The 60,541-nt window shown below is 42.1% G+C and overlaps 2 protein-coding genes across 5 annotated transcripts in view; one reads left to right on the forward strand and one right to left on the reverse strand.

Annotated features, from left to right (window-relative positions):
- LPCAT3 (lysophosphatidylcholine acyltransferase 3) overlaps positions 1 to 7,448 on the reverse strand; it is a 19,475-nt gene extending 12,027 nt beyond the window's left edge. Inside the window, exon 1 of one of the 3 annotated variants that reach the window (XM_081319430.1) lies at positions 7,216 to 7,448. Coding sequence is in view for 1 of the 3 variants with exons in the window: in XM_081319429.1 (XP_081175555.1) it covers positions 7,216 to 7,345 (130 nt within the window). In the remaining 2 variants the exon portion in view is untranslated. Of the gene's footprint in view, positions 1 to 6,071; positions 6,088 to 7,215 lie in introns of those variants that run through there. The other 2 variants (XM_081319429.1, XM_081319431.1) reach the window with 2 other exon arrangements.
- Positions 7,449 to 25,889: 18,441 nt separating this feature from the next.
- Positions 25,890 to 51,219, forward strand: C1S (complement C1s). 2 transcript variants are annotated; one of them, XM_081317939.1, is made up of 12 exons: positions 25,890 to 26,212; positions 26,577 to 26,689; positions 27,369 to 27,573; positions 29,955 to 30,132; positions 31,168 to 31,293; positions 33,801 to 34,000; positions 41,841 to 41,994; positions 43,413 to 43,528; positions 46,513 to 46,591; positions 47,456 to 47,587; positions 48,471 to 48,545; positions 49,122 to 51,219. In XM_081317939.1, exons 2-12 carry the CDS (start codon positions 26,670 to 26,672, stop codon positions 49,904 to 49,906), a joined length of 2,070 nt encoding a protein of 689 aa, XP_081174065.1. In that variant the 5' UTR covers positions 25,890 to 26,212; positions 26,577 to 26,669; the 3' UTR covers positions 49,907 to 51,219. The 2 variants fall into 2 exon arrangements, with proteins under 2 accessions (XP_081174065.1, XP_081174066.1); XM_081317940.1 differs by having other exon boundaries at positions 26,159 to 26,212; positions 26,580 to 26,689.
- The last annotated feature ends 9,322 nt before the right edge of the window (positions 51,220 to 60,541 follow it).

Genomic DNA, 60,541 nt, shown 5'->3' on the forward strand with positions numbered 1-60,541 from the left:
TAGAAAAATCTGTAATAAAGACATATCCTCTCCTGTATTTCATCCTTAGATCAGGACCAATTGATGCAGACCCATGGCTTTAACATCCAGCCATTTTTTGTTCTCTGCACCTTGCTTCATCTATTATTTAGCTAGTTAATTCTTGACAACCTAAAAACCTGCTCACTGTTGTGACATTTTGTTTGTACTTAATATAGGTATAGTACTACTTAAGACCCTCAAGACCCTTTTCTATATAAAGAACAAGGACATTAAATTGCTGCTCCTAACACACACAAAAATGAATTTTATATAAAAAACCTATACTCTGTAGATATTAAAACACGGTCCTTGCCATTAGCAAGAGATCCCAGTAAACAGGGAACTAACATTAAGTGTACAACACTATGCAATGAATGAATGAAAACTAGTAAAAGAGAAATACTACATCAGATAATACAATGGACATTTAGGGTATTTTTTAAACAAATATTTTGAACATATACAGATATAGACAAATGAAGCTGTGAACAAATGTATAAACATACATAGACTGTCCAGACATACCAAAGGTAAGTATTAATAAGTCTCTACACAATGACTGACAATTATAGTAATAAATCACTAATAAATCATCACAGAAGACAAATTAGCAAAAACTACCCTCAATTTTGTAAAAGTGTAAAAAACATTTACTGTACCAGAATCAGGCAAAAAAACCCAAGTAAGTTTAAAAATTCAAGTTAAATACTATATTAACCCAAACAAGCCACTTCTCTTTTTCTCTCTTCTTCTTATGAACATACATCTCTTGGGTAAAATATCCCTCCTCTTCCCTGTGATTTTAACTCCTCAGAACAACCTTAAGAAAACTTAAAACTCAGACAGGACAGTAAGCTTGGCAGATACACAAGGAAAATATCTGCAGAGGTCACACTGGAGACGAAGAGAAAATGTATGGAAAACCAAATGGATAGAAAAGAAAATTTATTTGATTTGATTTCTTTGAGTACAGGTAGTCCTTGATGTATGACCACAATCGAGCCCAAAATTTCTGTTGCTAAGCAAGACATTTGTTAAGTTAGTTTGCCCCATGTAAAAACTTTTCTTGCCACATTTGTTAAGTGAATTTGGCTTCTCAGTTTTTGCTTGTCAGAGAGTCGTTAAAAAGTGATCCCATGACTCTGGGACACTGGAACCATCATAAATATGAGTCAGTTTCCAAGTGACTGGATTTTGATCATGTGACCCTGGGGATCCTGCAACAGCTGTTAGTGTGGAAAAACAGTCCATGTCACTTTTTCCAGTGCCGTTGTAACTTTGAACGGTCACTAAACAAACTGTTGTAAGTTGAGGACTACCTGTAGACTCATGCTATGAATGCCATTTTTATAAGCACAATTCCCCTGAAGAAGGTTTTCTTCAAAATGTATTGGGACCTATATTAAAAGAAGTATACCATATATACTTGGGGTGTGTGTGTGAAAGCCCTAATAAGCAGGCATATACATAGAATGAAGGCTACTGCTAAGCTTGTAAGCCGCCCTGAGTCTTCGGAGAAGGGCGGGATATAAATGGAATTAAAATAAAAAATAAATAAATAAATATATTTTCCATCATATTGGAAACCACAGTAATTATAGCTTTCTATAGTAAAATATGTTTAAATAAGTTTTATGTATCCAAGTCTCCCTAAACTGATTATTAGAAAATGGAGGAAATAATCATTCAAACGTTATGAGTGACTTCAAATATTAAGAGTAACAGAACTCAGGAAGAAACAGTTAATAAACTTTGTTTTGACCCTCTATCGATATGTACAAAACCCCTTACTTCCTTTCCTGCCTTCTATACTGATGTGATAACTAGAGCTTTATAGAGCTGCAATGCACCTCAGCACAAATAGCGCAAGCTCCTGTTTCAAATAAGCAGAATAAATTTAAATTTCACTCTAAAATAGCCACAGGAAAGTTTCTATTGGAACTGTAAAAGGATTTCCTGAGTTACTTCCTTAGAAGTCATAGTCCCCAGTTATTTTGTCTCTCTAATCACAATATTTCCCTATGTTTTACAAAGAGATATAAAGTACTGTATAATCTATCCTAGGGTACTAATATTTTATATGTCATTATAAAATACTTTATCTTTCCCAAGCTGCAAGAGAAGCCACCACAATTCACTTCTACTTTTTTTCTTTGGCTGGTTATACATGCAGTTTCACAAACTGAGCTTTTAAAACAAAGCATGCCACATTCTGTAATACATGTTTTTCTGTCCACTAGACTAGGTCATGCTGGCAATACGGTAATCCAGCTGTCATATAATATAGAAGCAATATCATAAACTGGATTTCACACTCTTCTCCCCCTCTGAATCAATATGCCCATCTCAAGCTTCCTGGATACATGTTTTATACACACATGCATACATGAATATTAACATCCAGTTATTAATAAATATACAACTTCTACAAGCGTCTTTCTCACAAAAATCCTGCAAAAGGACACTCTCAATTTATAGTTATTTTTGAAATTTTAGGAGATTTTGCAAAATTAAATTCAAAAAGCTTCCGAATAATTCCAAAGGCTCAAATCCATATTACTTATAAGCTGCCATATATATCAGGTTTAATTTTTTTTGAGGGAATCAATTAAACTCATTTGCCTAGTTTTCCACAGCACTATTAAAATAGCTCAATAACATGGGAACATTTACGTAAAATGAAAGGGCATAATAAAAATTCACTGAAAGAAAAAGAAACACAGCAATCCATTGCCTGTGATTTGCATTTGTTTACATCTCTGGCTTAAATACATTTATGAAGATTATAAATCTGAGATGCAATTCCCCAAAGCAGCACTGGGACAAAACAAATGCATACTGTGCAATGTATTTACATATGTGTATTTACCAGTTTCTCTCTTCTGCTTCTCAAAAGAATGCCAGGCTTAGAAAATACATACACCTTTTTCTAATAAACTAGCAATTCTAATGGCAAATGTATATTTTTAAGGACCAAGTTCACACAACCATTCTGTACATTATGGCATGAATCACGATGCTCATATCTTTTGCAAGATCATCACATATGTTCTTTTACACCTCCAAATTTTGTCTACATACCCAAAGAAGCAAAGAATTTCAAAAGAAAAATGCTGATTTTCAGAATCCAAAATTTTATAAACTGTAGGAAGTATAGTCTTCTTTAAAAGCTGCTGATGTGGAACTGCGCTAAAATGAAAGCGTGTAAACTTTGTAAGATTGTCAATCTAAACATTATACCGTATATTGTCTAAAGGTAAAGGTTCCCCCGCACATGCGTGCTAGTCGTTTCCAACTCTAGGGGCCAGTGCTCTTCTCCGTTTCAAAGCCGAAGAGCCAGTGCTTGTCCGAGGACGTTTCCGTGGTCATGTGGCCGGCATGACTAGACACCAAAGGCGCACAGAACGCTGTTAGCTTCCCACCGTAGTGGTCCCTATTTTTCTACTTGCATTTTTACGTGCTTTCAAACTGCTAGGTTGGCAGAAGCTGGGACAAGTAACAGGCACTCACTCTGTTATGCGGCACTCGGGATTCGACCCGCCAAACTGCCGACCTTCTGATTGACAAGCTCAGTGTCCTAACCCACTGAGCCACTGCGTCCCTTATATATTAGCTAATGTAAAAAATAATAGTTCACCTTGAATATACATTTAGTTAATAGTGCATACCGTACATAGTTTGCTTTTGTGCATTAAAAACTTCGCAAGATGCTTTTCCCTTGTTCTCGGCCAACAAAACTGACAGGCAGAAACCATGGATTATGATATTCCAACAGAGGAGATTTTCTTCACAAGTCTCCTTTAATCTGTATTATTTGTTCAATATATGTATGCTTTAGTTCAGAGATACATTCTTATTTTTCAGTTTTTTAATTTAAATCTAAAGTGCTTATCTCTGCTAATGCTATTCTGCTTTCATAATTTTTTATCCTGTTTGTTTTATATACCTTTGTTTTATTTGGATTTTTTGTCCTATAAACAATTGTAGAAATTGAGCGACAGGTTTGTAATTATTAGCAACAGGTCCAAACTGTTTGAAACTTCCTTCCATGAAAACTGCATTGAAATGAATTATTATTGTACAAATGAACAGGAGCTAAGGGAAGATATCAATGGAGTCAAGATGATTTTTTCTGATTCCAAGTATGCACAATTTTATCCATTGCTCTTTCATTATTGCTCTCTATTTGTCAATAAATGTTGACACCTTATCCCTTCAGGTTATACTTGCCTCCAAATGGCATTGCAAACAATCAACACACTATTTTTGCTACAGCGCAATGTTAACATTAAAAGTGCAAAATCATCTCCATTACTGTAATCTAGTCAACTCAGACTGCCTGAGGTTTGGGGCTTTCAGTTATTTCTCTACGAAGAACCACCTAACAAGTATTTTATTATTTATTTATTAATGGGATTTATATCCCGCCCTATCTCCCGAGGGACTCAGAGTAACAGAGTAACAGAGCATATGCTTTGCATGCAAACATTTCTATCCCAGTGCCTACAAAGAAGATTTCACCGTACTTAAGGCATTATAAAATGCTGCCAATCACAGGAGGCATGACTGAGTAGTATGATGCGGGATCCTGACGGACTACAGAACATTTCTCTTTCTCTCTCTCTCAGAAATGGAATATGGAACAGATTTCAGAACAAAAGTAAGTTCTGATAGCAACATAGCAAACTTTTTTCAGTACAGCATCAAATGGTACAGCAATATTACTATTCCAACAAGAAAATATATATAAGCTAAGAATTCCCAAAACCTGAATGTTAACACTATTTGATAACTGACATATAGGTAGGATACTAGAACTGAGCATACATCAGATATGTCATTTATTTGTAATAAATTTGTGCTTTAAAAGCTACCAGAGGAAATTTGGGAATTAAGCAATGGGAAAGCTAATGTGAAAAGGTAAAAAAAACTTCCATTCCATGTAAATTTGAGAATCTTTGCAAGCTGCAGTGCTGAATATATGTTCCAAACATGACTGTTTTGAAGATCTTACACCACACCTTGGAAGCCTTAATTAAGCACACATCTGAAATGAGAAAATATCTACAAATTTGCAATACTCCCAACACACAGGTTTGCAAAGTAATCATCTTGTTGCTGTCTTAAAATAACCACCCCGAGATACAGGAACATACAGAAGTATGGAAGAGGGTGCAGCAACAGTCATCTCCTCAACATACAAGCCCTTAGATGAATGGTTGATGGCAACAGTGAATGTAAGGCCAAATACATCCTTGGATAAGCATGCTCTCTGATCTTCAAAAACTGGAAAAAGTACATTAAATTAAAGCCATTCTACTATGAGCTTAGCAGAGATTACAAAGAGAGAGAAGTTTGGGAGACAACTAAGTACCTTTAACTATAGGAGAGAGAACTCTCTGGATGGAAAGGCCAAGATTTCTATCAGAGATACAGAGTTAATTACTATTGGTTCCACCAATGAAACCAAATCGCTTTTGGAATTTTGAGATGATGTAAGAGGTTGAGATCTTATACATAATGTAAGATGATGTAAGATGTTGAGATCTTATATATAAATAAGTGCATTCTACCTTTACAAGTGGCTTGTAATTTGAACAGAAAGAACTATGTAGCTCAAATGGATAGCATTCCATTGGCAAGATGTGCTGGATTTTGTCAGTATCTGGTCTCCAAAGTGATAATATACTGCTTTCAGCTGAGAAAGCAGTACAGTAATGAAACAAAAAAATCTGGTTTCCCTTCCCCCAAAAGTAATCAAATATATCAACTGAGTGGTAACACATTAAGTGTAAAGAATTTTCAGCGATCAAACAAAACGTATATGCATGTCACTGAGCTCAGGATCCTTGTGGTTTAATGTTCTCTGGCATACATTATCATGTTTGCAATTGATAATATGGTTTTCTTTGTAGAAAATCAGAATTTCTCACTGAAATCAGAAAGATTTAGACTTGCTGTTGTCAACTTAGACTAAAACGTACAGAAGGATAACTTCTAGGGTTGAATGGTAATTAAAGTAAGCAAGTGATACCTGTATTTTTTCTTACTTGTGCAAGCATTCATAAAAAATAAAACTCCTTTCTGTTTTGTAAGAACACAATATAGCAGTAGTTACATATGGAACTATAATTACCACCTTCTTATGTTTCGACATCAGAGGTATTTTCAAATTCCCAGACCTAGAGTTCATTTTCACAATTTAGATTAACAAATTGAAACAGAACATAAGCAGTCATCTTCTTTTTCATAAATAATGCATCCCTCCAGCATCTACAAGCCATAATATTTTAAAGTTTTGCCAACTTTAGCTCAAAGTCTTGAGCTAATGATTCACATTCATTCCACCTATTTAACCATCTCCTAAGAAAAACAATTCCTCATGCAAGCTCCTATTGCCAGCTGTTAAGTACTGATGCAAAAGGCAGATAGAAAGGCTCAGGTATGCTTAAGAAATGTCTAAGCAGAAATTGGAGTGAAAAAGTTGCCATTACTGCAAAATAGTTTTGCTATCTTTTCCTTTGCTGTTTTTTTTTCCAGAGTTTGCCATTCTAAATTTTAACGGGGCATTGCAACTAGTGCAGTACCACAGACACCGAGAAGTACAGTCTTTCCCTTTACCCTTTAAGAGCCAGGATAAACAGGAAAAACAGAGTCATTAACATGTTAAAGACTTGTCTCCCACACTTTTTATGCAGATATCCCTGGGGACCTTATAAAGGAGAGGAATCAGCAGGAGCAACCTGTCACACAGGGCTGCTCGTTTATCCGGTTCCCTCTGGTGCACAAACATTTAGAGAGGAACAGGAGCCCTACCGCCCCCTCCTTCGTGTAGACTGTCATTCAGAAGAGTTTGTTGCTCCAGAGATTTATGACAACCTGGGACTGACACCAGATATCTGTAAGGCAACAAGGACGACTATAAATGCAAAAAAAAGGTATGTACAGGAGGAGATCATCTGTCAGATCAGGCACGAAGGATCGCCCAGCCCGCCACGATCCAGTTTCACGGGGGCCGCCCTACTGGCGTTAAGAAGCCCAGTCGCCCACCCCGACCTCTGCCTCAATTTGACCCTGAAAGGCAAAGAGGTCGCGGGGCTTTTTAGGCACCCCAGGGCAGGCTCGATCTCTCTCCCTCGTGGCCGTGCACTGCAACGCTCGTCCCTCCTCCTCCTCCTCCTCCCCGCTACTCACCCAGAAAGATTGAGACGATGAGCCGAAGTGCCTGTTCCGAACTGCCCAACGACTTCGCTATGTCGCCCAGGCTCGTGCCCAGCCAGCGCCGCACCTCGGCGGCGATGGCGTTTCCAAGGTGTTCCGCCATCTTCTCCGCCGGGCCAGCCGACCGAACCCCGCTCCGTTACCCCTTTCGAACCCGGTTTACCAGCCGCGGTAGTAGTACCGCCGCGGCGGCCCCCGCACCTAAGCCACGCCCCTGCCGCCTTTCCTGTCGCGCCGATTGGTTTCAAGACTCCCGGCTCCCACCTTCCATTGGCTAACAGGTGGCTGAAGGGTGGAGCAAGAACTTCAACGCTTAACTGAGGCAAAGGTTAGCCGCACCTCTTTTACACCCCCTCCCTTACGCGCACACGTGAAGGGACATTTAGTTTGTTGAGAGTTGAGGGAAGCCATTTCTATTGGGAAGGAAGGGTGGCGTCCAGAGCGTGAGGCGGTTCTCAGCTTCTCATTGGCTGTTCTAAGACAGGAGAGAGCCAGAAAGGGAGGGGGTCAGGAGGAGGAGGTGTTGCCGAGGTTACTGTCGGACATAAGGAGGCAGACTAGAGACAGTGGGCGTGTTTCCCCGCAGGAGGTCCGAAGGGTCCTCTCGTGGTTCTAGACCTGTCAGTAGTAAAGTAGACTCCGCCTATTCATGCATATTCAAATAGAGGCGCAAGACTTTGGCCGGCTTCCAGCGTGAACATGTATTTCTCACTTCAATCGTTCTTTATTGTGTACATATGCAAATTTATTCCTTAAAAACACGAATGCTTAACTGTTCAAAAGTATTTCCTTGGAATGAATGCAATACCTGTTACCTGCAAAATTGAATAGGCATATATGAGCGTGGATTTCCCCACCAATATATTTTATTATATTGTAATTAATTAAGGAGGCAGAACTGAATAGCTCAATTTTCCCTCATATCCTACTACTTTAAAAGTAAAGGATCAAATTTTGGGGATTAGCCAAATAGACATTTTTAAAAATTCTTGGATGTTTTTATAGAGTATAAAATTAAAAAAAAAGCTTCCATTTCTAAGCAGTAAGTTTTGAATATCTTGAACTTTGGTGAGGTATTAATACACATTCATACATTCCAATTAAGTCATGAGGGTTTTTAAATTATAATTTATTGAAGAACTCATTTATTGTGTTCAACTATTCATATAGTACCTAAAACCAAATGTTTCACATTGTAACTTAGTGCAACCTCCCCTCTAATTTAATTCAGTCTGGAAGCAGCAGGACAGGCTGTTTGTTCAGTGTTTTCGAAAGCCTAACCTGGAGGTAAGAAAATCCCACTCTGTTGCAAGAGAAGTGAGGTGTTTGTCTCCTGAAAACCTGAGTTTTCCTAGAGGAAGAGCAGTAGGAAGCTACAGCCCAATCTGTGGGAAATTGTCTTCCTTGAATTTTCTGAGGGCTCTCAACAGGAAGGGACCATACAAGTAGGGGCTCTGGTAAGAGTCAGACTCCAAAAGCATTAAACCTGAGTAGGTTCACCTTGCTGCCTCCTAGCTGTGCTTGGGTGTCCTTGAGAAGATCCATGGAAGCAGAAGGGGAGACTCCCTTGTCTGAAAGAGTAGTAGTAGTAGTAATAGTAGTAGTAGTAGTAGTAGTATAGGCCTGTAGGATGGGTGGAAAAGCCAGCGTGTTGATTCCCTCATTCTGAAGTTCTAATACACAGATCAGATCAGGCCGTTGTCTCATTGACTTCAACTGAGCTCCCTGCTTTGAGAAGTGAGTCAAGCAAGACAGCTTGTACACTACCCACAGACCATCTCTGCTGCATTTACCATGTAGGCGTGACAATGATGGTGACTTCTTTTCTCTTGTCCAAACTCCCTGTTGGGTACTCCTTGGAGGGGATGTTTTAAATGTCAGAACTCACTGCCACTGCTGATTGGGCACAACGTTTCTGAGACAGCACCAGTAGTTCAATGTGACATGGCGATTTTCAGGCCTGAAACAGGGTTTGAACTACCCCAGTCAAGGTAGTTTTAGCATCTCATATACTTATATCCTTCTCTAATCTGTTGTGATAGGTGAAAGAAATCTGATTCCTATCATGCCTCTTGTCTCTGCTGGCTGATTCCTATCTTGCCTCTGTTCTCAATAATTTAGCCATCACATTTTTTCCCCACTATGTTAAGGAATGGTAAAGCCCAACATGTTTTCTTTGTTCTGAAGCTGTCCTTAAATAGTATAAAAAAACCCAAAGGAAATGTTATTTTAACAATAGCATACTTAAGGACAACTTAAGTTTGGTTTCTCGTGGTCTAGTCTTGAGTTGAATGGAACATTATGGGAACACAACAGAAACAAAATAGGTTGGTTGCAAATGGGGACATGGCTACAGGACAGACATTTGGAGGGCTGCCACATTTTGTAATGCCAAGCATTACAGTGTATCATTTTGCACTGATGCACTAAAAGGATTGTAAGTGACTATTCAGATTTTAGAGAATCTACTTCTTTTGTCTCTATAAAATATTTTTACTGTTCACATAATGAGAAGGCTATAATTTACAGTAACTGCCAGTGTAAGTTCATCGTTTCCCTACCCTACCAATCTGAAGGGTGGAGAGCCAGTTTGGTGTAGTGGTTGAGGCACCAGGCCAAAAACTGAGTTGTGAGTTCCAGTCTTGCCTTACGCACAAAGCCAGTTAGTTGGGTGACTTTGAGCCAGACACTCCTTCAGCCCTTGTTGTTGTTAGTTGTGAAGCCATCGCGACCCCATGGACAACATTCCTCCAGGCCTTCCTGTCCTCTACCATCTTCTGGAGTCCATTTAAGCTCATGCCTACTGCTTCAGTGACTCCATCCAGCCACCTCATTCTCTGTCGTCCTCTTCTTCTCTTGCCCTCAATCTTTCCCAGCATGAGGCTCTTCTCCAGTGAGTCCTTCCTTCTCATAAGGTGGCCAAAGTATTTGAGTTTCAACTTCAGGATCTGGCCTTCTAAAGAGCAGTCAGGGTTGACTGACCGGTTTGAACGCCTTGCAGTCCAAGGGACTCGCAGGAGTCTTCTCCAGCACCAGAGTTCAAAGGCCTCAATTCTTTGGTGCTCAGCCTTTCTTATGGTCCAACTTTCACAGCCATACATTGCAACTGGAAAAAACATGGCCTTGACTATACGCACTTCTGTTGGCAGGTTGATGTCTCTGCTTTTTAGTATGCTGTCTAGATTTGCCGTAGCTTTCCTCCCCAGGAGCAAGCGTCTTTTAATTTCTTGGCTGCAGTCCCCGTCTGTGGTGATCTTGGAGCCCTACAAGCACGTGATGGCAAACTACTCCCAAAAATGTTGTCCAAGCAGTCACCAGGAATCAAGATTAACTTGAAGGAACCCACACAAAAAACGAAAAGTAATCCAGTTTGAAGCAGCCAACATTCTATTGTTTACTTTCTAGAATCAGCCTTTCTGCAGATTTTAAAACTGCTATCAACTTTAGTGCAAATATTTGGCATGAAACAATTTTCAGTTAACTTTATTTATCTACTTAACATCATCTATTGACTACTCCAATTGAAAATAATTTTTAAACATAAATTAACAAAGAAAAGAAAGGAAAATTGATGAGCAAGTCCTATAGTTGAAGCATCAATCCCTAAAAATGCCTTTTGAAAATCTGTAATTCCTTTATTTCATTATTCTAAATTTAGTTTTAAAAAACAAAGTTTAAAGTTTCAAAATAAACTTTGAAAAGGTGAAGACACAGAGCTAGAGGGATGCAGTAAAATGATTTATGGATAAACATGAATTTAAACTGGCTTGTAAATTCCTTCAATTTTCCTTGACAATTCCCTTTATGTAGTCAAATTCACATTAGAGAACCCAGTCTACTAAATTTTGTAACCCCTTTTAGTCAGGTTTACCACGATGAGGTGGTCACTGACTTCGAGCCAGACATCCTAGAATGTGAAGTGAAGTGGGCCTTAGAAAAACTGAGCAACAACAAAGCTAGTGGAAGTGACAGTATTCCAGCTGAGCTATTCAAAATCTTAAAAGACGATGCAGTAAAAGTGCTACACTCAATTTGCCAGCAAATTTGGAAAAATCAACATTGGCCACAGGATTGGAAAAGATCAGTTTACATTCCAATTCCAAAGAAAGGCAGTGCCAAAGAATGTTCAGACTATCGCACCATTGCACTCATTTCACATGCTAGTAAAGTTATGCTTAAAATCCTACAAGCTAGACTCCAGCAGTATGTGGACCGAGAACTACCAGAAGTACAGGCAGGATTTCGAAGAGGCAGAGGAACTAGAGATCAAATTGCCAACATACGCTGGATCATGGAGAAAGCTAGGGAGTTCCAGAAAAATATCTACTTCTGCTTCATTGACTATGCTAAAGCCTTTGATTGTGTGGATCACAACAAACTGTGGCAAGTTCTTAAAGAGATGGGCGTACCAGACCATCTTATTTGTCTCTTGAGAAACCTATGTGTGGGTCAAGAAGCAACAGTGAGAACTGGACACAGAACCACTGATTGGTTCAAAATTGGGAAAGGAGTCCGGCAAGGCTGTATACTGTCACCCTGCCTATTTAACCTATATGCAGAGCACATCATGAGAAAGGCAGGGCTAGATGAATCAAAAGTTGGAATTAAGATTGCAGGGAGAAATATTAACAACCTAAGTTATGCAGATGATACCACTCTAATGGCAGAAAGTGAAGAAGAACTAAAGAGCCTCTTGTTGCAAGTGAAGAAGGAGAGTACAAAAGTTGGGTTGAAACTTAACATTAAGAAAACCAAGATCATGGCATCCGGCCCTCTCAATTCCTGGCAAATAGATGGGGAAGAAATGGAGGTAGTGACAGATTTTATTTTCCTGGGCTCCAAGATCACTGCAGATGGGGACTGTAGCCAAGAAATTAAAAGACGCTTGCTCCTGGGGAGGAAAGCAATGGCAAATCTAGACAGCACACTAAAAAGCAGAGACATCACCCTGTCAACAAAAGTGCGTATAGTCAAGGCTATGGTCTTCCCAGTTGCAATGTATGGCAGTGAAAGTTGGACCATAAGAAAGGCTGAGCGCCAAAGAATTGAGGCCTTTGAACTCTGGTGCTGGAGAAGACTCCTGCGAGTCCCTTGGACTGCAAGGCGTTCAAACCGGTCAGTCCTAGAGGAGATCAACCCTGACTGCTCTTTAGAAGGCCAGATCCTGAAGTTGAAACTCAAATACTTTGGCCACCTTATGAGAAGGAAGGACTCACTGGAGAAGAGCCTCATGCTGGGAAAGATTGAGGGCAATAGAAGAATGGGACGACAGAGAATGAGGTGGCTGGATGGAGTCACTGAACCAGTAGGCATGAGCTTAAATGGACTCCAGAAGATGGTAGAGGACAGGAAGGCCTGGAGGAACATTGTCCATGGGGTCATGATGGGTCGGACGCAACTTCACAGCTAACAACAACAAACTGGCTTGTAAATTCCTTTAATTTTCCTTGACAATTCCCTTTATGTAGTCAAATTCACATTAGAGAACCCAGTCTACTAAATTTTGTAACCCCTTTTAGTCAGGTTTAGGATGCAGATTTTGCCTGTTCTCTGCTTATATATGTAATATGTATTCCTCCCACCCTTTTTATTACTCTTCCAGAGACATGCACAGAGTTCTATTGTGCAATGATTAGGAAGAATTACTCCTTCCCTTAGTAACTTAGTTTTTTCATACCATGGTTATCAAGAAGGAACTTTTGCTTCTTTACTTCTAACATGCTAAGCAAATAAAGTCAGTCCTTCCCACCTCCAACCTGGCAAATGGATGCGTGTCCTTTGTACTGTCCCAAAGGTCTCTTCCAAACCCTTTGGAAGCCTCATCAGGAAAAGACTCACGTGGGCAACTATTCTGTGCATGAAACAGAAATGATGTAGTGAGATCTTGAAGAGGCATGGATAAATCAGAAATGTCTTTTCTTCTCCTACACTGGACAACTTTTTTTTTACACACACACACACACACACACACACACACACACACACAAACAGCTTTGTGAAACTAGTGAGATAGTTGAACAAATCCCTATTTGGGGTGAGTTGAAAGGCAAAAATTACATTGCGAGGTCTCAAAGAAAAAATTTGAGAGGCAGAGAAGCCTCCCTCTTATAGAAAACATGAATGAAAGCCAGCCCTGAAGGATAGTGTTGCGAAAGATCCTGATAGTGGAATGATTGTATGAGTGTGGTAAGTTTCCAAAGAAAAAAACTGACTTTCTGTGGTAAAAGCAAAATGGTTATTGGAGCAAAATGGTAAAAGCAAAATGGTTATTGGAGCAGCAAAAAAACACCCTCCCCTCCCTCCCATTGCGTGATTCTCCTCAGCGTGTGAGAGAGGCAATTATTCTGAGAGTCTTTTAGAGCATACAGCATCATTTTAAAAAAGCACTTTCCTTAAAAAAATGCCAAAAAGGGAAAGTGGGGGATGAGGAGAACAATAGTAATAGAGACAAAATCTCATGACTATATCCCTCCCTTCCTCCTTTCAATTTGCCTCAAATATGCCTTTTCTACAAACAAAATATATCAGTATCTCAATCTTCCCTTTTATTAAAGGATTTCCTTCCATGGGATACATGATGGAAATGGACTTCCAAGGAAGAAATTGAAGACAGCTCAGCAGAGGACTTGAGATCACCAAGAAGTGCTTCAGACAGTTGCTCCTTGCAACCGGGACTTTGCAGGTTAGACAGAAGGAAGAATAGAAGAGAGTTTAGAAGGAATTAAAGATAACAGCTAAAGGAGAAGAACACTTAAATATGACTTACTGTGACTCCGGAGGAAGTGGACAGGTCTGTGACTCCGGAGGAAGTGGACAGGATCATGGGGAGGCTGAGCACCACCACATGTTTATTGGACCCGTGCCCTTCCTGGCTGGTCTATGCAGCCCGGGAGAGGACACGCAGCTGGTTCCAGGCAGTTATATCGGCTTCTCTGAGTGAGGGTAGCTTCCCCGCCGTCTTGAAAGAGGCGGTGGTGAGGCCTCTCCTCAAGAAGCCTGCCTTGGACCCAGCTGTATTGAACAACTTTCGTCCTGTCTCCAACCTTCGCTTTCTTGCGAAGGTTGTTGAGAGTGTGGTGGCGCATCAGCTCCCTCTGGTCCTGGATGAAGCGGATTATCTGGACCCGTACCAATCGGGTTTCAGGCCCGGGCACAACACGGAGACGGCATTGGTCGCGCTGGTGAATGATCTCTGGAGGGCTCGGGACAGGGGATATTCCTCTGTTCTAGTCCTATTAGACCTCTCGGCGGCTTTCGATACCATCGACCATGGTATCTTGCTGCGGTGTCTCAGGGGATTGGGAGTGGGAGGCACAGTCTTACAGTGGTTCTCCTCCTATCTCCAGGGACGTTCGCAGTCGGTGTTGGCAGGGGGGCAGAGGTCGACCGCGAGGTCTCTCATTTGTGGAGTTCCTCAGGGGTCGGTCCTCTCGCCTCTCCTGTTCAACATCTACATGAAACCGCTGGGTGAGATCATTCGTGGCTTTGGAGTTGGGTATCATCAGTACGCTGATGATACCCAACTTTTCCTTTCGACCCCAAACCACCCCAGTGATGCCCTCAACGTGATGTCCCGTTGCCTGGAGGCGGTTCGGGTCTGGATGGGGAGGAACAGACTTCAACTCAACCCCGACAAGACTGAGTGGCTTTGCATACCTTCATCCCGGGTTTATTCGGACATTCCACCTCTGGCTATGGGGGGTGAACTATTACCCCCCGTAGATAGGGCTCACAACTTGGGAGTCCTCCTAGATTCACAGCTCACCTTGGAAGACCATATAGGAGCTGTGACTAGGGGGGCCTTCGCCCAGGTTCGCCTGGTGCGCCAGTTGCGGCCCTATCTCAGCCGGGATGATTTGTGCACGGTCACTCATGCGCTCGTGTCCTCTCGTCTGGACTACTGCAACGCTCTCTACATGGGGCTGCCCTTGAGGACCACCCGGAAGCTCCAACTGGTACAGAATGCAGCCGCGAGAGTTGTGTTGGGAGTCTCCCGATACTCCCACGTTACACCTCTGCTCCGTGAGCTGCATTGGTTGCCGGTTGTCTTCCGGGTGAGATTCAAGGTACTGGTAACGGTGTTTAAAGCCCTCCATGGCATGGGGCCGGAGTACCTTAGGGAACATCTGCTGCCGGCATCAAGCTCCCTGCGCCCTGTGCGTTCCCACAGAGAGGGCCTCCTCAGGGTGCCACCGATCAGAGAATGTCGATTGGTGGCCCCCAGGGGGAGATCCTTCTCTGTGGGCGCCCCGGAGCTGTGGAATCAGCTACCGGTAGAGCTCCGGATGGCGCCCGATCTTCGCTCCTTTCGTCGCGATCTCAAGACGTTTCTGTTTGTTCAAGCCGGCCTAGCCTGATGGGGATTGGTGGGGTTTTTTATTTTTGGTGTCTTAATTTTAACTTGGTGTTTTAGAATTTTATTCCAATTGTTTTAACTCGGGCAATCATTTAATCTCTTTTTAATGTTTGTATTTAGTATTTTATTCTGCCCTGTGAACCGCCCTGAGTCCTCAGGGAGAAGGGCGGTATACAAATATTATTAAATTAAATTAAATTAAATTACTAATACAAAATGGAGCAAAATATTTTAATAATGGATATATTGAAGGACAGTTTTGAGTGGTGGACCCAGAAGTTAATTTTAAGAGGATCTGGTTCTATAGATAAGACTGTTTAAAAGATGTTATGGAAAAGGATATGAGACAGGATAGCCTGATCTGAAAGTGGATTTGAAAATGACAAGTTATAAGAATGATACGGAAAAAGATGCTAAATTGGATATACAAAAGAAACCAGCTGACGTCTTAATAATCATAAGATATATGGAAATAACAAACCAAGAGCGTAACATTTATAAATTTTTCTATACCGGATTTACAAAAGAGGCTTGCTAAAGTTTTGAAGAATTTTTTGAGATGGAACATTAAAAAAATAGAAAGAAATTAAGCTCTAGGACATTACAATCTTGACTAAAATGAAGATTATTAAAAGCAAAAGGAAGGAATATAAAGTAGGGTTTTTTAAAATCAAGGTCAAAACAAATATGTTGTTAGCTCTGATAATCCTTAATGGACATTTGCTGACATCAGGACTGAAATGATGAGGTGTTAAGGATTTGTTTATAGAGAAGAATTGGGATAGATTATTTGTTGTATTTTAAGAGAAGGTTATAAGTTACAAAAGAACATAGAACTTGGGTTTAGAAAAAGTCTTTCTGACAAGTAGATGGTACTGGGCAAAGAAAGGGAAAAGGGAATGTTAAGTGATGAACCCCATCCTCATTTCATGCTATAACGACATTATTGTGCTACCAAGCAATAAACCAAGGGTTCAGTTCTGACCTTGTGGGTGGCAGTGCCTGGAAGTAACTGTTTGTCAGCCCTCTGAGGTGGTCCAGGTCAAGAAACAGACACTGGTGTCAACAGCTGTATTAACAGAACCTTGAAAGCTTGTCCAAAACCTTTTTGTAAGAACAGCAAGGTCAAGACAGAACTTAGTACTTAGTCTCCCTCATACTTTTTTCCCCTCAGAGTTAAGCAACTGTTTTATCTCTCCTACTCCTTTTTTAAGCTAAATTCCTTGATGATGATGCCTGCCATGGAGAGCACATGTGGGCAAAATGGGCACACACCCTCTCCCCAACAAACATGACACAACCATGGTACTTGAGAGAAAGAGCCTTGGGAACTGCAATAGCACAATCATTGGATAACCTGTGGGTGAGCCATTCTCCCAGCCCAACCTACTGCACAGGATGTTTGGGGTGGGGAAATTAATAGGTGGAAATGCAATGTACATCACCTTAAACTTCTGAATAAAAGGCGGGGGATAAACACAGTTAATAACATAGATAAAAGTAGTAGAACCAGTAACAAATGGGGCCATGTGAAACCTCTTGTTGGCAGAAACAATGGAAAATCTGTAATGCATGTGGCTGCTTTCAAAAGGTATTAAACTTGCATATAGAAAGTTCCCAGATAAGATCTGACTAATGCTTTGGAAAGTGCTTGTTGCGTATTATGATGCAAGCCTCCAGAAGTATCTGGTCTGTCCTGCATCTTATGCCAAAAAAGGAGGGTAGTGCCCAGCACTTGGTGGGAGGACCCTGCTTCCAACAGCCTAAAATGGCCGATATAAACTGGACAGATCCCAACCAAATGGCCAGAGAAGTGTGCTGATCATTTCAGCAGCAAAGACTAAGTGAGAAGACAGAAAACGATACTTTAAAACTGATACATGTCAATAAATAAATAAAAAAGTGATTCTGTGCCATAGCTATACAGGCAAATGAGGAAGTGTACTAAAAGGTGTTGTAAGCATACATGTGCTACAAACTTCCTATTGTGCTGCAATTGCACAGGAGAATGGAAAATTGTACTGTTGTTTCAGCTTGCTTTTCTAAAAAAAGAAAAGCCGTGTTCTTTTGTGCAATTATATACATGTGCTGATTTTTTGAAAGCTGTATTGTATAGTATCATTGCTGTTAAACAGTGGGTTCTTTGGTGCAGGAATGACGATGCGAGGCTGAGTATAGGATAACTCATACTTTTATTTCTTGCTGGAACTGTACTGAAGCAAGGGCTGCAACCAGCTGCAATATATAGTCTAGCCCCTAGGCAGCAGCCAATAGGTTTGAACCACCCATTGCCGCCTGGGGCTAGCCAATTGCAGGACAGGAGACAGATAGTCTGGGTTGCTGGAGAGCCATTAGCTGCTCCAGCAACCCATGTGGTGTATCACAAGAGCCCAGTACATAACAATTGCTATTCCACTTTGTTTTGTTTTAAGCTCCATGGTTGCACGTACATTTGAGCAGCTGAGTTGAAGTTTGGTTTCTAATCTTAAAACATAGAGTGTCTGCTGAATAAATGTTGGCTATAATTTAAATATCACAGCTTAGCTTCTTTCCCATTCCTATGATTAGAAGGAACAGATGTTATATTGAGCTCTTAACATTCTTCATGAAATTCACCTGGATATGCTAAAACTATACAGAGAAGCCGATGGATACAGATTTTCTTAAGGAACTCGTTTCCCAATTCAACTTTCCATGATGTAGATTTGAGGAGGAGAGAGAATGTCTCCTCTGCAGAGGCATGGGTAGCATTATTAGATGCATTTTCCATTCAAATCTGTGCTTGAAGTTATGTTTACAGGCCCTCCTCTTTTTTCTTCTTGCACAGGCTCTTTCAGGAAGCCATTGGTTCTATACCAGGTGCAAAACACTTTCTAGAAAGGTTGGGGCTTCCCATTTGTTGTGTCCTGGTGCCGCGACAGATGACTCGGAGACAGGGTTAGGGTTACTCTACTTTATTTCGCTCCACGTGGCCGAACTGGCCTTGCTTGCCCAGGTTACCCTTATATACTGCTAAGCTTGTAAGCCGCCCTGAGTCTTCGGAGAAGGGCGGGATATAAATGGAATTAAAATAAAATAAATAAATATCCCCCAGTCTCTACCTGGTGCTAGCCAACCCGCTGGCTCCATTCTCCCACCGTGCAGGTGTCACCCAGCCCGGTGTCCAAGAATTCCTGCCGGCCAGGTGGACCAATTAGGCAGCTGGACAGGTGCCTACACTACACCATTATTCTAAACCAGTATTTCCCAAATTTGGCAATTTTAAGATGTACGGACACTCACTCTTTCTCAACCAGCAATTCTGGGAGTGCAAGTCCAGATAGCTTAAATTTGTCAAGTTTGAAAAACACTGTTCTGCATCATAGCAGGACAAACTCATGGTGACCTGGAATGTCAGTTTGTGGCAAAGGCATATAGAGAGTGAAATTGAAGCACTGGCACCTTACATTTGGAGCTCTCTGGGATGAGCAAAGATTGAGGTGGAGAGGAAGTGGCTGATGTTACAACCGGAGGTCTTGAAGAAAGGAGAAACATTAAAAAACTGAATTTCCAAGGGCGAACTGGGACCTCTTTTTTCTTCATTTGCAATGTTTTATCATAAGTTTGCAGGTGGAAGTTGCATTGGGTTAAGACAGGGGCCTTCAAACTTGGCCCTTTTATGACTTGTGGACTTCAACTCCCAGAATTCCTCAGCCAGGCATGCTGGCTGAGGAATTCTGGGAGCTGAAGTCCACAAGTCATAAAAGGGCCAAGTTTGAAGACCCCTGGGTTAAGATGCATATAGCAGCAAAAACAAGGGAAAATCTTATCATAGTTTGTTAAGCAGTATTTTAAGCTGCCTTGAGAAGGGAAACTCCCCCTCCCTCAAAACACAGAAATAATAAATGATAATTACATTCAAGCATGGAAAGCTTTTCTTTTTGATTCCAAGTTAATAACTTTCATCTAGACCCAACATCTTGCAAGTTTGAGCTAATACTGAGCTACACCTATATAAATAGTTGACTCTTGCATAACTTTGCTAGCAAGGCTAGCTAGAAAAGCTTAGATGAGGAACTATACTGATGTTGAAGTTTTCAATAGCTATCCATGGCCCACAGTCTGATAAAGGATGAGTTAATAGTCAACAGGGACCTACAGCCCATCAAAACTTTCCTCACAGGCTTTCCTCACAGGCATCTATAAACAACTGAATATAACCTGATGGGATTGAGATTCATTTATATTCACACTCTAAATTCCCCTCTCACCTCTGAGATTTTTTTGATTCTTCAAGTTTTGTTCCTAAATATTTTCCTTACCTTTCACAAATCTACCTTTCTTATATTAAAAATGTAAATAAACATGCTGAGCCAGCAAAAAAAAATCCATAATATTTCTCCCCTGGAATCACAGAGTGCTTCTTTGTCCAATTATGAATACCGTAAGAGACGGATGCAGATTCTGAAAGTAGAACATAGAAGACAAACAGGATTAAATCCAACCTTATAATTGGTTTTATTTGATTTATATCCCGCCTTTGTATTTTATATCATATTTATGACTGTAAGCTGCCCAGAGTTACCCTGAGATAAGATGGGCAGCCAATAAATTTTACAAATAAATAAATAAAATATTGTACAGCTCAAAGCAACCTACTTAATGCTTGTTCATCCTCTTGTTTCCTCCACAAACACAACTGTATAAATTGGGTTGGGCTGAGAGAGAGTAATTGTCTGAAAGTCACCCAGCTGTGTTTCATGCCTAAGGCAGGACTAGAAGTCAAGTCACAGTATCCTGGTTTCTAACGTGGCATTTTAACCACTGTACCACACTAGCATTTTAGACTGGATTGTGGGGTTCACTTCTGTTGGCATTCAAAATCATGATGCTATCTTCTTCTGGAAATTCTAGCAGTTTCAATCCTTCCAAAAAACTGTTTTGATACGTTCCCTTCTGGCAGCTTGAAATCTTCCAAGAAATGTCTCAGTATGTTCTCTGAAATGTCTGAATTCCTAGCTCATTCCTCCATGGATAGCTTCCAATTTTCCATAGAACTTTTGTTTTAGTCATGGAGGATCTAAGGCTCAAATAATCCAAAACTAATTTCTCCACCAAATCCTTCCTCAGGCAAGAGATGTTCACAGAGGAAGGGCATGCTTGGGGCATAAACAAACGACATGTCACTCCTGATGGCATTATGAATACAGCAGAAATCCCACTGCATTCCTTAACATCTGCTTGCACGGCAATTCTCAGAATGTCAGATTTCTTGAAATATTGTCATTCATTCCTAGCCATTTTTAAAAATCTTCTTTTTGTAAGTCATTGGCAAACAGTTGCCCATCTTTACATTTTAACCTGTTGCATCTGATCAACATAAATATATTTGTAGACATGTTTTAATCTTTCTGTTTCTTCCCTGGTCTTTGAACTTTGGAGATATAACCAGATATCAATAAAATCTGGACATTGTTTGCTGGCTTTAGTGAGGGAGAAGAAAAGAGAGCTGCTGGGCATGAATTTCTTGTGGTCTGCTGCCCTCTGCTGTTTCTATATATAAAGTGGGAAGGATATTTTAAAATTTGATTGAAGACCAGCTGGGTTGGATGAGTCTTCATTTTGGAGGGGTTCCAGATAGAAGATTCCCAATGTTAGCAACAAGAGACATTGTGCAGCTTGTTCTTTCTTAACTGATTTTATCCAGGAAACAAATAGGAAAAAAACCACAGTATTGGGAAGTACTGAATAGTGGAATTTAACAGAGATAAATAAGATAAAACAGTGATAATATATAGTAGATAGTAGATAAATTGTAAGTGTGTGGGGCTACCCATCTCACCCTTGTGACTCTGAGCAGCAAACAGCAGTTAAAAACATAAATACAGATCAGCAGCTAAAGTAAAAATCATCACAACCATCAACATAACCATCCCTTAGGCACCCCCCTCCTTCCCTTCTTCCTCTTCTTTCTCTCCACATACACACATAAGGTAAAGGTAAAGGTTCCCCCGCACATGTGTGCTAGTCGTTTCCGACTCTAGGGGTCGGTGCTCATCTCCGTTTCATAGCCGAAGAGCCAGCGTTTGTCCGAGGACGTCTCCGTGGTCATGTGGCCGGCATGACTAGACGCCAAAGGCGCACGGAATGCTGTTACCTTCCCACCATAGTGGTCCCTATTTTTCTACTTGCATTTTTACGTGCTTTCGAACTGCTAGGTGGGCAGAAGCTGGGACGAGTAACAGGCGCTTACTCTGTTACGCGGCACTCGGGATTCGACCCGCCAAACTGCCGACCTTCTGATCGACAAGCTCAGCGTCCTAACCCACTGAGCCAACATAACCATCCCTTAGGCGCCCCCCTCCTTCCCTTCTTCCTCTTCTTTCTCTCCACATACACACATACACAGTCCTTCTTTAGTGATTATCCTACTTGTCTGTATGATGAAAATGTAATTTTATGACCCAGTTCTCACATTTATGACCTCTGCAGGCCTGTAAAGCAAAGGAAAGCAGAAATAAGACCATAAGTCACCGTTTCACTTAGCAGCTGCTCCCCTTAGTGATTGAGTTGTCGATCCCAACTAAACTAGGTAACTAAATGAGGACTATCTCTGTGTATGTGTATATGTGTATGCATACATGCATATGTACACATACATGTTATATAGAGAAAGATACTCTTCCAACTCATTTCAAAATATAAAGACATTTTAAAAATCCACAAAGATCACATCCTTTGATACCACTTTTTGAACAGAGGATTCTTAAAGATTGGAGGATGATGTCTGAGGCCCCTCTTAAAAGTTTACAAATGAAGGCCAAGTGATGATGCAATTAATGTCTCCCTTGGACACAGCTTTGGGGCACCCCATGGAATTGCTACTCTTATTTACTCATGTTTTGCTGAGCGGTTGTATGCTTCCCATTACATTTCTGCTTTTTTTTCCAGGCTACAGAAAGAGAGACTGGAATAGGAATGCAAATTCTGCAAAGCATGTAGATGTATGCAAAACGTGAATGTTAAAGGAAGCTTCATGGAAAAAATAAATGCAGATTTTTCTGTGTCCTGTATGGGGTTTAGTTGCAGAATAATGCAGAATGTAAGCTGAGCTTGGGTGGATGGATGAGTCTTTGTCAAGATTGCTGTTTCTTTGATGCTAATAACAGTGAGAAAGAATGACAACTCTAATTAGGCAAGAATTTTAAAGTTTCTAGAATTTCCAGAATTTCTTTTAGAGTTCTTTGAATGATCCTTTGCTGCATCTTGATCTAAGAACCTTTCCCAACATGTGCCTAACTGTGGCTCAAAGAACCCAACAATATCTTTCTTCTGTTGTGTTCTCACATTGTTGCTGCTGTCTCCAGTCCATGGTTGAGGACACAACCAAACAGCTGTATTAAAGTGCTATGCTCCAGAACACAAGCTATCAGAAAGTAATGCTGCATAAATGGCACTGCACTCATTACAATCCCTCTTCTGTCTCAATAATCAGGCTGGTAAGTGGTATGTCTTACTGTTGTAATGCAGGACAAGTTAAAGTAACTAACTTTAGAATTGAATAGAGCTGGAAGGGACCTTGGAGGTCTTCTAGTCAAGCCCCCTGCTCAAGCAGGAGAACCTATACCATCACAAGTGACTGTCCAGTCTCTTCTTAAAAACCTCCAGTGATGGAGCACCCATGACTTCTGAGGGCAAGCTGTTCTACCGGTCAATTGTCCTCACTGTTAGGAAGTTTCTCCTTAATTCCAGGTTGCTTCTCTTTGGTCAGTTTTCAACCATTGATTCTTGTCTTGCCCTCTGGTGCTTTGGAGAATAATTTGACCACCTCTTCTTTGTGGCAGCCTCTCAAATACTGGAACACTGCTATCATGTCTCCCCTATTTCTTCTTTTCTTTAGACTAGCCAAACCCAAGTCCTGCAGCCATTCTCCATATGTTTTAGTCTCCAGGCCTTGGATCATCTTACTGTAGTTGCTCTTCTCTGAACTTTTCCCATAGTCACAATATCTTTTTTGTAGTATGGTGACCAAAACTGGTTGCAATATTCCAGGTTTCACTAGGGTTTTATAAAGCAGTACTAATACTTCATGTGATCTTGATTCTATGCCTCTGTTTATACAACCCAGGATTGTATTAGCTTTTTTGGTTGCTGCTGCACACTGCTGGCTCATATAGTCAAGTGATCGTCCACTAGGACTCCAAGGTCCCTCTCACAGTTACTGTACTTATATCTTTGATTTTTTCCTGCTTAAATATAAAACTTTGCTTTTCTCCACATTAAAACTTATTTTGTTGGATAGGACCCATTGTTCCAGTTTGTCAAGATCTTTTTGACTCTTAACTAGTGAATTCCTCTATCGTTGCTTCCCTCCCAGCCAGTTAGAACAACCAACTCTCCTTAATGCAGTGGGGTAGATATGAATGAGCTTAGGTGACTGCTTAGAATGGCTGATTTAGCCCTCTGCTTGTCTGGGTAAAAGCCTCCAGGCGCAGAGATGGTCTACATTTGTTATCTCTCAGTTGAGCTACTTTTGAACACAGACCCAGCACCCTTCTGAAAGAGTGCTGAACCCATGTCCCAAAGCAATAGCCCATCTGCTACTAGATCACAAGTGAACAGAGGAGAGTAGGAAGGAGTGACTGATAATAATGAATAAACTGCATAAGCACTGAAGAAAATGACAATAGTGGCCGAGAGTAGCGGTGACCAGCTTTTCAAACAGTAAAAATAATAATAATAATATAGTCACATGAAGGCTGAAACAGCAGAAACTCTGCAATGCATTCATTGTTGACAGACCCACCAGCACAGAGCTGGCAAACCTCACCTGTTTTTCCCAAGTTTTTAAATAAAGAACTAACAGTATGCCAGTCTCTGATCATAATAAAGATTGATTTGATACATGTTTAGCATTCTTTCTAAAGATGCCTAGGAAGGGCTTTGGCTGAAGAATGTTCAACTCAAAAGGATAAATTCCATAATCGCAGTCCCCAGTCCAGAGTCAATTGGTTGATTGGCAAGTGGGCAGGTCATTGACCAATGCTTTCCTCAATACAGTATCACCCTCTCAGAACAGCCAGCCACACAACTGAACAGCAGGTACCTTGGAAGCATGGTCTCTTTAGGGACAGCATGCTCTTCTCCAGCACTCCATCATTGCTTGACTGTCTGTTAGCAATCTCACATAGACTCTAGGGCACAGGTCTGCAACCCGCGGCTCCGGAGCCGCATGCGGCTCTTTCAGCCGTCTCCTGCGGCTCCCGGTCCTCTGCCATGTGCAGTCCAAAAAAAAAAGTGGGACTAAAAAAGTTCAACCAATCAATTCAAATATGCAGGGTAGGTGCATATCTCGCCTTGGCTCTACTCTTCAGTCAAACCCTGTTCTGCTCATGTGCGCATGTACGTGCATGCGCACATATTTTTTGCGGCTCCCAGTTTTTCCTTTTGTGAGGGAACCGGTTCCGAGTGGCTCTTTCACTGTTTGAGGTTGCTGACCCCTGCTCTAGGGGAAGCACTGTTCCCAGTGTGGAATCTGGAAGAGGGGAGGATCTGGGAAACTCCCAGCCCTTGATTTACTACTGCTTGTGGACCTCAGACTCTAAAACAGGGGTGTCAAACTCAATTTCATTGAGGGCCACATCAGCATTGCGGTTGCCCTCAGGGGGCCGGGTGGGTGTGGCCAGGGTGGGCGTGGCCTACTGGGTGGGCGTGGCCAGCTCTAGATCGTTCGCATCAAGGGTGCCTATGGGGGCCTGGGCAGGAGTGGGACAGATCTGAGGGTCTCTGGCAGAAGGAGGGTCTCTGGGCCAGGGCCAAGGCAGTGGGGGCCGTTCCCTCACTGTTGCCAGGATGGCTTCGCGGGCCGCATGAAACCACTTCACGGGCCGGATCTGGCCCCCGGGCCTTGTGTTTGACATGTCTGCTCTAAAAGGTTGCCAAGATCTGATTTACACTGCTAATCTTGCAGTCTCCCCTGCAGACTGAATTGTCCCCAAGCAAATAAAATTAATTCATTGTATTGCATTTGGTATGCATTCTCCATAAAACTTGAATAAATCTGTTGCAAATATTTGTATTAACTGACCTTTCTGTGGCATTCTTTCTTTGTGGATTTTTTTTTATCTTGGATGCTTGCTGTATTATTTACTTGTTTTGAAGCTGATATACAATAACAAGTATGTGTGTGTGTTAAATCAGCTTAAGCTAAAGGTCAACAAATGACAAAGTCAGTGATTTAAGCTTGTAAAAGCAATCAGGCACTGTAATTGCACAATATTGTAACTTTGTTTTCAAAGTGGAATTTGGAATTTCCCTCAACCATTTGCTTCGCAGAAGTCACCTGACTTCTTTCAGGGGAAAAAAAAAATCAGCCTTCCCTCTTTGGTTGATTCTAGAGCTAGCAAAAATAAGACTTGTGCAACTGAGTTATTTGAACATGGTTTTTTTCTTTGGGCTGAAATATTTAGGGCTATGAGAAATGAAAGATAAAATGTTTGAACAGCAGAGGGAGACAGAGTCCCTTAACGAAATTCCATTGTTTCTGATTAGAAATGTTGCTCAGAGCTGGTAGGGGAGAGAGGCAGAAGAGGCAAACAGAAAGAGAGAGCCAGCCGCGGAGACCAGGAGTTAAAGGTAAATCACTCTCAATTTCCTTTTCAGAAATAGGTATCCCGAGTACCTGTTTTGGGATTAAGTTTTCTGGCTAAAATCTGCTCTAGCTTTCCTAATGTAAAAGAGGTGATGCTTCTTCCAAGAGTTTTGATGCTGTTTGATACTTTTTTTAGAAAGTCAGAAGTAACTTTACGGCACGTTGAGCTCCACGCCTTATGGCTCTGAGGAGTCTCCTGTCACACTGTGCACCTTATAAAATCCAACATACCTTTAGGACATGGTTTTACTTGCTAGATGACAGTGAGAAATAATAGATAGGCGATGAATTCATGCTATTTCCGTTCTTTGGGAGCGGGACTTTCACTTGATTATTCTGTCCATCCAGCAGGCACACTTCAGGGGAGGAAACATCCCACTGAGCAGGGTGCCTGTGTTCTCCTAAATCTCATGATCCCGTGGCTTTGTGGAAGGAATAAGAATGGTGCTCTTACAGATATGGTAAGTTACTCAATGAACGGAGGATTGTTGAACAAATAACTTGGGACTCTGGTTAGCTACTTTCTTTGCTGGAAGACTACTTCCAGATGAAAGTGGGGGTGGCAGAAAATGACGCACAACCCACTTGAGTAACTGCCTCTTGCCAGGGCTCCCAGCTGCTCCCATCTCATCCGTAGGACCTCTGCTGCACACCCTCACTTAGCAGAGTGACTTTCCTTGCAGCTCTAGCTCATCTGGGTCAATAGCCAGGGCCACTGTCCTTTGGAGGCTCTGAATCAAGTTGCTGTGACTACCCCAGCCTGTGGCGTATGGGATGGAAAGCTAAAGTCTTCCTACTGTGTGCATTCTCCTGTGGTTTTCTGTGTGTGAGCCACTTGTGGAGTCATTTCTGTTCAAGACAAGCAGCAGATTCCTCCTCATGACCCGTTCTTTGGTTTTTGCACTGAAAAGGAGTGTGCAAGGACATTTATCTCTTTCCTTTTCCATCAAGACTGAGGAGGTTGCAAGGGCGTTCAGATTGCGCATGTTTGTGTCCCACCACCCATACGTTAGAGCTGAACCAACTATGGCTTAAGCAATGGGATATTATTAGCCCTGGACCTCTGAGCAAAACCTAGGATGTCCAGGGGCTGAATGTGAGTTTGGCAGCCCTGCCCAATATTGATCTTTCCTCTTTTAGGAGCTTCATTGCCTTCCTCCTCCTGTCCTGTACTGAGGCAGCATCCATGCATGGAGAAATTCTGTCTCCAAATTATCCTCAAGCATATCCCAATGATGCTCTGGAATCCTGGAAAATAGAAGTTCCTCCTGGTTATGGCATTCATCTCTACTTCACCCACCTGGATATAGAGCCATCTCAAAACTGTGAATATGATTTTGTGAAGGTACAGGGACGTATTTCTCTGTTGGGAACTTGAGAGTGAAGATGTGTGTAGGCTGAGCTTTTCCAGGCTGAAACACCCAGCTAGGAAACTATTTCATACAAGATACAGAACTTTTCTGGTGATGTGTAAAAGTTAGGAATATGGATTGTTTGAATAGCTTTGAATTTTTATTTGGATTGCTTCTGTATAGTAGATTACAGTTAAGTCCATTACCCTAACCTCAAATAGAAAGTTTATAGGACATGAATCCCTGTGCTAGCTGGTTCTCTGGCTGTGTTCATAACTGGCACACAACCCAAATTGGGCAGAACGTTTCCAAGCTACTGAGCTTATCTAATTCACAATATTCCAAGGACAGGACATTCACCCCAAGTTCCAGACATGGCAGCCTTCAGGCCTTTCATCTTGTCATGGTCTACTGTTGACTTCTTGCTCTTCATCCCAGCACAATGGCATCTGGACACAGATCCAGCCTTTTCACAGCTCCTCCTGACTTAAAAGCCTTCTGCATTCCCTCCTAGCAGGGATAGCTACATCACTGAAGGAATCGTGGCAGAGTGCCTGCTTGTGATCCTCTCGTTCATGCTCCTGGTCGTTTTTTCTTTTTTTAAGGGCTATAGTGGTTTTTTTCCCCTGTGGCCCAGCCAACTTCTCACTCATTTTTTTTTATTATTGTACTTAGTGGCGGCAGCAGGAGACATGAATTCTTAGGAGAGGAGTCTCTGACTGCCATCTTAATTTCCCTATAATGCATGAAGATGGGGAAGGTGGGTAGTAAGTTAAGATCTTAGTGTCTGCTGCTATCCTTAAATATCAAGAAGGTTTAAAATAAACATCAGAGAAATGTTGAGAAGTCATCCACTTACAGCTATTATCACTATGCTGGCCTAATACAGCACACATCTGAGTTCTGAAGGAATAGAAGGAAAGGATGATTGAATGATAAACTGAAGGCATGAACAAAGTCTTGTTCCAGCTTACGGGAAGGGAGTAGCTTCTAAAAGTCTGGACCTTTGGATGTTTATCTGGAGGCATGGGGAAGTGGAAGCAAGTGATGAATCGTGTGATGTAATGTCGCAACCCAAACTCTGCCTCTTACATGCAATGTCTTGATGCAAGTAAAAATGGATGGAACGTGTGTTATGATGTCACCATGCCCACTTCATCATTTGGATAACCTTGTGTGTTAGGAGCAGAGGCCTGTGCTTCAATGATTCTAGAAAAAGCAGCCATTTTCTGGAAAAAAAATAAACTTTGGGTGACATGAACAAAAAAGGAAAGTGTTCTGTACCAGCCTGCTACCGGCCCTGCAGAAAAGGCAGGGACAACCCCTTTACAAACAGCAAGAGGCTGGAATTAAGCCTGCCAAATTTATTAACATAAAACAGCAAAACAAGACACCAACCATGAAACAGGAGCTATGAAACAGGAACTAATCAAGCGGTTGCCTTCAGCAAACCAGCCCTCCCACGCATTCCCCTTTTATACAGTTCAGGGCATGGCTTCTCTCTGCCTCCTTCCGAGGTGCCCCATTGCCTTCCTCTGTTTACTCCTGATTGACTGCCTCCTGTGTTGGGCCTCCTTGAACAGGGCCAGCTGTGGGTCATCTTCATCCACGCTGTCAGGCTCACACAGCTGGGTCTCCGTCGTGACCAGGTGGGAGGGGCCTGGCTGAGGGCTCTCATCAGCAAGATCTTCAACCCCCTCAGCAAGCTCTTCAACACCCCCCTCCTCCTCTGAGTCGTCCGACCCAACTGCCGAACCCACAGGCTGACCCTGAATCACAACAGAAAGAAGGGCAAATATTGCTGGATGATATTCACGTCACTCAGACAACAAAATGTGTTTGGCGTAAAGGGGCCATTTTGAAATCGTGGTAAATGAGGTGCAAAAAAGGCAGTTTTGACCTTAAACCTCATCAGAACATCCCAGCATATAAAATGGAGGCAACCTTGTAGACTCTACTGCTCTGCGAGCCACAAAAGGGGAGTTGATGGGCTACATTTTTTTGCATTTTGGCAATAGAGCAATGAGGAATTGCTGGAAAGGGCTGCTGCAATGAAATGCAAAGATGATCTTGAATAATGTGTGCCACAGCATTATTGTAGAAAAATATGTTTCAAGACCAGAAGGGGGAGGGGAATCCTAAAATGACTCCCCCCTTGACTCTGTTGGGTATAAGACAGAGGGAAAAGAAAACACCAAGAAGCTTTCAAGGTTCTGTTAGTCAATACATTTCCAGTCATGGAGTCTATTTCCTGACTTGGCCTCCCTTGAAGGGCTGGCACAGATGCATGAAGGAAGGATGTTCTATGGGCAAAGTTTTGGGTAGAAATATAGTTGAACACAAGCCCTTATATTTGTTCATCTGATCCTTCCAGGTCCTGTCTGGTGAACAGGTGGAGGGTCAGTTCTGTGGGAGAAAAACAAGGGACACACGGGGCTCTCCTATCCTGGAAGAACTCCACGTGCCCTACCATAGTTTGACTGTCCTCTTTCAGTCTGACTTTTCCAATGAAGAGAGATACACTGGATTTGCTGCCTATTACACTGCAATCGGTAAGCCCTTAGCCCTTGTCAGGGGCAAAAGATCAGGACCACACTGGATGTTCTGATTGAATTGATTTATTACCAATCATGCCTTTGGCAGAAGAATCTATTCAACTAAGGTTAGCACTGTCTTGTTATTAGATAAGAGTCAACAGAATTCAAGAAGGGTTGGACTTAATTTATTTGTGGCTATGTGGAAACTCGAGGTTGATTCCTCTTTTGATTCCATCCTCAGGCTCTGTCACTCCTTTTTCTACATTAGCTGCCTTTTCTGAGCAGATAAAGGCGTGTGCCTTAAGGAGAGTTACCAAAACCAATATTTATTTATTTTTATTTTATTTTTTTTAAAAATGGAACCATTTCTGTTCCTCTGAAAGAAGAAATAAAAACTCCCTGCACTATTTGAAAGCCCATTCTTAAATCTGGTCGTGATTCTGTTGCAAAAGAATAACTTTATAATTTCCCCAATTTCTGAAAATCTCTAGAGAAAAGCATCCTCCGTTTGCAGTGCATTGCAGACTCATGGGTTCATAAACCAAGAGGTTTCTTGGTACTGCTTTCCTATTATTATAGATAAATGAGCAGCTGCTTCTTTTATACTTTTCTAGTCCTCCTTCCTCTCCTATTCAACTGCTCGTGTAAAACTACAAATATTTGATTTGGTATAATTGAGTCTGAAATGCTAATTACTAGAAAAACCAAGAAGATAAATGGTGTTTGTGTGTGTGTGTGTGTGTGTGTGTGTGTGTGTGTGAGAGAGAGAGAGAGAGAGAGAGAGAGAGAGAGAGAGAGAGAGAGAGAGAGAGAGAGAGAGAGAGAGAGAGAGAGAGAGAGAGGAGTACCATCTGTAATTGTGCCACCTTTTTCCTGTAAACTTTTTCCTGTAAATGAGGGCTCAGGATTTGGGAAAGACACTACTGGGATTCCCTAGGAGACCAAGCCATGTTGCTGAAGTCTTGGGGTGGTAAATTATGTCATTGTTTCTGTCATCTTTGCTCCTATTCCACTGAGGATTTTTTTTACATCTCTTTTCCTTTCTTACAGATGTGAATGAGTGCACAGAATTTGTGGAAGAGGCCTGTAGCCATTACTGCAATAACTACATTGGTGGATACTATTGCTCTTGTCCTCCTGAATATTTTTTGCATGAAGATAAAAAGACATGTGGAGGTACCATTGACTGACTGATAGATTTTCATTGGTGCGGAGTCAATGACAAAACGTACATTGTGAGGTTAATAGTAATAATTAATAGTAATAATACTTTATTAAACTTGTAGGCTGCTCAACTCCCAACGATTACGGCAGTTCACAACAATCAAACAAAGAAATTACAATAAAAGTCAATAAAAGATAAAAAGGTGGCAAGCGTGAAATACTAGACTAGAGGGAATGAAGTGAGGGAAGCCTCTCAAGGGCCAGGGCTTCACAGCTCTTCTAAACAACAGCTAAGTGGGAGCCATCTGGCTCTCTGTGGGGCCTTCCTCTCAGATGGCATGTGCTGCGGCGGAGAAGGGATGCTCCTGAGGCCCCAACAGCTGACATTGTTTAATCAAAGGTACCCAGAGTGCACCAACCCTGCATGATCAAATTGGGCAGGCAGGTGGTCCCTCAAATAACCATTCCCTCTCTGTAACCAGAACCACTCAGTGAGCGCAGAGGGATAAGGCTTGTGTTGTTGAAACACAATGCACATTTGTCTTGATCATGATTAGAAATAGATTTGATTTGTATCTGCCTTTCTGTCCGAAGAGCATTCAAGGGGAAAGCTAACAGTAAAAAAAAAATAAAAACACAAAGAATTAAAATCTGAACACTTCATTAAAATTACTGTTAATTTAAAATGAAAACAGCTGACTACATAGAAGAATTTCCTAAAAAATAGAAAGTAACCTCAACTCCCAAATGGATGGTTTTACTATGAAACCAACATCAGAGGTTTTCTCCTATGAACGTGATAAATAGACTATAGAAAATGGAAGAGAGCATCTTTTACTGACCCTCGTTTCCCAACACTTTCATATAGAAATAAGTGGGCAATCTAATTTTATAGATTAGATAGATAGATAGATAGATAGATAGATAGATAGATAGATAGATAGATAGATAGATAGATAGATAGATGATAGATAGATAGGTAGGTAGGTAGGTAGGTAGGTAGGTAGGTAGGTAGATAGATAGATAGATAGATAGATAGATAGATAGATAGATAGATGGATAGATAGATAGATATGGATGGATAAATAATACATAGACAGACAGACAGATCTATATTTTATTTTTTATTTTTATTTTAATTCCATTTATATCCCGCCCTTCTCCGAAGACTCAGGGCGGCTTACAAGCTTAGCAGTAGCCTTCATTCTATGTATATGCCTGCTTATTAGGGCTTTCACACACACCCCCAAGCGGCATTATTACAAAGTCAGCTTAATTGCCCCCAAGAATCTGGGTCCTCATTTTACCTACCTCGGAAGGATGGAAGGCTGAGTCAACCTTGAGCCTGGTGGGATGCGAACCTGCACTAATTGCAGGCAGCTGGTGTTACTTAAGGAGGCATTAGCCCACTGCTCCACCAAGGCTACCCATCTCACAACAGTGACTCTGTAAGGACCCCAGCTGTTTTGGTTTTAAAAATCGAGAATATGCAAGTTTACATCCTTACACTGAAGTCCAAACTGAGGTAGAACCAGGTAACTTTATCTACAGAATATGCTGCAATGATCTCAGCTTCCTGAGTTTTTATTCATTTGTACTAAATTTATTTATTTATGTAAAACATTTATTCAGCTGCCCATCTTATATTGAATTCTGGGCTAACTTTCCTTCTGCTTCATCAGCTTTGTTCTCATTAAAGAAGAGAACTGAGCAACCAGTGGGACCAAGAGTGTCCACAGTCCATTGTTTCCCTGTTCAATTGTCATTGATAGAAGGAGCAGGAAAATTCCCATGTGCATTCAAGAAACAGTCCACTAAATGTCTAAGACAGACCTTTTAATTGGTCCTCTGACTCTGCAAACCTTCCTACCAATATTCAGCTTAAAGCTCATAAGATCGCCTTCATTCTCAGGTCACAATGTTATCTTAAACAGAATTCCAAATCTAGAGTATGTCCTGATGGATTGTGTGGGTCCACATGTGAATTAGAGTAAGTGCCTGGTTCCCATGGTTGATCTGAACTTCTCAGAGATTTCCCATTTAGAAATATTGCATGGATATCTATTCTTATATTAAGGTTTTAAGTATTTCTTAAAACTTAGAGAAGAGTTAATTTTTAAGGGAAAAAAATCTGAATTAATATGGGTCATTCTCTTATGAATCGCTTTCAGAAATAATTGAGATGGGAACTTGCAGGCAATACAGAGTTAACCAAGGAAGTTAATATACCAAAATGTGCTCTTCTGATAAATTATCTCCTGTTCTCCTGGGACAATGCCTTGAGTAGGAGAAGCCCAAGAGATTTAAATACAGAAACTTCAAATGGCATGGGCAAAATATGTGGTCAGGTGATAAAAATATAACTATACCCCTATCATATCACCCAAAACACTGCTGTTGCATACTTCAGCTTGCCTACTAATAGGCCTTTAAACCATAAGGAGAGCTAAACAGTAATCACAAACTACTGTCAAGATTATTTCTATTCTCTTTGCCATTGCTTTCCTTCTAAACTCTAGTGAACTGCAGTGGGAATGTATTTACTGAGCTGTCTGGGGAGATTACCAGCCCCAACTATCCCAGGCCGTATCCTGAGAACTCGCACTGTGATTACCGTGTCATCCTGGAACCAGGATACCAGGTGATCCTGAACATTGGGAACAACGACTTTGATGTTGAGCCAAGTGACTCAGAAGGAACTTGCCAAGATGCTTTGAGAGTAAGTGGTTGTGATGGCTCTTGATTATGAGCGTTTCCTGTTTAGACTGTATCCTAACATTGTTCCTTATGAAAATGAGGGGCTGACTTGCCTTTCACAATCCATTGAAGTCCTGGAATGTCTGAATTGTAGCAATGTAGAATGTCTGAGCAGGAACATAGTGAATTTGCCTGACCAGCATTGAGTTCAACTTTGCTCTCCTGCTACATAAAATTAGAAGGAGGAAAGGAGGTCTATATAAATGGACTGAACTTCAGGCTATGCAACAGAAGGATGCTTGTATACTCTTGACCTTGTTGGGAAGATTTGCTTCTGTTCCCTTCTTCCTCCTGTTCATTCTTCATTTTCCATATGTTATAGTGCTCTTCTATAAATATAGATAATTTTCATTTATGATGCTAAAAGATCATCTCTGGGCCTATGTTCAAGAGCAGATAGATTACAGTGAAATCAAATAACAACTCTAAGAACTAATAGCAAAATTGTCTCCAAAGCATCACACTTTGAACCACAGCTGAAGCTCTCCTCCTACATGTTTAGTTAATTCCAGCAAAATTTCTCAGATTTCTCTTTTCCACATTCAGTGAATAATGTTTTTTTTTTTGCAGAAATTGTTAAGTCGCGGAGCAATGAGACGCGTAGGCGATGGCTGCAACTGAATTTTTATTGGATGGCAGGCTGGAACAATAACAACTGGGGAAAATGGGGTTACCTGGGTCCTCTTATACCTGTCCAGGTGGGCGCTAACCAATAGATTCAAACCTTGGTTTCCTGCCAGGCTGGCAGCCAATAGGTTTACTTGGTTTCCCTGCCAAGCGCCTCCTGGAGTTCTTGTAACTGTAGTCAGCCCCATACATTACATCCCTTCCCCCATAAGAACAGACATTGCCAATCCACTTGAACCTTTCCCCCCCGACATAACTATGTGCACCTTGTTTGTTGACCCCTCGCTTCCCTCACGTCCGCACATAGTCCGTGAGGTAGGTCGGGGGCTTGTGCTCCCAGCCTGAACGCCTTAGTGTTCCCCCCGAGTCCTGTGTGGTGTTGTCCGCATTGCAGGTTTGTCCAGGAGCCTGGGGAAACCCCGGGACAACTGTTGTTTCTGGCACCCGGTCCCCCTGGCCCTGTTGTTGCCATGTCTGTGTAGGTCCTATTGTCCACAGGTCAGTGTCCCCGCTGGCCTCTTCTGTGTCGGGTTGGTCAGGGTGGTTGGAGTGTGTCGCTGGCCCCGCCTGATGTGTGCTGCCTGGTACATTCTCAGTAGCTCTCCTCCTGACCTGGTCTGCATGTCTTCTCCACTGACGGCCCCCTTCCACCCTTACAATGAACAACAATGGCCCTGTTCTTTCAACCACCTCCCCCGGCACCCATGCGTGCCCAGGCCCGTAGTTCCTTGTCCAGACCAGTTCTCCATTGTTGAGTTCTCTGGAGGGTTTGGGTTGATCTGTGTCAGCTGCCACTCTATCAGGGTGGAGTCTGTCTATCTTTGTTATGAGTCTTCTGCCCCAACACAATTCCGCTGGGCTCTTTCCTGTGGATGTACAGGGTGTGGTGTATTGATGGAGTAAGAATTGTGCTAACCTTTGCTTCCAGTCCCCTTGGATGATGCGTTTCAGAGCGTCTTTGGTTGTGTGCACCATGCGCTCTGCCATCCCGTTAGACAACGGGTGGAACGGGGCAGCTGTGACGTGTCTAATTCCGTTGGTCTTCGTAAACACCTGGAATTCCGTGGAAGTAAATTGCGGACCGTTATCAGAAACTAACACGTCAGGGAGGCCAATGTGTGGCAAAGAGTTCCCTGAGCACTTGGATCACCCTCCCTGTGGTCATGCTACTTACTGGCACCACCTCCAACCACTTGGAGTGGCTGTCCACTACCACTAAGAATGTTTGTTCCTGAAATGGTCCCGCATAGTCAATATGGACTTGGGACCAGGGAGTGTGTGTGGCCTCCCACTTGTGGACTGGTGCATGGGGCTGTTCCGGCCGGGACCTCTGACAGGTATAACAGCCAGCTACCTGTTCCTCAATAGCCTTGTCTAAACCTGGCCACCACAGGTAGCTTCTGGCTAAGGCCTTCATTCTCACAATTCCAGGGTGCCCTTCATGGAGTGATTGTATGACCCTGTTCCTCATCTTTTCTGGAATGATGACCCAGCACCCCCACAACAAACAACCCTTGTGGGCAGACAATTCGTGTCACCTGCTGAAGTATGCTTGGAACTCCGGGCCTGGGGACTTATCTTGCCACCCCGTGCTCACCCACGTTTGGACCCTACTCAGTATTTTGTCGGCTGGCATTGCTGCTGCAATATCCTTTGCACTGAGGGGACACTCAGGAAGATCCTGTAATGCCAATATTTGAGATGCGGGAGCTGGATCGGTTTCAGTGCTGGCTAAGGGTAGCCTGCTCAACCCATCAGCGTGGCCCATTTCCTTGCCGGGTTTATGGACCAGCTTGCAAGAGTACGCCAACAGGAAAATGGACCACCTGAGCATTTTGGGGGTCAGAATTTGGGGGGTCTGTTTATCTGTGGTAAAGAGGCCTAGTAGGGGCTTATGGTCAGTGAATATGATGAATTCTTTGCCATACAAGTAATCATGGAACTTCTTCACCCCAGCAACTATCGCCAGGGCTTCTTTGTCTATCTGGGCATAATTCCGCTCTGCCGCTGACAATGTCCTGGAGTAATAGGCAATAGGAACTTGTTTCCCATTGTCTTCTAAATGGCTTAGGACAGCGCCCACTCCATAAGGGGATGCATCACAAGCAGTGCAGATGGGCTTGGATTCTATGAAATGAGTGATTGTGGCATCACTCGCTAAAAGGTCCTTTAAAGCTCGGAAGCTTTTGTCATGAGCATTTGTCCAGCTCCATGCAGTGTTCTTATCCAGGAGTCTGTGTAAGGGTTCTGCTATGGATGCCTTGTGGGGTAAGAATGTGTGGTAGAAATTGAGCAGACCTAAGAAAGCTTGTAGCTCTGCCTTATTTTGCAGGGTGGGGGCTCCTTTAATTGCCCTCACCTTAGATGCTGCAGGGTGGATGCCCTGAGCATCTTATCCTGAACCCCAGGAATTCAGTCTCTGTCACCCCAATGCTGCATTTGTCTCTTTTAAGTTTGAGACCTGCAGCCCTGAATCTCCCCAAAACAGCCTTTAAACGCTCAGCCAATACCTCCTCACTGTCCCCTGCGATGAGGATGTCATCAAAGTAAGGGCATACTCCTGGGATGCCCTTGAGCGTTCGCTCCATGATCTCCTGAAAGATGCCAGGAGCTATGCTAACCCCGAACTGCAGCCGGTCTACCCGGAATGCCCCCTTGTGGGTGACTATAGTCTGTGCATCGGCTGTTTCCCTGTCAACTGGGAGTTGCTGATACGCTTGCGCGAGATCGAGTTTGGCAAAGATGGCGCCGCCCTGCAGAGACACGAGTATGCTGCTGACTGTCGGGACCGGGTAAGCATGCTGATTTAATGCTCTATTTATTGTACATTTATAATCGGTGCAGATCCTCACCTCTCCGTTTGCCTTGAGTGGGGTGACTATAGGAGTCTCCCACTCGGCTCCCTCGACCGGTTTTAGGACTCCCTGCGTGACCAGTTTATCTAGCTCCCGCTCTATCTTATGCTTCAGGGTAAACGGTACTCTCTGGGGCTTGATTTTAATGGGGGAAATGTTGGGGTTTAACTTGAAGGCGATAGGTGGCCCTGTGTATTTCCCTAGAGTCTCATCAAATACATCTACAAATGCATTGCAGACGGATTCGATGTTGTGAGCTTGGGTCTTATTTTTTCCCGTAATGCCGATGCCTAGGGCCTTGAACCAGTTTAATCCTATGAGGCTAGTCCTCTGGCCCTCGACCACCAGGACATCCAATTGCCCTTGGAACCCTCTGTACCGCACTGTAAGAGTAGCCTCCCCCCTTATTTTGATTGGTGTTTGTTGGAAATCGGTTAGCGTGAGACTGGATGGCCTCAAGGTGGCCCTCTGCTTACTCCGGCTGCATATTTGGGTAAAGGTCTCGTGTGAGATCACTGAGACCACTGAGCTGGAGTCAAGCTCCATTTTACAGGGGACACCTTGTAGCCATATGTCCAGCCTGATTTTGGGGGTTAACGGTCGGCAGGTCCCCGTGTTACAGACGGCCCGCCAGCCTTCAGATCAGTTAATTGATGTGATTTGTTGTCAGGCCCCGGTACCTATCGGTTGATGATCTTCCACGTCCACGTCGTGCAGGCTGTCATGGTTACAGTTCCGGCAGACGGCCGCAATGTGGCCGGTCTTGCCACAAACCCTGCACTTGGCCGTCCGGAACTTGCAGGTTGCCCGGGGGTGGTTGCCACCACACCCGGTGCATTTCTGCTTGTTGCTGCAGCAGCTGCATCCAGAGCACTTCTGCTCCTGGTTGGCCGCCGTTACCCGTTGGCCCCTCTGATTGTCGCGCCGCACTGGTGGCTGGCCCTGCTTCGGCTGGATTGCGTCCACTTCGGCCTGGTCATTGGTGTCACTGCTCCCCCCGAACACATTTGCCTGGTGAACGGCTCTGCTGGGGCTGCTGGTGTGGGGTCCAATCTGTTCTGGCACTTCAGCCATGTCGTGGGCCAGAATCTCATCTTGGACCTCCTGTAGTGTCAGCTTAGGTCGTGCGAAGACTTTCTGTCACAGTTTTCGGTCCTGGAGACTGAAGATGATCCTGTCCCATAACCTCTCATCCAGGTTCTCGAATTTGCACAAACGGGCCACTTGCCGGACCCCTGAGATGAAGTTAGCGGCCGATTCGCCCAGCCGCTGGTCTCGCTTCTCGAACTGGAACCTCCATGCCAGTTCTGACATGCACGGGCTGAAATGCTGGTCCAACTTAGCTAGGAGATCACTGTAGGTGACTTTGTCAGGGGCTGTCGGTGCACACAAACCTATTGCTACATCATAAACGGCCGTACCGCTAGTGCAGAGTAGGGCTGCCACCTTTAAGTCATCATCCTTGATGCGATTGATCTTCATGAACAACTCAACTTGACCCATGTGCGACTCCCATCGCTCTGGGTGTGTGATATCGAACGCTGGTATCTGCCCGATTTGTGCCATGGCGTTTGGTCCGTCCGTGATCCTGCTCCTGGGTTCCGATCCTGCTTCTAGCATTCGCTGTGGTGGCTGGTGAGCGCGGCTGCTGCTGCGGCTGTCTCAGTGTCAATTGAAGCAGAATCCCATCCTCATCGTCACTGTTAAATCACGGAGCAATGAGACGCGTAGGCGATGGCTGCAACTGAATTTTTATTGGATGGCAGGCTGGAACAATAACAACTGGAGAAAATGGGGTTACCTGGGTCCTCTTATACCTGTCCAGGTGGGCGCTAACCAATAGATTCAAACCTTGGTTTCCTGCCAGGCTGGCAGCCAATAGGTTTACTTGGTTTTCCCGCCAATGCTGCTCCTTACCAGAGCTGTCCAGCAGCAGCGCCTCCTGGAGTTCTTGTAACTGTAGTCAGCCCCATACATTACAGAAATCAAATAAGGTGTCAAGATATTTCCATGCTCAAACAAGCAATGGTTATTTATTGTTAAAACCTGATTCCTTCAAATGAGGACAGACTTAAATATTGTACTGTAGTGCTACAGGTATCCCCAAATATGTAATCTTTCTATCACATCTTAGTTTCCCCGCAAAAGATTACTAGCTAACTGTCATACCCAGTAAACACAGTGGATATTGTGGTTTTTACTGTTTTTTTATGTGCCTAACTTAGTGGTAACTGTGTTTTGTCACAATATCACCAGCTTGATAGCTCATATATAAAATACATAGTAAAGATTGTCTCTGGGACTCTGAACACACAAATCTAACTCTCTTATAAATATTTCAGACCATTTTAAGCAGTGGTGGGATTCAAATATGTGAACAACTGGTTGTCTGTGTGGATGCCATTTCCAGAAGTCCATTCTGGGCCTGGGCAACAAAAAATTAGCTACCAGTTTGCTGAAATGGTGCAAACTGGCTGAATCCCACCACTGATTTTAAGTAAAGCTCAGCTTAAAAACTCCAGGGGGAAAAAAGAGGTTTTCAAGGCTTTTAGAAAACAAAGAAAACAAAGATCTAAGCATCAGTTCATATCTAGTTGTTCAGTAAGAAGTGATAAAATGGTATTCTGTTTTTATATCAAGGTCTATGTTTCTTGCATTCTGTGCTAATACTTAAATAATCAGGGAAAAGAGACCAGAAAAGAGAATTGTACTTTGTTCGCCCTTCTTTATTTGAATAAAAAAAAATCAATAAAAGTTTAGGGATAGTAATTATAGGCTGGGCCAGGAAAAGCAGTTGATTTGTTAAGGGAATGAAATGAACCCATCGACATTCTTCTCTACCAAATATTTAAAGACATCTTAGGATAGCAAGTTGAGTGGAATATTTATGTCTCATACTGAATACTCTTCCATGGCATTTCTAATTGAAATAGCAATCTTCTTTTTGGGACCAAATCCAGGCCAGTCAATATTTCATATCCAGTTATTGAGTAGGAAGATGATTGTTCTGAGTATTCTGTCTTCTTTCAGTCTCTGGGAGGACTGACAAATGCTTAGCACATTCTTACATTATGTGTCATTAAACGTATTTAATAACATCAATAACCTCCTTCTATTTGGGTTTTGCTGCTCTCTACATTAATATTGAATGCGTCTGTAGTTGTATCTTTGATTCTTCAGCCAACAGCCCTTATGCTTACATCTTGAATGCCTGCCTCACCCTTTGGACTACAGGTAGTCTCAATGCATAACCACAATTTAGCCCCAATTTTCTGTTGTTAGGCAGGACAGTTCTTAAGTAAATTTTTCCCCATTTTGTCACAGTTGTTAAGTGAATCACTGCAGTTTTAAAATTAGTAACACTAATGGTTACTAATGGTTATTAAGTGAATCTGGCTTTCCCATTTACTTTTTTTTTAATCCCATTTATATCCCGCCCTTCTCCGAAGACTTAGGGCGGCTTACAATCTAAAGCACAATGTGCTTAGCAATAGCCTTCATTCTATGTATATGCCTGCTTATTAGGGCTTTCGGGCCCCGCCAAGTGGCATTTTTACAAAGTCAGCTTATTGCCCCCAACAATCTGGGTCCTCATTTTACCTACCTCGGAAGGATGGAAGGCTGAGTCAACCTTGAGCCTGGTGGGATGCGAACCTGCACTAATTGCAGGCAGCGGGTGTTACTTAAGGAGGCATTAGCCCACTGCTCCACCAAGGCTCTTTACATGTTAGGTAAAAGGTAAAGGTTCCCCCGCACATGCGTGCTAGTCGTTTCTGACTCTAGGGGCTGATGCTCATCTCCGTTTCAAAGCCAAAGAGCCAGCGCTTGTCCGAGGATGTCTCCGTGGTCATGTGGCCGGCATGACTAGACGCCAAAGGCGCACAGAACGCTGTTACCTTCCCACCGTAGTGGCCCCTATTTTTCTACTTGCATTTTTACGTGCTTTCGAACTGCTAGGTTGGCAGAAGCTGGGACGAGTAACAGGCGCTCACTCTGTTACGCGGCACTCGGGATTCGACCCGCCAAACTGCCGACCTTCTGATCGACAAGCTCAGCATCCTAACCCACTGAGCCACATGACCCTGGGACAATGCAACCGTCATAAATATGAGTCAGTTTCCAAGTGTCTGAATTTTGATGACATGACCATGGGGATGCTGCAATGGTCGTGTGAAAAATGATTAGAAGTCACTTTTTTCGATGCCATTATAACTTTGAACGGTCACTAAATGAACTGTTGTAAATTAAGGACTACCTAATGCTTCTTTTTCTTTCTTTTTTTTGAAACTTTCCCCAATATTTCTACTGGCTGTTCTGTAGTTTTCGGCAGGAGATCAGAATTTTGGTCCTTACTGTGGCAGCACATTTCCTGGGCCTCCTAAAATCAACACTAAAAGCAACATTGTGGACATTTCCTTCCAAACGGACCAAGTTGTACAAATGAAAGGCTGGAAAATCCGCTACTTTGGGGACCGTGAGTAAATCTCTTTTGAGGAAACAATGGGATGTACTCAAGTGCTGAATTATGGAACTGGGTTGTTATAACAGGACAAGTGTTTGTTTCCAAGGAGCAAACAGAAAAGATGATATTTGCAGAGTGGTGAGTGAGTCGCTATCAGCAAAAGGATAGAATTCTACTTGGGGAGTTACTTACATATTGTCCTGGGCAAATTGGGAATGGATAGATCATGGGGGCTAGGAACTTGCTTTGAATTGTAGATGAAAAAACGGTTGAGTTGCTGTCTGGTTTGGAGTAGTTAATCCCCAACTCACCCCCAATTAAACCAGGAGCAGAGGCAAAATGCAGTATTGTATCTAGGATGTTTATTATGCAATGTTTAGGAATGGAATTTCCATCCAAACTGGACTATGGGGAGCAGAGGGTTTTACCTCCTATGGCATTGCTACTTCATTTTCAGTTTCTTCCCCATTTTGCATAAAGTTAGGAAAAATTGTCAGGACCCACTTCAATCACACATCTTAAGAAAGCAGAACTCTTGGAAACGATTTTTTCCAACAGGAACTTTTATTAAGAGTAGTTGATAGCAGGCATAGTAGACAGGATCTGAGATTTCCCACGCAGAACAATAGATTAAGTTATCCCCATGCAAGACTCCACCCCATAGTCCGCCCGTCCGGTATGGGACAGCAAATCCCCTGGCGTTAGGTCCATCGTGGGAAAAGGGGAGATAACATCGGCCCATCTTCAGTTCATGCAGCGATGGTCGGTGGCTCTTCACACCTTCCTCTGAGCGCGTAGAAATAACTCAGGCACTGAGGATACATTCCTTATTCCCTCCCTTGTTCTAGCTGACAGTTTAGGGAGATAAAGTTCAGAGAAAGAGATAACTCGGGAAGCAAATTGTTACATTGTAGTGAATAGAGGACACAGAAGCAATAAACGAAAGCAAGAGGTTACATTGTAGCAGAAAGAGGAAGCAAAGGCAATAACCCCACAGGCACATCCCCCCTCCCCTTTGGGAGTATGGCAGAACCCAGGGAGAGGTGAGATTTGACTTTGGGTCAGAGAGGATAGATAGAAATGAAATAGGAATGGGTTCTGACAAATAAAACAAAATCATCTCAATAAAAAAGAATAGGCAATCATTTTTATATAAAGAGAGGGCATCTTCAAGGTCATTCTGGAAGGCAAGAAGGTTTTAGCAGAAAGCTTTGTAATCCTGGTGGAGTGAAATAATCCTTTCTTCCTTCTCCTTATTCAAAAATGCTAGGACAAAAAAAGCACAGTTGGTCTCAGTGAAGAAAGGATGAAGTATTGGCTATTTTACTGGTCTTGATTCTGACCATTAGTGATAGAAAAGAGGATTTGTGCTTGTATATATTTGTATAGGATAAGGTGGTTGATTTCTGATTCCTTTTCCCTTTCTAAAGCAATGCCCTGCCCACAGACTGTTATTTCAAGATCTGTTCAGCATCCCCTAAGAGAACATTATGTCTTTAAGGATTCTGTGATGGTAACTTGCGTAGAAGGCCATGAGATTGTAACAGTAAGTAATATGCGTTTTCAACTGAAGGCTCTTCATGAAGTTCCTGAGGATCCTGTTGGTACTACAGTGTGTCACTTGATTTAATCAAGTAAGAAACAGCAAACCATGCATAAGCATGTTATGCGACACAACCAGAGTCTCTGAATCATGCTATTTCCTTGAATGACAGTAACAGATATTCTACAGTTCTACAGAAGGGTTGGTTCTTCATTCTGATCATTAGTTAAGACCAGAAAACAAGTAGGTGTCCTCATGATGGACAGGCAAAAGATTGTGTGGCTCAGCCACATGACCATCAAAGTCTTATCTGCCATTTCAAGACAGGAGGATCAGGAGTGCCGCCAGCAATCTCCCAGCTTAACTTGACAACACTACACCTTTCTAGCCAAAGGTTGGGAAATAGAAGGATTCCAGCACCTGCTAGGATGCTCATGTTGGTGAAGATCAGGGCAAGTTCAGGTGACAGATAAAAGAGAGAAAGAAAGAGTCCATTACAAATTGTGATGATACCAAAGTGATGCTGTGAGTTCAATGAAATCATCCCAGAAATGCCAGAGTTGCCACAACTGCACATTTGCATTAGAATCTCTGCATTAGAAACATACCGTAAATGCAACCATTTGTGTGGTTCGTAACTTGCCCTCCCTCTGTTTTCTACAGAATCAAAAATAGATAAAGCATATGAATAAGTTTCAAAGAAATGAAGATTCCTAGCATCACCAGTTAAAAGACACATTTCAGTTATTCAGTCTTTCATCCCCTTAATGGATTCCCCCCCCCCCCCCGTGTTAAGAATAGACAGAACACATGAAAGGAAACTTGGACAAGGAGGAATCCTAACTCTAACCTTAATCATGATATTTTGTGAATGAGAAACAAGTTCATACAAAACTTTATTCATTTTTGTCTTAGGACAGTACATAAAAACCAACAGCGTTATGTAATACTCTTATTATTAACATGGTTTCTCCTTGTTCCACTCACTGTCTTCAAGAATGGAGGTCATGCCTAAGGGGTTTTCTCACAACTATTATGCATCTCTTTTGCTGACAAAAACTTCACCAGGATAAAGTCTGCAGTTTCCACTGTGGATCCTTAAACTGCCTCAATACCATCTATTCTGGTGTGTGTGTGTGTGTGTGTGTGTGGTGCTTTTGGATGTGCCGGGCATGTTCAATAAAAACATTAGTCAAACCCTCTACTTTTACTTCCCTTCCCCCTTTTTCAATATTTCCACATAGCAAGAAAACATCTGCCAGTTACGGTAAGGCTGTGATTGGGGGATGGTTTAGAGAAATGCCTTGATTTGTGAACTTTGCCATCTTTCAACAAAGGTTTGTGCCCAGCCTGTTAGATTGCTGATCTTTCAGGCTGGGTTATCGCTCAGTAAAGTGGTGGAGCCTCTTCGGTAGAGCTCTCTACAGAGGATTAAATGCATTGAGAATTGCTGCGGTGGGGCAGTAGTTGAGGGATCTGTTCCTTGAGGTAGATGGTTGGTCTAGAAACATGAAATATAAAAATTAAAAGTGGAAGAAGAAAGGTGGGCGATCTTGTTTTGAAAGTAAGTTTGTTGCTGTCTGTGTGTGTGTGTGTGTGTGTGTGTGTGTGTATGCGGAGGATGCCTCTCCCTCTCCCCCACTTGACAAGGCAGTCCTAACTCTCCTGGAGCCCACCTGGGAAATGGTGGGTAGTGGGAGAGTCCATTTTGAAAGAGCCAGGTTCTCCAACTCTCCAAAAGAGAATGGCCCCATGGAAGAGTCCCCAGGTTCCAGAGGAGGCGGTTTGCTTGCTTGTCTTAGCCTGAAATGGCTAGTAGGGGTTGACCCAATTCCTATGGCCTTCTGACAGCACTGCTGATAGCAAAGTTAACTAAACTTTGAAAGTGCTGTGAAGTGCTGTAGGCTTAAGGGGAAAAAGCATTTCACCTCCACAATAGGACAGGATGATTTTTATATATATCAGAGCTTAATTCCGTGTTCAGCAACTAAGAAATGCATCTCTTTCTTCCTCATTCCTTTGGAAGTATCCCAGGGCCTTTCCCTACTTCCACCTAGCTACAAGATAAACAAGCCATGGCAACCTCAGGTTTTTTTTCCTGCCATGACTCCATGACAGGAGTTCATCTCATCCCCACCCCATACCACGGGCATTTTTAAACACACACATGTGCACACATAGAGATATACATTTATGAAAATTTTGAAAGAGAAAAGTAAAGAAAGTAAAATAAGTGCAGTGTAAGTGGAGGAAAACATGGAGAGAAATAGAAAAAGGGATATAGAACAAGCAATTCCGATCTTCTTAAGAAACTTCAAATACCCTACTATAGAAGAATGGGTGTTTAAAGTTTCGAATCTTGCAGAAATGTCTAAGATTTCTGCTTATTTGAAAGATCATTCACAGGAAAGATATATTTCAGTTTGGAGAAGATGGATAGATTATATTCAGAATAAATATGGGACTAAAAAGTTCCATTTAGCTTATGAGTAGATTTTAGAGGGATATTGTTATTGGTACTTTGTATGTAGTTATGTTAAAGGGGAGTTAAAGCACGTTATGAATTTGGTTAATTGTATATTATGCATAATTCTTATTTAGAATATGTTTATTATAACTATAATCCTGTATTTAGCTCTGGGAAGTGGGGGGGGGGAAAGTGGGTGGGTTTGGGGTGGGGGGGATTTGGGGATATATTGTAAAATCTTGTTTTTGTAAAACTCTTTAATAAAAAAAAAGAAACTTCAAATACATTTATGCTTTACCTTCTTTTTTTAAGGTTACAACATAGTTTCCTTTTTTCTATAATCTATCCTTTCTAATCACCATACCCATAAATCATGTTCATTTTTTAGCATAAAGTCCATAATGGGTTTCCAGTCCCTAATAAATGTGGTGATTGCCCTTTCTATAATCAAGTCAGTTTTGTCATCTCTGCTAATTCTGTCATTTTCACAAGCTCTGCTATTTCTGAATCCTCCTTTCAGCCACGAGGCAGTACAACTTCCTTCTACTCTAGCTGTCAAAGCAATGGAAAATGGAGCAACTCAGATTACAGTTGTGTTCGTAAGTGATTTACAGTGGTCTCTGGTGTATTTTCTTATGGTCTCAAGATGATAACGATATGATATATGATATGATGTGATGTGATATGATATGATATATGATGAATAAAAATGTGAGAAGCAGACACAGATGTCTTGCCAAAGCAGTGAAAGTAAATGAATTGCAGGCCTGAGAGAAACTTTAAAGAAACATCCTGCTATATATAATTTTCCTCACATCTGTCAGCGGGTCTATGACAATTCGCCACAGCCAACTCACCAGGGCCAACTTGCCATGAGACAACTCGGTGCAGGACAGGAGTTACACTGATATCAAAGAAATGGTGGAATAGAATCATTAAAGAAAGGATGCAAAAGGAGGGATAGACTGAAATGCGAACACAAAAATTAAACTAATGTTTATTTATTTTAAATAATTAAATTGATTTGCTAAATTGTCCTGCGGTGAGTTGTCCTGTGGTGAGCTGGCGATGATGAATTGTCCCACAGCAAGTGGGCTGTGGAGAGTTGGCCATGGTGAGGTGGCCGCTGCGAGTTGGCTGTGGTGAGTTGTCCCATTCTACCTGTCAGCCTTCCATTACATATCCATGTTGGATCAACTGCAGAATATGAGTGTTATCTTTGATAGCTGCTGTATAGTCAAAAGCTGTGGAGGTTGACAAGGATTCAATCATTTAATGCAGTATAGTTTGAAAATCTTCATAAGACATGAAATACTGACATATGGAAGTTTTCCCTGAGGAGGGCTATTCTAAACAAATAATGCAACATAGGATGGATGGATGTGTGCAACATAAAGCAAATTGGAAATGGAAAGGTGAACTACTCTAATCCTGCCTCACCTTGTTTTATTTTTTGCTTGCAGCTGTAGATTGTGGTTTGCCTGATCCCATTAAACATGGAGATATCGTTTACCCATCAGGATCGGAGGAGACACAGTATCAAACCATTATCCATTACGAGTGCCACAAACCTTATTATACCCTGAAGGGCAAAGGTATCTCCCATCCTTTCTTTCCCCTGATGAAACCTTCCAGTTCAGAAATTAAGAACATCATTTTGCTCATTTCACAGTTGTCAGCCTCAGGAAGACAAGATTGGGGTGGGAAGGTTAAGTAGGCTGGGAACCACCAAAAGTACCCTGTCAAGAACTGAAGTACCAGTTGTTTCTATTATATCCTTATATTACCTCAGCATTTCATATACCACATTCTACTTTTAATATAAGGGATGCGGTGGCTCAGTGGGTTAGGACGCTGAGCTTGTCGATCAGAAGGTCGGCAGTTTGGCGGGTTGAATCCTGAGTGCCGTGTAGCAGAGTGAGCGCCTGTAACTCGTCCCAGCTTCTGCCAACCTAGCAGTTCGAAAGCACATAAAAATGCAAGTAGAAAAATAGGGACCACTACGGTGGGAAGGTAACAGCGTTCCGTGCGCCTTTGGCGTCTAGTCATGCCGGCCACATGACCACACAGACGTCCTCGGACAAGCGCTGGCTCTTCGGCTTTGAAACGGAGATGAGCACCGGCCCCTAGAGTCGGAAACGACTAGCATGCATGTGCGGGGGAACCTTTACCTTTACCTTTACTTTTAATATATTTTAACATAGTTAGAATGCCATGCTCATTAATAATTTGTTTCGTCTTTAATACTTCTAAAGCAAAATGGGAGGCTTTTGGTGAAATTACCGTATTGGTTAGAATATTTGGTAAATCAGTTGATAAATTCCTTTTAAAATTGTTATTTTTCTTTTTAACACATCTTTGTTGGGTTGATAGTAAGTCATAGCTGAATGCTTTTTGGAGTTTATGATACATACTATACTCTTTTAATCAGAATTAAGGATAGTATTGAATTTATAAATAATTGCTCTATTTCCAAAGAAATGTATCAGTGTTCAGCCAGTGGAAAATGGGTGGATGAAGAAGGGGAAACAGAGCTTCCCGTTTGTGACCCAGGTACAGTCTACCTCATGTATAATTCTCTGTGTTTTTCTCTGAAAATGGAGATCATATCAAATTGCAATTATAAAATAATAATGTTGCTTCTCTTTAAATTCTAAAATAACAGTATTTTTTCCTAGTAACTCTTTTGCCAGACAAAATTCGTAAATTGCTTCTCCATTTCAAAGTTTTGTAAAATTATAATGATCTGCCAAGCTCTGAATTTTATTGGTTTAATTTGTTTTGGAAGGTTTACACCTTCCTATAATACCAACCCTACCAGAAGTTCTAAAATAGGAATCATTCTGGGAATTCTTGTTAGGACATTGGAAAAAACAATTGCATAAGGAACGATCCAAAGAGGAACCAAAGAAGAATCTGAAGCTTGCTTGGATATCCCTTGACTTAATATTTTCCAAATGGGTCAAGGAATCTTGCTCTGGATTGTAGGTTTAGAGGGCTGTGCCTATAGAGTTGCAGAGCCTATACTATTTTTTTCCTTTTTCTCTCATATTAATCAAATATACCTCTCTCTGATATTTATTCTGCTATCTCTCTGACTAAAACTGGTTCCTTCTGTTCTCACTTTAGTGTGTGGAATTCCTAGCAGAAGTATTGAAGGAATAGGGAGAATTTACGGAGGCACAGTTGCTAAAGAAGGAAATTTCCCTTGGCAAATCTACTTTGATGAACCACGAGCTGGTGGAGCCCTCATTTCAGAACAATGGATACTTACTGCTGCTCATGTGCTGGATGATTCTCCATACCCAGTTCTCTATGCTGGGTTGTTCAGTGTGAATCAAAAGGCCAAGAGTAATGCTCAGCCACTGAAGATAAAGGCTATATTCGTTCACCCTCAATGGTCCCAAAGTGAATCAGAGACCAGGACAAACTTTAATCACGACATTGCTCTGTTAAGATTGGAAGAACCTTTGACAATGGGCCCCACTATTTCACCAATTTGCCTACCTGGTGCTTCTTCAGAATATGATCCACAGATAGGGACCTTGGGCTACATAGCTGGCTGGGGCAAGACTGACGCTATTCGAACAAGTCCTAAACTATCGGTGAGGCTCAGGGCAGCTTGGATCCCTGTGGTGAAGACGGATACATGCCAAAATGTGACAAGCGAGACTTCAACTTATGTCTTCACAGAAAATATGATTTGTGCTGGGGATGGCCGGCAGGACAGCTGTCAGGGAGACAGTGGTGGGGCATACATTATCAAAGATCCCCAAAATGAGACACGCTATTATGTTGCTGGACTGGTTTCGTGGGGCCCAAAATGTGGCACTTATGGTCTCTACACTAAGGTGGCAAATTATGTGGATTGGATCAGAAAAGTCATGAGGGAGTATAAAGAACCTGAAGAATAGATGCTTCCTCTCTTCATGCCTTGTCTGTCTACCAGGCACCCACTGACTCTCAAGAGGTTTTGTCCCATCCATAAATCTAACATACAAAAAAACGACGTTCGCAGCTAAAATCTATATTATTGCAAGCCACTTTACGTTGCCTGTCTCCTCTTTCTTCACTTTTTCTAGTTTTTAATTGCTTTGTCTTCTCTTTCTTTAATTAGGTTTTGTTTATTTTCTTCTTTGTGAAGCTGCTATAGGCCAAATGACTTTTAATTCATGCAAGAGTATTGCATTTTTAGTCTCCCACAGTTTTGACCATTGGAAAAGGAATAACCAACTACATCATAGATCTGGAGCACACAACCAATGTGGGCCGCAGAAAATTCTAGAACATAATGTAGCGAAAGGTTCTTTCTTTTTCATTGAAATGAGTGGTAGCCAGCCTTGTGCAAGGGAACAGTCTCATGGATTGTGCCCAGAGGAGCTCTTTGTGTCCTTATTGCATAAAAACTAATATACATTCATGAATATTTTGTTTCTAGTTTTTCATTTCACAAGCCTTTGTATGAGATAGCTTCACCAGATAATATCAGTGTCAAACAGTGTACATGGAAAGTAAAAGTAAAGGAATCCCTGTGGATTTTATTCTGCTAGTCATTAACCGACATTACGGCCCATCTCTGTTTCTAGGCCATTGAGCCAACATTGTTCAAAGACTTTTCTGCAGTCATGTGGCCAACATGACATCATGTCAGAGCTTAGCACATACAGCAAAACAAGGAACACTTAGCTTCCCACCAAAAATGGTACCTATTTATCTACTTGCATTTACATGCTTTCAAACTGCTAGGTGGGCAGGAACTGAGGCAAGTGACAGGAGTCTGTCACATGGAGGTACGGCTCAAACTGGCAGAGTATAGACCTTCTTTGGCATCTATTAAGCCACTGAGCCACCCCACCTCCTTTCCTACAGATCACAAATATAATTTCAGTCCAGCACCAATAATGTAATATATACAGAAGAACAGAAGCAAAAAGAGGCACTAGACTAGGAAGAAGGTCATTTAAATGAAATTTAGTCAAGGATCTAAGTGTCAGAAAATGGTTTCATCTGAGATAGCAATGGGAAGGCGTTCTGATAATTAGCCCAGAATATTTAATTGTGCTTGCTCTTCTAATGCTTTTCACAATCATGTTTCCCTTTTTGAATAACTTTGAAATGTACTAAGCCAAGTCACATCAGCACACTGCTAGAGAGGCAGTCTTGTCTTTGTTCTCTCATGCTACAACTTCAAGCACCTGCGTCTTCTGAAATAAAGTTGTTGCCGATTTTTAATGGAGAGTCATTCCTACCTGAGAGGGAAGAAAAGCAGACATGCAGTTAATTAAAAGTCTCCATGAAATAAAAGCAGGTCATTGTCTAATGCTCAGTTTATATTTATTTATGTATTTATTAAATTTATATGCTGCCCATCTCACTATCAAGCCACTCTGGGTGATTTACAATGTGCCCCCTGAAATACAAAACAATTAGAACTTTAAAAACATTAAAAACATTGAGCATTAAAAATTGAAGCATTAATATTAAGAACAAATTGGATAAAAAAGACCAATACATAAACAGAATGGAGGTGGGGGATTCTCCTAATCCACTAGCCACCTCCAGAATGGACATCCCCATCAAACCCCCTAAAGAGTTGGCAGAGCCAGATTTTCAGGCCCTGTTCAGGCCAACAGGGTAGGGGTGACTTCATCTCAAGGAGGAGGATGTTCCAGAGGATGGGAGGCATTGCAGAAAAGGCTCTTCTCCTGGACCCCACCACCCGAACATCCTTGGCCAATGGGGTCCATAGCATCCCCTGCCAGAGTGAGTAGCAGCCATAACTGTGTCACCTGAAATGGAGATATAAAGCTAGTGTCATCAGCTTACTAATTTTTTTTTAAATTCCATTTATATCCCGCCCTTCTCCGAAGACTCAGGGCGGCTTACAAGCTTAGCAGTAGCTAATGATGCTATATCCCATGGTATCAGATAATTTCACCCAGTGACTTCAAGTAGATGTTGAAAAGGAACAAGGAGAGTACTGAACTATTCAGCATGTCACAAAAGAGCAGCCATGGACTGGATCACTTCCTCCCTATCAACACTGATTGGAACCAGTCTTAGAGAAGAGCCAAACCAAGACCATACTGGTCCAGTTTGATCTAGTGGTTATGGCACCAGGCTAGAAACTGGGACAGTGTCAATTCTAGTCTCACCATAGCCTTGAAAACCATCTGGGTGATGTTGCAGGGTTGTTGTTGCAGGAGAAAATAGGGGAAAAAAGAGTATTAGATATGCTTGCTATTTTGAGTTGTTTATAAAAAAAATAACAAAAGTGGGCTAAAACAAACAAACAGCCAGCCAGCCAGGATAGGTCCCTGTAGCCTACTAGAGAAGCTTCACAGTATTGTGAGAAGTCAGCATCCACCCCCCCCCACTGAGAAAGAAATATTTGGGGGGATATTAAAAAAGCAGAATATATTTCCCCAAAGGAATAATACAAAATCTTAGGCAGAACCCCACAAGTTCTCCCTGCCCCAAGCAGAGACCAGCTCTGTAGGAATGGAGATTTGATAATCCTTTCAGAAAGATTGGAGCCAGGAATCTTAGAGCTGATGGGATTAGAAAGACAAAGATCCCTACAACCAACAACTCCTTACCCCAAAAAATCCAACACAGGACATAGCCATTAACTACTGCCCCAGGGAAGCAGGACATGACCTTTAGGAAATAATAGGATTAACCCACCACCATCAGAATACTAAAAGGGCACACTGAACCTCAGGTCAAAGTTCATGCCACAGGAATAACTCCAAACACAAAAGCCCAAGAAGGTATAAAAACCCATCACTCCCAGCAACGTGGTCAGCTGCTCCAGAGCCACATGTCTTGTGGTTCTGCTCTTCAATAAACTACAACCTTCTTTCTAAAGCAGTCTCCATTTTGTTTATTACTGGTTTGGACTGGACCCTGATGAAGATTTTTCTTTCAACAGTATCTTCTTTTGTAGGTTGAATTTTCTTAAAAAAGAACAGAAAGGAATTGTTTTAAATATGAAAGTAATGATTCCCATAAGATAAACTCTTTTATTAAAAATAAAACCATATGCTGAATGATGAGCCCAGCCTTATTCTTCACCCAACAGTCTGAGAATTAGGCAGAATATTGCCAATTGCCAAATATTTTTGAGCAACTTCCATTCGGAATTTAGAAATTCAATTGTGTTATGTTAGTTGCATAAACCAATGACTTATTTACTCCTTTGTGGATCATCATCACTTCCCAGAACAGAACTTTGTATACTCTGGCCCACAGTTCTTTTATGCTGGAAATATATATCAAAATACTTTGTTTTAGATTGAACTCTTGTCCTCCTCAGGGATTGCAATATTCACTGACAAGATTTTCAAAGTCCCACAGTCCCAATTTAATATGTTCCTGCTGTTCCGGTTCTTCTGTGAGAAATATGTTTCTCCTTTTTCTAAAAATGTTAAAGTCACGAGTAGCTTTACACAGGATTAAGCATATTTAGATAATAAATTTCCCCACAGATACAGAAACAATACTAACTCCTCCAAAACTTCTTAAATAAACCAAAAACCCAGCAGCTGTGGGGGAAAAAAGAAGGACTGTCTACAACATACAGTGTAACGACTGTAACAGGCACTGTGCAGGACCAACAGGCAAAAAAAAAAAACTAGCAGAGCACACCCATGACAACCAAGTAGCAGTCAGAGAAGACATGATGAAATCTTCTTAATTTTGCAAAACATGGATAGACTCAACCACAGTTTTAACTGGGAAACTGTGAGCATCGTAGACCAAGCCAAGTCCAAAAAGGACAGAGAATTCCTGGAAGCCTAGAACTCAAGACAAATCAACCATTAACAGGCATATAGACATAAACAACATCTACATACCATTCAAAAAGCCAAAAAGGAAACAAAAAGACCTATACACCTCACCATAAATCAGCATCCAGATGAGGAGAGGTTAACACTAGTCCAGGCATCTCAAACTCACGACGTCATGTGATGTTGCGCAACTTATTGGAACTTTTCCCCCATTGCCAGCAATGGGTAGGGTGTGGTTTCGGCATGATGCATCTGGCCCGTGGGCCGGCAGTTTGACATGCCTGCACTAGACCAACAATCAAGAAGTAAACAATACCCCAATTAAGGAACTACCAACTCAGACAAATAAGCTGAAGGTAAACAATAGCCTAATCAAGGAACTAGACCACTCCCACCAGCATTGTCAGGGTAAGCAACTACTATATAAAATGAAAGGAAACCCCACTCCCTTCTAGCACTGATAATGTTATCTAGTTGGGGTAATGAAAAAAAAACAACCAAACTCAAAGAGCACCAAGGACTCCACAATATTACAGGCAACAGGGAGAAAGCAGAGCTGCTTAACTCATTCTTTGTGTCAATCTTCACACAAACAGAAACTATAGCCCAACATACCAAAAGAAACAACAACCCCACTTCAAAAGGCATATGAGAAAAAAAAATTAAAATAAGCAAGAAAATGGTAAGAGAACTCCTATCCGACCTTGATGAGTATAAATTATTGTGACCTGATAGATTACATCCCAGAGTTCTGAAAGAGCTGGCAGATGTTATCTCAGAACCGTTGCACCACATTTTTCATAAATCATGGAGCACCGCTTAAGTACCTAAGGATTGGAAAAGAGCTGATGTGGTCCCCTTCAAGAAAGGGAAAAAAACAGACCCAGGAAACTACAAACCAGTTTAACATTAATACCTGGAAGATCCTAGAAAAAATAATCAAAAAACAGGTCTGTGAACAACTAGAAGCAAACAAATCATAACCAGTAGCCAGCTCAGGTTTGTTAAAAACAGATCATGCCAAAGCAATCTCATCTCATTCTTCGATAAAGTGAGTAAACTAGTAGACCAGCGAAATGCAGTAACATAGTAATACTTAGATTTCAGTAAGACATTTGACAAAGTAGACCACAACCTACACCTTGGTAAGCTAGAAAAAGGTGGAATAAACAACATCACACCAGATGGATCTGTACCTGGCTGACAAACCGTACTCAACGAGTAGTCTTCAATGTGTCATCCACATGGAGAGAAGTTAGCATTCGGGTACCACAAGGTTCCGTCTTAGGCCCAATTGTTGTGTTGGGTTCGAAGATCAGAGAGACTCAGACTTCAGGCGTGCAATGACTTTATTAGGAGGAAGCGTGGTCCAGAACTGAGGAACAAAGGTTACCTGCCTTACTTTATACCTGACCAGGTGAATGCCTGGCCAATAGGTTTAAACTCAGGTTTCCCACCGGCTGGGCAGCCAATCCCTTTAAATCCGGCTTTCCCGCCAAACGTTGTTCCTGCACGGAGCTGTCCAGCTCCGCGCCTCCTTATTCAGCTGTCACACATGTATGCTATGCCAGCATACACTACACCAATACTCTTCAATATCTTTAAAAATGACTTAGATGAGAGAATAGAAGGGGAACTTATCAAATTTGCAGACGGCACCAAACTGTCAGGAGTAGCCAACACTTCGAAACACAAACTCAGGATCCAAAAAGATTTTGGCAAACTTGAACAATGGGCCCTATCCAACAAAATGAGTTTCAATGTGGAGAAAAGCAAAGTCTTACACTTAGGCAGGAAAAACCAAAGGCACAAATTCAGATTGGGCGAGACCTGGCTTAAAAACAGTAACTGTGAGAGGGACCTTGGAGTCCTAGTGGATGATCGCTTAACTATGAGCCAGCAGTGTGCAGCAGCAACCAAAAAAGCTAATACAATCCTGGGTTGTATAAACAGAGGCATAGAATTAAGATCATGCAAAGTACTAGTACCGCTTTACAAGGCCCTAGTAAGACCACATCTGGAATACTGCAGCCAATTTTGGTCACCATATCACATAAAAGATGAGAGTTTGGAAAAAATTCAGAGAAGAGCAACTAAGATGATCAAAGGCCTGGAGGCTAAAACATATGAAGAATGGCTGCGGGACTTGGGTTTGGCTAGTCTAAAGAAAAGAAGTGATAGGAGAGACATAATAGCAGTATTCCAGTATCTGAAGGCAGAAGGGGTCAGCTTGTTCACCAGAAAACCAGAGGGCAGGACAAGAAACAATGCTTGGAAACTGATCAAAGAGAAAAGCAACCTGGAATTAAGGAGAAACTTCCTGACAGTGAGGACAATCAACCAGTGGAATAGTTTACTCCCAGAAATCATGGGCGCTCTATCACTGGAGATTTTTAAGAAGAGACTAGACATTCACCTGTCTGAGACAGTATAGGTTCTCCTGCTTAAACAGGGGCTGGACTAGAAGATCTCCAAGGTCCATTCCAGCTCTATTCTATTCTGTTCTGTTCTGTTCTGTTCTAATATACATAATCCTGGGAGGTGCATCCAAAGGAAGTTTTCTTGTCCTCATTATAAACTTCCTAAAATCTTCCTTCCAGATTCTGACCTTCAATCGGGTGCTATAATAACAACTGCTATGGACTCCTATAACTTAAACATCTCTACATATTCTTCTGTCCTCTTCTCTTTCTATATATTGTAAAGCATTAATAGATTTAATGGACAATTTGCTTTTACTTGGTCCTCCTAAATTGGATTATAAACATCTATGAAACTGTAAAGACCCATCAGACTATGACTAAGTCAGCATCTGGAGTTTTTAGTGTCAAAATTTGCTTGCTTTCTTTTTTTTTTTAAAGTAAGTTTCCACCCTTATGATATCAAATGCAAGTCATGGAGGAATAATTCTCTGATGGAATGAAAGTCGGCATAGTTGGCCCTATTCAGATTTCCTTTCTAGGCCACCAGTTCTCAAAATCAACAATTTGAATGAGAAGACTAAAAAAAACTCGGGAAAAGCCAAAGGTAAAATTTTCATATTTATACAATGGAGTCTTGCATAATCAGACCCCAGCTTAAGCAACTTTAATTTGCAGTTCAAATAACAGCAGCAGCATTTTGAAAAATGTGCTAGGCTGACTGGGTTTTCCCCATCTGGGTTAAATAAAAACTTAAAGGGTGAAAAAAGAGATACACAGCATTTTTGTCCATGCTCTTTATGGTCAGTGAGTAATATCACTTAATTATGCAAAAGACCACACTTCTGCCTTTTGGAGATTTTTTTTATAGATATTGAGGAGCCCAAAATCAAGAACCTTGAGAATCTTGGAGTGCCTGGCAGCTCTGTTCTAGCAGCTGTTTTACAGTAATGCTTTGTATATTGTGAATCTGCCTTTCTCATTTTACATGATTTAGCTTAGGCATGTAAGGGAGAGAATCCTGCTCAAGATCAGCATGTATGCAGAGGAAATGGAAGCTTTCTTCTCTAGTCCCCTCCATGGCAAAATTATCCCTTTAGGACCTGTAGAAAACAGATATACCTATGAAAAGAAGCTGGGAAGAGGGTGTGAGGATGATCTGGCTGCAACACCTGTCACCCCACTGATTGCCAGGTTTGCTTTGGCTGATCTGGCTGGCTAAGGAGGTGTCCCCTTCCTCCCTCACTGCTCCATGTACATCCCTCTTGAAGCTGAACACTTGGTGGAAGAGGATGACCATCTCAGATAGAAGATTTCCTTCGGTCAAAAGTATACGATAGCTGTGCTCCCCTGCAGGACTCTCCAAATAAGTTCAAGCTAGGAAGAGAAAATTGAGATCTTCTCCATTAGTGGAATGGTGGTCTCTGTCAAGATGTAGTCCTTTCACATCTATGCTACTTTTTTTAAAAAAAAAAGTTAAGACAGCCACATGCTGTTATTTAATTACAGGGCAGATTATCCCCCTAAAACTATGTGCTTTTCCCTCAGGCGTGTGAATGTCTAGATTTAAAAAAAAATCTGCTAATTTTGTATTCTATTTTATTGTGTACCAAGCATTTATCCATGCTGTTATGTACTGGGCTTTTTGAGGGAATACCACGTGGGTTGCTGGAGCAGCTAACGGCTCTCCACCAACCCAGACTACAAGTCTCCTGTGCTGCAATTGGCTATCTCCCAGCAGCAATGGTTAATTTAAACCTATTGGCTGCTGCCTAGGGGCTAGACTATATATTGCGGCTGGTTGCAACCATTTCCCTCAGTACAGTCACAGCACAAAATAAAGTATGAGTTACTTGTACTCTGTTCAAGTCTTCATTCCTGCGTCAAAGAACCCGCTATTTAACACATGCAACTGCTAGGAGCCAAGCCCAATTCTGTGGCATCTAGTTTTATAACTAATTGTAATGTACTTTTCAGGCTGCTGTTCTAGCTGCATTTTCTAAGGATTTCAGTTGTATGTTACCTCAATGGGTTGAAAAACAGGGCATGAAATTAGGCCAATGAAATATTCCCATCCATTCTTCCAATAGGCTTCAAACCTACCTATCAAGTAGGCTAATTTTAGGAGAGAGGAGGGATAAAACTTCCTGAGAAGCATTATCTAGAGCAGGGGTGTCAAACTCAATTTCATTGAAGGCCGTATCAGCACTGCGGTTGCCCTCAAGGGGCCGGGTGGGTGTGGCCAGGGTGGGCGTGGCCTACTGGGTGGGCGTGGCTAGAGTGTGTATGGCCTACTGGGTGGGCATGGCCAGCTCTACATGGTTCGCATCAAGGGTGCCTATGGGGGCCTGGGCAGGAGTGGGACAGATCTGAGGGTCTCTGGCAGAAGGAGGGTCGTTCCCTCACTGTTTCCAGGATGGCTTCGCGGGCCGCATGAAACCACTTCGCGGGCCGGATCTGGCCCCCGGGCCTTGTGTTTGACATGTCTGATCTAGAGGCAGCAGCTATATATCTTCCAGCATATCAGTCTCAGTATTGTCTTTTGCAAGGGCTGAACATGTTGGGACTGGGGCAATCTGAATAAGGCATTGTTGCTAGTGGTGGTTCATCTGTCTTTTAAAGAAAAAAAGAGTTAGATGGCTTTCATTGCTTTTTTCTGCCTTGAAAATATTGAAAACATTCACTACCACTCAAATGAAGCAGTACATAGGCAAGATTTCAGTGAATGTGAAATGATTCAGGATTATGCAGGGACCAACAGAATTCCCCCCCCGTGTGTGTGTGTGTGTGTGTGTGTGTGTGTGTGTGTGTTTGTGTGTGTGAGAGAGAGAGAGACAGAGAGAGAGAGAGATGGCCATGAAGCTGTTCTCTTTTGGTTGGGAGGAACAGTTTGCACCCAGTCCTTGTTGTGGTAACAGGTTGATCAGGCCCCTGGTTGTTTGCTTATGACCACGTGAGGCCTTGCTCTCCCTGTTGCATTATGGTAACAGGGCTGTTAAACCTCCCCAGGTCATTGTAGTCCACCAACTGATAATCATAGACCAAATCAATGTGTATACACAGTTTGAATGCTTCCTTCATTCAAAAGCTGCTTTCACACAACATTCTAGGCCAGGTTTATTTAACATAACTAACCAAACAAAACACATTTTATGTGGGAAAGTATTTTTTAAAATCTGTTAAAAGGGAATATTAAAAATTACAGTGAAACAATGTTACCTTAAGCTTAACCGGAAAGTGGAGGGGGGGAGCATTAAAATTACTAAAATTGGGAGTGGCTAAACCATAATTAACAAACCAGAGTGGCTGAGTTGACACACTATGCTAAGCCATCAAAGTACAATTTGCCTTAATATGCAGCTTTAAACTAGCTTTGACTTTTAGGCAAAGATTTGCCAAGTTTAAATTCTAGTCTCTGGCAGATGTTCCTTTGGAAGTCTGAATATAATTCCACCCTGATTGATAATATGCTCCATAAACCAGGGGTGTCAAACTGCCGGCCCACAGGCTGGACGCATCATGACAAAACCGCACCCACCCCATTGCCGGCAATGGGGGAAAAGCTCCAATACGTCGCGCGACGTCATGTGACATCGCGAGTTTGACACCCCTGCCATAAACCATTTGTACTCCAAAGAGTTTGTTATTGAGATATTATGTACCAGGCAAATATCTCTGTATGTCTGTGAGGAACAATGGTCTTGGAGCAGTGGTGAGATTCAGCCAGTTCGCACCACTTTGGCAGAACCGATAGCTAATTTTTTGTTGCCCAGGCCCAGAATGGACTTCCGGAAGCAGCATCCACACAGAGAACTGATTGTTCACATATTTCAATCCCACCACTGTCTTGGAGGCCAGGTTGAATTGCAACAGGGCGTCATCACTGCAACATTTTGGTTTTGTTCAGTCAAGTGAATGGTGGCATCTTTACTTCTCCCTTGACCATGGTGACCAAAGAAAGTGTCTAAACATCTGTAAGTGACAATGTCCCATTTCTTTATTTGCATAGCTTGTAGCGTTTCAAAAGGCCTTTCTCCACTGTTATTTGGAAATTTATTCACCAAAACCTGAGTCAGCAGAAAACAATACCAGCTTGAAAATAAGTTGCCACCATTGTTGTACCCTATTCTGCCTCTATGGCTCATCCCTACTCATTGGTAGCAATCTCACCTTCCTCCAAGTTAAGGAGTATCAAAGCCAAGGAGATTTCCCACATTTTGAGAATGATTTCAATGCCAGGAGAGTTAAGGGAAACCTCTTGTTTTGCTCATGAGCTGGGAACCAAATGGAGACAGCTTCATGGAGAGGAGGTGGAAAAACTATGTTGCTAAGAAAT

This window comes from Vipera berus (assembly GCF_964194415.1).
Source record: "Vipera berus genome assembly, chromosome: 2".
NCBI lineage: Eukaryota > Metazoa > Chordata > Lepidosauria > Squamata > Viperidae > Vipera > Vipera berus.

Excerpts from the sequence above, each read along its gene's own strand:
- C1S (XM_081317939.1), top strand. The coding sequence starts at position 26,670 with ATGGTGCTCTTACAGATATG. Across the intron at positions 30,133-31,167 it reads TGCCTATTACACTGCAATCG|ATGTGAATGAGTGCACAGAA; the intron begins GTAAGCCCTTAG and ends CCTTTCTTACAG. Across the intron at positions 48,546-49,121 it reads GCTTCCCGTTTGTGACCCAG|TGTGTGGAATTCCTAGCAGA; the intron begins GTACAGTCTACC and ends TTCTCACTTTAG.